The sequence below is a fragment of the Primulina eburnea genome, chromosome 12 (genome assembly GCF_022965805.1).
Source record: "Primulina eburnea isolate SZY01 chromosome 12, ASM2296580v1, whole genome shotgun sequence".
Classification (NCBI taxonomy): Eukaryota; Viridiplantae; Streptophyta; class Magnoliopsida; order Lamiales; family Gesneriaceae; genus Primulina; species Primulina eburnea.
Genome location: NC_133112.1, coordinates 9,058,679 through 9,130,160, shown reverse-complemented (window position 1 = coordinate 9,130,160; position 71,482 = coordinate 9,058,679). Strand labels below are relative to the sequence as shown.

Sequence of the window (71,482 nt, the reverse complement as noted above, 5' to 3'; positions counted from 1 at the left end):
AAATTAGTAGAGCCACACTTCTAATCCTTATTTATGCATAATTCAAATCATATTATACACGATTGATGTTTGCTTGCATGAAAAACAATTGAGTCCAAAATAGTCACCGCTTTGACAATTATTCTCAAATTTTATGATTTTATGCGTATATGAGCGGGTTATGAATTATAATGGGTATGCTGCCAATATAAGATGTTTAAGGGATGGATAAAGAGTCTTTTAAGGGAGAAACATGGGCTAGAGACATGAAAGGCTAAGGGAGAGTCGACCTAGGGTTATCCTTGGGGCTCAAGAGACAAAGTGGTTCGACCAAGAGGGAAACACAACAGGGGCCGTCCAGGGCTAGGTAAGGGTCCTGTGTTGGCTGCAACCAAGTGAGATACATGGGTCTTTGGTGGCTGGACTCGGCGACAGCGGGAAAAAAGAGACTCTGCAAGCTCTAGGACTCTTAACTCACGTATTTATGTGGCGGGTTGCAAGGGGCGGGGCTGGTGCGCGGGTCTGGTCGGGTTCAGGAAGGGTTTAGGAAGGGTCCAGGAGAGTGGTCTAGGGATGGCTAGGCGTTGGGAGATTGTGTCTTGAAGAGGGGCCAGAATCGAGGGCTAGGAAGAAGAAGAGAACTTTCACGGCTTAGGGTTAGGCTGGTCAGGGTGAGTCCAGGGTGGTCTAGGAGTGTCTGCACATGGTCAGGGTAAGGTCTGGTCCAGCATGGCTCGGTGGTGGCTCGTGGTTTGGGCGAGACGAGTGGTCCTAAGAATGTTAGGGTTCGAACAGGAGAAAATAAGGGGGCTCGAACCGTGGCTCATGGGGGATGGTTCATGGCTCACGGGAGTATTTTAGGTATGAAAAACTTTGTTCAAAATTTGGGAAGAAAATTTTAAGTTTGGAATTAATTTGGGAATAAAACGCTTGATGGTTTAATTATTAAGTCAATAAATCGAAAGGCTCGGGTTTACGTCTAAGAAAAATGTTAAAAGTCAAATATAAACTTACATGATGATTTGGGATATGCTCGAGTCAATAAATGTAAGAAAAAATCAAAATCGAGAATTTTAGAGTCCAAAGGTAAAATTGTCATTTTATGTCTCGGGTAGTACGAAAGGTCTCGCTATGTACCAAAGAATCAGAATACATATTAAATGATATTTTAAAAAGGTTATGATGAAAATATGGAATTTTATGATATATGCTAAAGATGTACGCTTTTTCCTATTAAAATTTTATTTTACGAATTTTGAAGGACACAATATTTTATGAATAAAAAGGAAAGAAAATATTTTTAATGATGTGAATTGACTATGACCGTGACAAACATGATATGATATGATTGGGAATAATGACAGGGAGAAGGCCCCAGAGAGAGCCCGTTCACGGGAGAAGGCCCAGATGGAGCCCGACGATCATATTTCCACTTTTGACGAGTCCTCGTGCCCGTCTCCATGTACAATGGTGAGTTTAGACTGATCAGTCGACCACATGATGATAGGATTACAGCTAGTCATTTTCAAATATCAAACTTCACCCAAAAATGATATACGATTATGGAAAGTTTTACGATTAAATGATTTATGATTCATTTACCCTTACAAATTTATGCTAAGCTTATTTAATTAAAAATATGGTTTTAGTGCATGTGTCTGTGTATGTACTATTTGCTACGTATGGTTAGAACGTGCTGAATCATTAGACTCGCTAGGTTTGGATGGCTGGAGGTGAGGATGAGATTGAGGGATGCGCTGACGCTTGAGTGGATCGAATCCGACAATACACTCCCGATAGACATGTATTTCCGCACTTTCTTAGTATTTAAAGTTTTTAAGAAAAGATTTTGAGGATTTTCTATTTAGAAATTCATACTTTATTTTGAAGTTTAATTTTGGATTATTGTTAAAATGTTGACATATGATTATGATGACAATTTATGGATTTTTATGCAATTAAGATTTTGAAACGTTGATTTATTTTGGTATGGATGATTCGAATTTTATTTAAAAATAAATAAGTTTAGTAGGATTTTTTTATAAAAAAAGTAATGAATGTTTTAGATTTGAACACAATTTCTCATAAACACTTGTTTGTCATGTTTACAGCACAAGGTGGCGTATGGGATTATAACTTGGGGTAATTTGGTACATGACTTTACATATAACTTAATTTTAAAATATAACATGTTTATTTATTTTTCTAAATGAGCTTCTTTTCAATTTACAAATATGGAGATTATAAACGGAAAAAAAGGTTAAAAAATGTTATAAATCAAGAAAAAGAATTGGAAAGGGTAATCTTTTAACATAAAAATAGACTCAAAATCCAAAAATCAGCCACACCGTAAAAAAGCTACTCAAATACAAGAAAATATAAAAATATATACATGACATGTGCCCCTAAAACACTAGAATACATACATGAAGACATATATGTATGTATAAGACTCTAACACGCTCTTGTAGCGTTGACCCAACCATTAAATTTTGGAAAAAAACATTTGATGTAACCAAAAAATATCTCAGGTCCGGTCTGATGAGCCAATTTTTTTTTGTATTTGAGGTGCGGGTCGGATAGAGCTTTGATGAGGATCGGCACGGACGAACAAGAGTTAAAGGGCAAGTAAAATGTTTCTGGTGTGATCTCACCGATACTTAAATCGGTATTGTGAAAAACTTAAGAGTGGAAGAGAAAACGGTACTTAGTGATAATAATGTGTGCATGTTCAAGATCAAAGGGAGTACCTGATATTTATAGAGCTGAGAAGGGTCATATGCCTTGTATGAGAATAAATCTATTAAGGAAAGTTACTTCAAATAAGTAATTTGTTGCCTGATTCATACTGATTTACATCATATTTGATAAATTTTAATAAATATTAATATCTTCCAGATTCTTCCCTTATCACTAAATATTTACATATGTATCCCATTTTTAGAGAACTCTTCGTAATATTAGTCATGGCCCAGCTTAAATAGTCATAGCGAATGCTCGGTTATCCTGGAACTTTATATTCATGAAATGCTTTCCTAGGCATAACCATTTCAGACTCTTTTTAGAGTTTCGGCCCTCGCCATATTTACTTGTAATAGATATGGGCATGACACACCTTTGTGAATGAGCTCACATTCGAAAGTGTGTCAGATCGTTCTCGTGTTGGATCAACTACCCGATGATATCAGTATTACTTCATTTTTTTTAATCTAAAAGAAGTATAAGTTTAGACCAAGTATTTGGATCGAGGCGGGGCCAACCGGAGTAGTTTGTGTTAGTCCATGATTTGTGTTATCCTAATGTTGTTCATTGATAAAAGAATAGATGGCCACAATTATATGCTAGTTCATTTGAGGCCACCATTCGAATTACATCCTCAATCTGGGTCGTAGGACCCATCTTGATCTAATAGTCACCATCATTCATCTTTTCCTATAAATATGTGGCCCCCTCCTTCATTTTCACTTTTTCTCTTTTCGTGTCATTATTCTGCACAATTACCAAGCGATTCTCAATTGGATTTTTGTGCTCGATCCTTTTTATTCTTATTAGTAAGTTTTTATTTTTTAGAATGTCTAGCCCTAACCCTTCGATAGTCCAGGAGGTCAACATGTATGCAGACGCAACCTCGTATTCTTACTCAACCCTTCTTTCCTTAGGACTTCTCTTTAGGTACTTTCAAATTCCTATTATTGTAGCCCCCCTCCTTAAGTTTGTTCATACCGAAAAGGTCACCTTGGGTTTGTTCCATATAAACCGAGCACCAATTATTGGGGAGAACCATACCTCTCACAAGAGCTAGCCGAACCGATTATTTTTGGTTCGCTCTCACTGCCTGAGACCCCCTTCTCTTGATCCAACCATAAATGTAACCAACTTCCTAACCACTATAGGCGTATGTTGCTTTAGGAGCCTGAGCCTAATGAAGGACAATATATTATGTCATTTTAGATTCTATGAGAAGGGGGTGGAAGTGGAAGGGTCTATAGGGGGGTCTGAGTTCTTTAGTTATTTCCTTTGTTTTATTTTATATGTTTGTCTTGCTTTATTTTATTAGGACCCTGAGCCTAATGAAGGACAATATATTATGTCATTTTAGATTCTATGAGAAGGGGTGGAAGTGGAAGGGTCTATAGGGGGGTCTGAGTTCTTTAGTTATTTCCTTTGTTTTATTTTATATGTTTGTCTTGCTTTACTTCCTCAGCCTTTCCGCCTTGTAGAAATATAACTATCTCGGAGATCTAGGTCCCAAGGGTTTCAATATGTCATGTCATCACATATTCTTGCTTCTCAATTCGGCAGATAAGATCAGCAGTGTGTTTGTTTTGAGTATCTTTAAGTTCTAAAATCTGAAGGGAATGCATATTCATAATGGTAAGTACTTCACTAATATGTTTTTGTTTTGAAAAGATCAAGATCCAGAGAAGATTACATCTGATCGGCCCTAAATCAAGTGATGTCATTATGCATATTCATCAGTGATTGATGAATGAAGTGGATTCCATCAAATTAAGGAAATTCTGGATTATGTCCTTGATCTTGATCTTGGAACTTTGGAGGAAAGATTGGTGGAGAAGTGTGTGTCAGCTCAAGTTCAGCCACTTCTTGTTCTGTTTGAAAGGATGTAGGTATTTCCAGTTCAAGATCCTCATCGATATGATCTGTTCGTATTTCTACTTATTTTTCTTCTTGAGTCAGTAGCTTTGTGGAGTAATGATGCATGTAATTTGAAAGATGTTGTGAATTATTTCATCAATAGATGAGAGCTGAGTCGAATATGCTACATCCGTCTGATCTGTTGTATGTATTTGTTGAGGACTTTTCTATTCTGTCATGGATGCATCATCCAAATTGGAATCAACTATTGCTATTGATTGTCGTGGTATAGCCATAGTGATCAATGCATCAGTTTCTGGAGCAGATATTGAAGTTATTTCAGGAGTAATCATTCTGTCTAGGGTATGCAGCATCTCTGCTAATGTAAGCAGTGAAATTTCAGGAAGAGCTTGTGAACAGTGTGTGGTCACTGAGTTTTTCTTAAGCTTTTCACATTGTTGAGGGTGCAAAGTTTCTTTGAGAATCTGATCAATGGAAGGATCAGATGTAGGATGTTGGTCAGCTTGAGTTATCGTTTCTTTTTCTCTATCAAACTGTTTGAATTGTTCATTCAGATCCATGTCATCTGAAGGACTGTCTTCTTGAAGTACTTCAATAGATAGAGTTAGTTGAAGCTCTGTTCTCATCAAATTGACTCTCGAGAACATCTCATATGTATCTATTTTTAACTGTCTTATGATTGCCCAATCATCATCTGTTTTTGGGTCATGAGGATTATTTTTTTGTCTTTTCTTGCTTATGAGGAGCCTTAAACGTCTCTACCTTATCATTATGGCCAGAAAATCTATTATCTTTAGAGCTTAAGGAATGACATGAGTCTCAGTCCATTTTAGAATTTGATTTTCTTGAGCTGTCATTTGTTCGAGTTTCTTCAGATTCTTGATCTCCCAATAATGTCTGAACGTTCTATTATTTGCCCATTTATCAAACTTCTTCAGCTAAATCTAGACTTTATTTTCCACATCCTATATGGCCAGATTGATACCCATTTGAATATCTAACAACAACTTGGGTGGTTCAATAAGAGTGCTCTTTCCTTTGGCTTTGAGTTCAATCTGAGGTAAGCATGATTCATGAAAGGCAATGTTTGTTTCAACTATCTTGATGCCTGGTAAAACCTTGCTGATCAAAACAGTTGGGATGGGAGTTGATATGATAGAATCGTTGAAGTGCTTCACAAGTTTGGTTTTCTTGGTCCTTTTCTTCTTCTGAGGAGCTGATGAGAAGACTCGAGTGAAGCTTCTCTTGATTACAATAATTGACTTCCAAATCAGACACCTCAGCTTTAATTTTTTTTTATTGTTGTATTTTTGGATGATTTCTTCTTCTTATTTTCTTCATCAACTCCTTTATTGGCATTCAACAGGTTATCTGTAATGATGGTGTTCTTTTATTTGTAAACATCAATGGACATTTTTTTTTGAGCACCTTATGAACGTGCAGATAGTGCTTGAGACTTTTCCATTTGTCGGCATATTTGAACAGAAAATCCTTGGTGTTGTTTGTCTGGATGAGAGACCATTGCCACTAATATGTTATACAAGACTACATACCAGTTGATTTTTATACCTGTAGTGATAGCAGACATCATTTCCAATCTTTCCATTGTGGAGGCATCAAAGGAACCTGCATTTGCTGTCAGAGGTTTGGCCACTATGTCATTCAACAGTCTGAATTCAATCTTCATATCATTATTTTTCCCGAATGATTTGAGAAGAGCACCTGATAGAGAAAAGTTGACTTTCATTGCTTCAATGGTTGCAGATGGCTGAACTCAATGATTCTTATTGTTGGCAGACCAAAGGTGTCAATGAACTGTTGTTGGTTAAAGGATAAGGTTTGATCGGTGATAGCATAAACAACAAATTCATCTTCAATTCTTGCAGATGCAAAGAATTGAGATAGCTCTTCTTCAAAGATATGGCTAAGCCAAGAATTCCCTTCAGTCCGATGGCTTCTAGAGTTTTGAACATGGCCACCATGTCATCATCCATCAATAGAGAAACTGCATCGAAGTCGATTTGAAGAGAGCTGCTGACGAATGAAGACATTCTGATTGTTAATGAGTTGTTTTGAGATAAATACAAATGTTTGTAAGCTTGATTAGCAAGGAAGACTATAATCAGTAGATGTAAAAGAAAATGAATTGAAAAATTATGGATATATACAGTCGCGTAAGACAATCGTGTCAGTCCATGTATCAACATATTTGTTGAGAATTTTTAAAATTTGAAAGGTAAAACTGAAACATCAGAGCCGTACCATATAAGGCGGTAAGTAAATTTGTCTTGTAAAATTTAATGAGATATGTTCGTAATAATGAGGATAGTTGACCGTTCTTGCTAGTTTTTTATTGGGAAACTTACTGACCAATAAGACAAAGTCGAGTTTATCATCATCTTGAGTTGTCGTACATCTCCAGTTGACTGATCATTTGAGCTCATGACCTCAACTGCTATTTTATCAGCTTAATATGAAAGTTCCTCCTAAGATCATGTTTAATCAATTTAAATCTACAAGAACTAAAATATTTCTAAAATGCGAAAACTTAAGCTCGGGTAATGTCTTGGTGACAGTGTTTGCAACTTGTTGTTCTATTGAGACAATGTCCAGTCTGATGTCCATCTTTATGACATGATCTCATATGAAGTGATGTTTTATTTCAATGTGCTTGGTTCTTGAATGTAGCACTAGATTGTATGTAATTGCAATAGCGCTTGTGTTGTCACAGAAGATATGAGACTCATTGCCTTGAACTGCGTAGTCTCTGAGTTATTGTTGTATCCACAACAGTTCCAGCAGCTCGGTATTTTGCTTCAGCTGTTGAAGTAACAATTGATGTTTACTTTTTGGTGAACCAAGAGATCAGTCTGTCGCATAAGATTTACAAATTTCACTTGTGTGTTTCATATTTATTTTACAACCTGTATACTCTACATCATAATAACCAATTAAATTGAAACTTGAATCTTTTGGGTACCAAATTTCAACATTTTGTGTACTCTTAAGATATTTCAATATATGTTTAGCACCAGTTTAATGTGATTTTTCATTCTTTTCCTGGAATCTAGCATATATGCATACAAACATGATGTCTAGTATGCTGGCAGTTAAGTAGAGTAAGGAACCAATCAATTCTCTGAATAGTGACACATCAAAATATGGTCCAATCTCATCTTTATCCAGCTTGATTGAAGGGCTCATAAGTGTTGAAGCGACTGAGCAATTGTGGGGACCCGGACGCTAATCATCTTCTTAATCATCTTTGGGATTTAATTATCAATTAAGATAATACAGGGTCTAAAAATTTTTCTTTTTAAAATAAAGTGCGGAAGGTAATGGCATCTATCTATTATACAAATCAGTATAATAATTATACATTTCAGTATAAAAGTACAATACTGTACAATCTAAGTCTAAGGTTCGATTACTAAGTTCAAGTAATAAACCAAATCTGCTACAAGTCCGGAATCACCACGCTAACTCGTCTTCTCTCATCGTTATCTCGACCCTGATCCAGCCCCACCTGTTGTCATGCACACATACAAAACAAGACAACAGCCGGATAATTCCAGTGAGAATAAATCCCAGTATAAAACATGGTAAGCATGTATATAAACAAACTAATTTATAAAACATGCTATCATGTATAGAAACAATCTATTTCATAATCTATGAAATTCATCAAATAAGCATGCAACTCAAATCAGATAAACATGCATATAAACAATCTTAATCATAAAACATGCTAACCCAACTGAAAGCAGTAATGATGGGTCCCATAATCTAGGAGCCACATCCATATAAGCATGCAGTTCTAATCAAATCATGTCTAGACTTGACTTGATCTATAACTCTAGGGATCCCGGTGTGAATAAGACGTCACTGGCTGTCACCTACCCTACCAATCGAGGTGCTGTACGTCTTATTCCTAGACTTCGGCCTGATCTGTATCCGCATCTACAAAGGGGCGGTGATCTTCCCCTAAGCTGAGATTTCGCCGAACGTCTAGCAGTCTGGCTGATCTCCAAACTGTCCTATCTTAAATGCATGAATACAATCAGTAAACCAAGCATGATCAGATAAAACATAAACAAGAATATAGTATGTGATTTATTGGGCAACTCAAGGATGATCTCGATTGAGTTGTTTCTTCCCGAATATCACATGAATTATACTTTTGTCGTCCCGATCTGACGAAGACGAAGTCTTGTATTCAAATCTGTCCATCTCGAATCTGAAATGACAATATCGAATACGTTGTATCAGTAATAACTTAATATTCCATCTGTTCTGATCAATACTCAATTCAGTATACAATCTGATCAATATCTGAACAAGATACAATCTGAGTCATATCAATAATATCACAATCAAATCGAAATCATATCTGAATCTGATCAATCTAATTCAACTGATGTTTCGACGGCATAACACTACAATCTGAATAACCCCGTCAATCTGAACATCACAATATAGTACTGGCACTCATAGTCTGAATATCGGAATATTCAAAATCAGTAATACACAATTTTGATATCAAAATCTCGGCCAACATCTTTCGAAAATCATAACAATTACAGAAATATTCTGTTCTTTAATCTGACTTCAATTCTACAATGTCTACGGTAGCAGAAACGCCATATCTGAATCACATGCAATTCTAGTAACATCATACTTTCAAAACATCTCAAAACGTAACAAAACTTACGTCCTTGTGTAGCTCGAGTCTAGAGGAGCACAGAACTGAAGTCGAATTTGAATTCTGATAGACGGATTTCTCACAATCGCAACTCGAAAAGGCGTAAGGATTTTTCTCTCAAAATCTAGGCCCTTTTCTGAATTTCTGAAGAAATAACGTGTCAAACATCTATATATATATATTGCATGCGAAGTCTGAAACGTGGCATCATTTTTCATAGTGCACGTCGCACCGCGGGTGCGGTCATGCCAGCACCGCGGGTGCGCTCAAACGGTGATTCCTATCCATTCTCTCAAAACTGAGACCGCGGGTGCGCTGCCTACACGACCGCGGGTGCGGTGTCATCAGCGCGGGTGCGCTCCATCTAATACCGCATGTGCGGTGTGACTACGGCTTTGCACTACATTTTCTGAACACGCACCGCGGGGGCGGTCGTGCTAGCACCGCGGGTGCGGTCGTGCAAACTTCTAAATTCTAGTTTTCTGATCATGCCACACCTGGTTTCTCAAGTCTTTCCTTCCCTCATTGCATGACATGCATTCTCATATCTTCCGTGTCTCACATTAATAACGATTAATAATCTTGATTATCGATTCTGTAATTCTTGGGCCTTACAGCAATTATCCATACCAAACTTCATGAGGAGTTCTTTTGTGTATTTAGCTTGATTTATGAAGATTCTAGCATCTAGTTGTTTGACTTGTAAGCTGAGAAAGAATGTCTGTTAATCCATCATACTCATTTCAAATTTTTCATGCATTATCATGGAGAACTTCTGACAGAGTTAAGGTTTTGTTGACCCAAAAATAACGTTATCTACATATATTTGAACTAACAAAGTATGTTATCTTTTTCTGAATTTGAACAATGTTTATTATCAACTATACCTTGTATAAGGTGTCATACTAGGCTCTGTGAGCTTGCTTCAAACCATATAATCTTAATCTAATTTAAACACATAATTAGGCAGTATATGATTCACAAATACAAGAGGTTGTTCGACAAACACATCTTCTTATAATAAACCATTTAATAATGCATTTTTAATATACAACTGATATACTTTGAAGTTCTTAAAAATAACAAGAAATAATCTGATGGCTTCCAATATAGCTACTGTTGCAAATGATTCAAAAAAATATATTCCTTCTTCTTGCTTACATGTTTGTGCTACTAGTCTTGCTTTATTTATAATCACAATGCCATTTTCATCATGTTCATTTTTAAAAACCCATCTTGTTCCTATAAAGATTGTTCTGATGGTCCGGAAACTAAATGTCAACACTTTATTTATATCAAATTTTCTTAATTATTCTTGCATGAAATTTATCCAATTTGAGTCAATTAGAGCCTCAACAATTTTCTTTGGTTCATTATGAGATATAAATGCAATAAGCAAAAATTAATCAATAATTTGTTTTTTAGTTCTTAAGGGAGCATAAAATTACATATTACCAGCTCAAGTAGATGATTCTTATTATACTGGTAACTTGGTCCAAGAGGATTTGAATTTACCGTAGTATAATTTAGTTCTTGAATACGATCAATTTGTCCCCCAACAGATTCGGTTTGATTCAGAACTTTATCTTCTATTGGTTCACTTGGCTTTGGATCAGCTCGATCTGTTGTATTAGGCTCATTGTACAAGTCATATGTTCGTCTAATTTGGATCTCATCATCATTGTCAGATTGAAGAGTGATATTTTTCATTCTACTTGACATACCATTTAAGTGCGTGTTGTGTACATTTGAGATAATTAACAATTAATCAAACACTATTTGAACTGATTCTTCAACAGATAATGTTCGAATATTAAAAACACGATATGATTTGCTAATAAATGAGCATTCTAAAAATATTTCAGCATCTGATTTTGCATTGAAGGTAGTTATTTGATTTTTATTATTGTTATGAATAAAGCACTTACACCAAAGTACCTTAAAGTATGAGATTTCTAGTTTACTTTTATTCTAGATCTGATAGGCGTCTTTCCATGCCTTTTGTTGATCATAGATCTATTCTGAGTATATCAGGTAGTGTTGACAGCTTCAGCCCAAATGCGTTGAGAAATTCCAGAGTCTGCTAGGATGGTCGTGCTGCTTCCTTGAGTGTTCTATTACGTCTCTCAGCAACACCGTTCTGCTCAGGTGATCTGGCATCAGATGAACTTATGTTTGATTCCTTTGTCTTCCAGGTAGTTGTAAGTAGCATGTGGGTAAATTTAGTTTTATTCGATCACTTCTTATCCTATCTACCTTTAGGGTTTTCTCATTTTGTAGTTGCTTTAATATCTTTATCAACTGTGAGCTAGTCTGATCTTTATATCCTAAAAAAATAACCCATTTTAATCTCGAAAAATCATCAATTATTACTATGATTATACCTCATTTCCCCTAAACATGTTACATGTATAAGGCCAAATAGGTCCATATGAAGAAGTTCCAAACATCAGGTTGATGAGGTACAATCTTTGTTTTTGAAGTTGATATGACTTGTTTTCTCATCTGACATGCTGAGCATACTTTATCCTTTGAAAAATCAATCTTGGACACACCAGTTATCAAGTTATTCTTAATCAAATTAGAGATAGTTTTAAAATTCAGATGATTTAATCATTTAGGAACAACCAGTTTTTATTAGTATTGACAACTATAAAGCATGTAGGATCAGATGTTTGTTCAACATACCAGTCTATTTTATAAATATTACTATTTTTGGTACCTATTAATGCAATTTTACCTTTTGAAGCCTTGATAGTACATGTGTGCTTGAGGATTTCTATTATGTATCCATTATCACATAATTGACTTATGTTGATTAAATTATAACATTAATTTCAATTAATAAAACATCATTTATGACAATATTATCATGGATAATCTTACCTTTACCCACATCTTTACCTTTGGAGTCATTTCTAAACGTGATTCATGGACCTTGATAATCAATTATTTCTTATAGAAACAACATTTTTTTTATCATATGTCTTTAGAATCCACTGTCCATGTACAAGATTGACTTCTTCAACAGCTCCATCTGTTGTTCCTCTATTCAAATATTAAAAATTAATTTGTTAACTAGATCTATTTGGGTCCAGAACAGATTAGTCCTTTCGAAACCCACACCTAAATTATCTTGACAGATTTTCCATTGCATGTGTCCACTAGGTTTTGTGCTTAAATCTTGTTAGTGTTGTATGATGTGTGCTTTACAAATATTTGTTTAGGTCTTATTCTGATTATTTAGCATATATCTCTTTTTAACTAGTTTGCAATTGTAGTAATGGTTATTTCTAAACTTCATAGAATTTTATCTAGTACGACACTTACCAAACCAGCTTGACTTGGAATGATGATCATATTAATTTTTGCTTAGTCGGTTTCTGAGCCACCTGACTTAGAACTCTCGGGTTATACATATCCAAGTCCATGAAGTATTCTGTTGTTCTTTTGATATACATGTTTACTGACTTGAATTTCATGTTCTAAATGTTTATATATTGTATCTAATGTGACAAAATCTATGTTTTTATATTTGTATTTCTCTAAACACAACTGATTACTTATTTCAGATAAGTTCATTCATTATGAACAAATCATAAGCCTGATTTGTCACCAGCTAGTTTTGACATTTCGTGCATCTTTTCAAGTGAAATAGAAAAATTTGCCCAAATGATGATTAAATGAGTAAAACTTTTATTTTCAATCATTATTACTTGGATCCAAGACCATGTTTTATCATTTTCGATCTTGAGCATACTATCTTTTGTTTTAAGACTGTCTAATTCATCGAGTTGCCCATAGCTCGAGTTGCTAGACTTATCTGCTAGACATTTGTTGTATGCTTTGACTTCCTCAAACATTTGCAAAAGTCTTTTGTAATCCATTACCATCACATTTGTGCATTGATCAGATCGTCCCGTGTTAATTAATCAGAAGTGAAATCAAATACCTAATCAAGGTCAGATTCTAGATCTTCATCAACCATTAGACACTTTAACTGACTCTTCATCACTATCAATGGAGTCACATATGAGCTGGTGGTTCCTGAGTATGTCTCAGCCTAGTTGCTCTTACTTTCTTCTATCATCAACAACTTTTGTTCTCTCTTTCTTCCAAAGAAATTTTTAACGTCTTTAGTTTTTCTTTTGTCTAGATGATTTCCTGTCATCCTTATTTGGTCTAGTGTCGCCGACAATGAAGTGGTAGACTGTTCTGCCACAATTAAAACACGCTTTACCAGAAGAATTTAATTCTTTATTATAATTGTTCTTTTTATAAGAGTTTTGAAGGCTAAAATGATTCTTCCACATGAATTTCCCAAATTTTTTGACAAATAGTGACATGACGTCATTGCTCAGTGGTTCTGCTAACTCGGATGTGGATTCTTCTGTTGTGATAAAGGCTTTTGTAACTGGTGGAACATATTGTTCTTCTTCATTTCTGGTTCCTAGCTCGAATTCATAAGCCTTCAAATCAGCAAACAGATCGTGTAACTCTAGTTTGTACAGATCCTTTGACTCTCTCAAGGCTATGGTCTTGACATCTCGTTATATAGGTAAGACACTCGTCAATTTAAGTGCAACCTCCATGGTGTTGTAGTCCTTGCCTAGAAAGCTTGATTACTATACTGTTGAACCTTTTGTCAAATTCATTCATTGTTTCTCCAACCTTCATCTTGACATTATCAAATTTATGAATGGCCACCATCATCTTGTTCTCCTTTGTCTGATTATTTCTTTTACAAAGTTGTGTTAGTTTTTCCTAGATTTCTTTAGCATTTGAACGTGTTTTAATTTACTGAACATTTTTTTATCTTATGTCTTACAAAAGATATCTTTTGCAACGTTGTTCAGATTTGATTTTTTTTGTCATCGTCTGTCCATTCCATCCTGGGTTTCTCTACCATTTGAGGAGAACCATCTGTTACCACAACGGATGTATTTGCTTTCATAATCTTCATTGGTCTATCCGTGATGACATATCACATGTCATCGTCTTGAGCTGATAGATGTGTCTGCATTCAGATTTTCTAATAATAATAGTATTCTTTTGAAAACATAGGGATTTTGTTAAAAAAGACCATTTGATATATAAGATATTTAGATATTGGAATAAACCTCTCTAATACTACTTGTTAGAATCTAAGATGACAGTTTAGAGGATGATGAATTAACTGTTATGCAAATTATATCAAATAATGCTAAGTTTAAGCTGTGTTAGTAGCTTAAGACAATATTTCAATTTGACTGAGTAATTTGAGCTACTAGAAACATGTTCTAAGTGTGGAACTGCTCAAATTACTCAGTGATTATGATACAAAACATAAAAGCTCGATTTACTTCAGTTCACTTATCAGCACATATGATAGACTTAGCATCTCAAGTAAATAGTAGTAAATAAAGAGGCAAGAAGTTGTTTATGGAAGTTCGAAGGCTAAGCTTCTGCTCTCGTTTTTTTGTTCCTAGAAAGATTATACTAGAAGATTTGATCAGTACGACGACTTGAACAAACCCACTTCAGATCGGTGCCACAACCCTGATGAGTTGAAACTCCAAGTACTCTTTTCTTCAATATGATCTGTTCAGAAACAGATTTCAGACAGTTACAATTGATTCTCATAATACAACACTCGTTTATAAAAGATAAATGAGAATACAAAGTGCACAATATTGATCCTTAATATATTTGATGAGAAAATGAGTGTGTGCAAGAACAACTTAAAGTTTTGTTGAAAGATGTTGTATGATTTGAATGTTTGATGAAGATTGACAAAATGAAAGTAGTTTATTCGAGAGCTCTTCAATCTTGATGCATTCCTGATTTATAGGTATTGGTCCCCAATGAAATAAATAAATTTGATACGCACATATGTACTGGGTGACCAACATTTACGCGGATATAGCCACGTGTCCTATTGATTTGTCAGATATAGTGTCATCCTTTTAAAATTCTTTGGATACTAGCTGAAGGAGTAACTGATCAGAATAAAGAATGTTTGATAGACTAGTCTTCAAGTTGATATGTTCTGTTTGAGCAGCTTGGTTCAAGTCGTGCTGATGAATAAACTCTATTATATCAAAATAGTTGAAGAACTTGATTTGTCAGTTCAGTTTAATAGTCTACATTAATATAAACTTGAGTTAGATCAATTTGTTTTGTGGTAACCAAAACTTAAATATAATTTTTTTTCTTGACAACTTATTTCGTTAAGCGATTGGTTCAGGGCGATGGCTGCAGAGGAGCTCTCTGTGCATTCCATATCTTCCCTTAGTCTTCTCATCTCTTTAATATGTGCTTCCTGATTCTCAAGATACGATTGTGGGAGGTTGTCCCCTTGCCTTCAGTCTAGCGCTTGTTCCACAGTGGCGCGATCAATTGGGTGAGTTCTGCAACATTGAGAGCCAAAGACAGGTGCTCGTTGTTGTGTTATTCCCACTATTCTTCTTGATGTTCATCTCCACAATTCTCATTTTCGCGATTTTCGTTCTCATGATTTTCATTCTCGCGATTCTCATTTTCTTGATTTCCTCCACAGGGTTCTCTTCTTCTTTTTCTTAGATTCTCCATCTTATCTCTAACTAGTATTATTAAAAATTAATTAGTATAAAAAATAAAAGATATTTAAACTGTAAAAAAAATTAATTATAAAAAATAAAAATAAGAAACTATTTTTTTCGTTAATTTTGAAAAAATTTCTTAAAGACAACGTATGTTGATTAATTGTGTTAGTATAAGACAATGACATGCTTCTTATCGTGTTTAATGTACTAATGTCGACCACCAACCTAAATACATATTTAGTTCTTTAATTTCCGAAAAGCTATATATATTATTATTTTTTAACATGTGATAAATAAATATTTTAAAATCAAATTCAATAAACTAATGATAAATAGTTTTTTCAAAATTCAGTAATTTCGTCTAAATCCTCATTCACAAACAATTTTGTGACATGGTACGTGTTCGACATATTTGAAGGATAACAATAAATTTTTTCATCAATATCTTTATCCAAATAGATTGTGATTTTATCCACAAAATACATCTATAAAGTACACAACAACTTAATATTCCTAAAGAAAAATGAAATATGTGATTATAAGTAAATTGTGTATAAACCAGAAAAGATATTTTATTAACATTTACTATATGTATTCCAAAACAATTTCAATAAGTTTTATAAGGTGTCCTCTAATAAGATGTATACTTCTTTTAGAATTAGCTCAATCCTTTCCATTACGGGACATTTTATAATATCTTGTATATGTGAATTTTGTAATATAGAAGAAAATTATAATATTACCAAATGCATAATAATTAAAATTTTGTACAAATAGGAAAATAATATTTTTGACTTCTCGATCATGAAAGGCAGATTCCAAACTTAATGTCTCATTGTTCTCGTTGTTCACATATGTAGGTAGTTAATATTAGCGAACAAATCTAAATTTAAACGTCCATTGAAACTTGGTAGGATTCAACTCAAAATTGGTGCCAAAAAGAGAAGTTATTTCAGAATTTAGTTTTGGAGTACATAAATTTAGTAAGATAAATAGAATAAAATTGGTTTCTAATATACTATGCAATAGTGCATTATTTATATTTAAAATTCAAATAAAGCAGCAGAAGAGAAAAAAATTATACAGCGGATGCTTTTGACAGAATTATATCATGCATTAACTCTTTCAAATAATGAAAATCTCGAATGAGTGGGTCTCATGTAAGACCGTCTCACGGATCATAATCTGTAAGACGGGTCAACCCTACCGATATTCACAATAAAAAGTAATACTCTCGTCTCATACAAGTTTTTGTCATCTCGAATTGCATACATTGGGTGTCAAACTTTTCTGATTATTGAGGATAATAGACATGTTTATTGAGTGTAATTTAATATATATATATTTGAAATTTTTTTGAACATCTCTCTTTTAATTTTCTAGGGCTATCTCATTTATAATATAGAAGAAAATTATCCCATTACCAAATACATAATAATTAAAATTTTGTACAAATAGGAAAATAATATTTTTTACTTCTCGATCATGAAAGACAGATTCCAACCTTAATGTCTCATCGTTCTCGTTGTTTACATATGTAGTTAGTTCATAATAGCGAACAAGTCTAAGTTTAAGCATCCATTGCAACTTGGATGGATTCAACTCATAAATGATGCCGAAAAGAGGAGTCATTTCAGAATTCAGTTTTGGAGTACATAAATTTAGTAAAAAAAATAGAATAAAATTGGTTTCCAATATACTAAGTAACAATGTATTATTTATAATTTTAAATTCAAATAAAAAAACACAAGAGAAAAAAATTATACAGCGGGTGCTTTTGAGAAAATTATACAATGTATTAACTATTTCAAATTATGGAAATCTCGAATTGCATACATTAGGTGTCAAACATTTCTGATTATTGAGGGTAATATACATGTTTATTGAGGGTAATTTAATGTATATTTGAAACCCTTTTGTATATCTCTTTTTTAATTTTCTAGGGCTATCTCATTTGGATTTTAAGAAAGCAGACCAAGAGATACAATATACATATGATTTTGGAAGAAAATTATTGTGCATTTGTTTCAAATAAAGGTAATCTCGAATTAACATGCATTTGAAGTTAAACATTTATGATTAGAAAAAGCTAATTTAATGTTCATTAGAAAACATTCTTTAATTATAACTTTTAATATTCAATCGATTTTTTTGAAAAAAATTAATGAACTAATTAAATATTATATTTTTTTAATAATTAATTTGAGTAAGAACTGTCTAATTTCTTGGAGATTAGAATTAATAAATAAAGAAAAATAATATTTTGTGAAAAAAAATAATAAACTAATTAAATATTATATATTTTTTAATAATTAATTTGAGTAAGAACTTTCTTATTTCTGAGAGATTAGAATTAATAAATAAAGAAAAAATAATATTTTGCAAAAAAAAAAAAAAATTCTAAATTGGATCAATTAAAAATCTGTCTAACCAAATTGCCATTGGGGCGAGTAAGATTCGGGTTGAATTAAAAACCCCTGTTAAACCCTAGTCACGACCTCTTTCTGTGATACGTTAGGATTCAGTTCCAGGACCACAATTCGTGAATACCGCAGCTTTCTGTTGGAAGTGAAGCCAGCGTCCGGAATTCAATCTATCTATCGGAGGTGGTGAATTTTTTTGTTTTTGGGGAAATAAATTCAATTGAACTTGTCTGTTGAATATTTTCATTTTTCCCTTCCCCAATCTCATTTTACTAGATTCTGATTGCTGTCAGTGAGTCCAAGGATAAAGAAAAATGGGGAAGCTTGGGAAAAAAGCGAGGAAATTTGCGAAGAAGAATCTTCAGTCCGTGCTGAAACAGAGACGAAAAACTAAGGCTTTATTCAAGAAGAAATCGTCCAGTACTCTCAATCTGTCCCTCTCTTTGTATATATTTATGTGATTTATATATCATCAATGGACCCTCATTAAAATGACATTTCCTTCAAGCTCTGTTTTTTTGTATGTTTCTTTTTTTTTTTTCCAAAAAAAAATATGCTTATTGGATCTTTATTTTTTACTGGCATGTGTATTTTCCACTCATTGTTTTTTACTGTTAACGTTGTTTGGTTCCTACTCCTGTATTATGAAGTCTGAAAGTGGTCCATTTTTATTCTTTTTGGTGCGCATAATTAATGTGATTACATATTCCTCTAATTTACGTGTTTGTGTTTTTTTAGCAAAAGCCTCTATTGGTTTTTGTTTCTTTTCTTTCTTTATTTCCTTCTTTTATTTTTTACGCTGATATTTCTGAACTCATGAAATGATGATTATTGGAAAACATGAAATTCTGGGATTTGCAAAGCTTTATTATGTGTGATAGCTCTCATGCTTCTGAAATTGACCAAGAAAAGATAACTATTTGTACAGTCAACATAATTTTGTGCTTTACTTGTTCTGCAGAAGGTGTTTCGAATGACAAGAAGGAAAAATTGGTTAGTCTGGTGGAGCCTTCAAATGAAAGGTAATAAAGATGAATTGGATGTTTTTGTCTCATGTTGTAGCTTTTGATGTTCTGTTCTGTTACCAAAGTATTCATATTATAATATAAGGTTATAGTGCAAAAGAGCGACCTCAATCAGATGATTTTTAAATCAAGAAGTAATTTTAAGTTCAGGCTTCAGAATTTCAGAGTTACCAGTCTTTAAACTGTTAGCATGAAATAACATTCATAGTATGAGATAGTTCATGCATTTTCAACTTCACAATCAATGCTCTGTCACAATACTTCTTCCTGGTGCACAAATATTTTATATGCACTAGACCTAGTGGGTGGAGTGATTGGTAGGCTGTGGATCCTGCCAATGCATATGTTCTACTTTCCTCTGATTGGCTCACCATCAATGATATGTGTGCTCTATATCTATATGGTCTTCCTTATGTTCTTGGAAATGCTATATGATCCTTTGGAGAATCACGCCACTATGATTTTATACTATTAATCTTTAAATTTGTTCTCAGGGGCACTGAATCCAGAGTTACCGAACATATTTCTCTTGATGCAATGTTCGCTGAAAATGACAACAGTGACATCGTAAATGAATCAGATAGTGATGGTTATCTTTTCGAGGTTTCAGACTTACTATCCTTCGATGTCATTCACTTTGCATGACTATGATCTATTTGCCTACCGTTGATTGTGTACTCTTGTATTTAGGACTCGGGCTGTTCGAATGTTGAAGAAAATGGGACTGAGGAAAACCTTGGTCAGTTCTCCCATAGATTTTCTTAGTTCTACTTAAATCTTTCTATTTCCCAATCAAAATATCTGCTTGTTACCATGAGTCGTGTGTGCAGATGAGACAACTACTAGTACCTCTTCGGCTCGGAACCAAAATTTGTTTGCCGATGTGGCCATTTTGAAGAAAAAGCTGGATAGATTGAAAAAGAAGGTGACTCTTTATGATTTGTTGATTCAAAATTATATGAGCAATTACAAGTCCTTCGTATGGTGAAACTTGATGATTGATGTTCTTTCCTAGTATGATCATGTACATGCTGGCATGCTAGAATCTAGATATTCAAAGTTTAGGAGGAAATTAGATAATTTAGTCAAAACTTAATGATACAAGTATCTACCTTCCTCTCTCTATTGGTTTTTGACAATCTAGCAAAGCCGCGATATGATTACACCGTGCATGGGGATTGGGGAAGACTAAACTGCTACTGGAAATTTCCTGACAAGGGAGAATGTATAAAGATAGGGCTACATCAAGAATCAACTTTAAGTTTATCTTTTTTCACTTGTCATAGATGAACTCGCAGACATATTCATGACATGGTGCCTTGGTGCATTTTGTTTGCAGATGTCATTGTCTTGGTAGATGAGGTTCGTGAAGAGTAAACTCCAAACTTGAAACTTGGCGAGAAACGTTGGAAGATAAAGGTTTTAGACTTAGCATAGCAAAGACAGATTACATTGAATTTAAGGTTAGCAATACTAGAAGCAGTGAGCCAATAGTTAAAATAAGAGATGTCGAATTGCTGGCGAGTGAAGTATCTAGGATCATTTTTACATAAAGATGGGGGTATTGATTGATATTTATCGCATAGAATACATGTAGGAGGGTCGAAAGTGGAGAAATGCATATGTTATTCTGTGATCGTAAAGTACGCCTAAAAAACAACTTGATATGGCATGTACACATAAAAAGAGGACTAATAGAGGCTCCAGTTAGGAGATGCGGGACCATGACTAGTACCCGTATTAATAGACGAAGAGGGAGACTAAAAAAGACTTGGACCACCAACTACCCTTTTCGATCTTAGCCCACCTCCACCTGCCCTTTCCGACTCTGCCCCTCTTCGTCGTTCGTTTATTTGTCTTCATCTTCTTTTCGAAAATGTGTCTCCTTTCTACCCCTGACTAGCGTCGAAAGAGTACAGATTTACAGAATGATCTAGAAATGCAGAGTTATTTGTTGGAAATAGATTTTGGTTGTACCCAATGATTGTGTTTGAAGCTTTGGGATTAAATCAATAATTCTAAATCATGTCTGGATTTTAACCGATTCAGGGGCAACAATGTTGTTTTCTATTCAAAGGTTTGTTAATAACAGAGGTAGCTTTTTGGAAGTGTTAAAATTCATTCAACAAGATAAGAGGCGGCGCATCATACTACAGAGTGGTATTGCTATGAGGGATTGGAAGTGCTTGGCTAATCATCTGTCCAAAGTCATGCGTAGGAAAAAAGGTACCGGTTCATCTGCGTGTAGGTCGAGAGCGATATAATGATGCATTCCAGAAAGATGACCATGCACGGAATAAGCCAACGTCTACCATTTGTTGAGAAGAGGTTAAACTTTTTAATTGCAAAGATAAGGTGAAGCACTTATTATCACTTGGGAGGAAGTCAACATTTCTTGGAACTTGATTCGGTTTGTTATTTGTAAGGCGGTCAAGCGGCGCATTGAAAAAAAATTCATTTCAAGCCAATAAAGCAGTGTGGTGGCCGAACAATGAAGATGATTCTACATTTTATTTGAGGATGAGGAGATGCTTTTTTGAAAAGAGAGTTACTTTGTCATTTGAACGGCGAGTCAGGAGATATACAAAAAGGAGGCAGTGTATGAGTGTCGTGATAGTTGTATTATGATTTTCGGACTTCCGTGGAACATGTGGTCAACAGATTTGCTTAAGATTATCGGGGATTCTTGAGGAGGTCTGTTGGAATTTAGCAAGACACAGCTATGCTTAAGGATTTATCTGCGGTGAAATCAAGGTGGTAGGACATGAAGGCGATTTTTTTACTAGTTTGTTTCAGGTCCAATCACAATTTGGTCTTTTGGAGGTTCGAGTAGTGGACTTTGTTAATATGGCAGCGTACGAAATCTTCTAACGACAATCATACGCTCAGGTGGTGATTGACAGAGCGAGAATGATGGTTGGGTGGGGGAAAATGGAAGGTGTTTTTGAGGAATACAGTGGATCAAGATCATCTACATGTTCAAATAAGGTAACTGTGCAAGAGCCAAAGATCGAGGAAGTAGTAGACAAGGAGCCAAAGATCGAGGAAGTAGTCGTGGAGACAACAATTGTACCTGGGGTTTGTGTGAGCGAAGAGAGGGCTATCTCTAAGAATCTTAATGATGCTTGGGATTTTAGCCATACTCACAATATCAGAGGAGTCGACTTGTTTGTTAGTGAAAATCAAGAGTGGGACAATCTTAAAGAAAATGTGGCAAGTTCGGCAAGCAAGTGTTTTGGGCCAGAACCGTTGCTAGGAGGCAGATGTATCAAGATTCTCGTGAGGATTATTCCTAAAAAAGTTGGTGATTTCAGAAGAATTTCTATTCAAAATATAAACAAGTCAAATGTTGGAGGTGCATAATTGCCTAGCTGCGGGGTGGTGAGATAGGTGTCACTTCAGTGCATAATTTTGAGAGTGTATACTATAGAAGAAAGTCTCGTACAACAAGTGGTAAGGACAACTCATTCGCGGATAACTTATCAAGGGGAGATCCATTGAGGTTGGAGGATCGGACGTTGGGCGTTGGAGGTCATAAGGACTTCGAGGATCCAATGCACAATGATTTGATCGAAGATAGTTTTGGAGAAGGTTCAAAATCATTCGTGTTTGGCAGCCTTGTTAGCTCAAATATCTCTATGCCTGCTTGTTCGGGTATGGAAGTCATATGAGGTCTTTTTGCATTTTCTCCGAGTTCTAAGCAATTTCGCATGCTGCGTACCAAGGATTTTTCAGATCCTAAAGTGGGAGAGGTCCTTCTTTCTATTCAGAATTGACCTCTAAAACAATCATTTTATCGTAACTCTTTATTTCATTCATCGTTTTCTGTTTTGGGTCTATCTAAGGGAGAGGTTGTGCAACCACTACTTGGTGAAAAGCCAGGTAAGTTATTGGATAGTCATTCTGAGGATGAGTAGGAGAGGATGTTTTAAGGGAATGTAGAGGGAACGACAATGTGTTTTACATGATTGGTGAAAGTAGTAGGGAGTACGTCGAGATTGAACAAATCCAGGGAGTTAAAGTGGTTGACCTTTGGGATCAATTATGAGAAAATATCGTTTCATAGGGGCTCTGCAGTTGTTAAATGAAGATTTGTTCTTGTAATATTAGGGGAAGAGGCTTAGGTAGTCGTAGGGATTAGTAGGGATTAGTTAGAGCAGTTTTGCGTAAGGAAAGGCCATATAATGTTGTTCTTCAAGAAATTAAGAGAGAGTCAGTGGATATGAGATTTATTGGAAGTCTGTGGAAGTCTTTGTTTGTCGAATGTATATTACTACCTGATAGAGCTAGATCAAGGGGTGTTTCGGTAAAATGAGACCTTAGATTGGTTTCGGTTACGGATAATCTAATTGGAGACTTCCCAGTTTCAATACAAATCTAATTCGGTTAAGGATCTTTATTTTATTTTATTTCAGTTATCATCGGATCATAATAAGCCCATTTATCATTTTATCTAGTGGCATGATTCTTCCTCTTCTTCTTTATCTTGGGTCTTGCATTTGCAGAGGGAGCTGGGGGATGAGGAAGTGAATGAGTTGAGCTTTTTGTTAGGATCTTTAGGGAGGGTCTGATTAATTGAGGATGTCGATGATATAAGGGTTTGGGACGGGGATCATTCAGGGGCATTCTTATTCAAATCTTTCTTTCTGATCAACGGTTTTTTCTCTCTTTCATGTCATCTGGAAAGTTTCGATCCCACCAACTTCAAGTCTTATCGTCGACCGCGGTGCTAGGTAAGCTGTCAACTTGATGCAAAAGAGATGACCTTCGTGTGCTCTGTCTGAATTGATGCGTGCTGCAGCGGAAAGAGGTGGAGAATCAAGATCATCTGCTTATTCATCGTTCTTTCACGAGGTGTCTTTGATTTAGAGCTTTGTAGGAGATGAGTTCGGTTTGGGTAGCTCCAAGATCTTCACACAAACTATTTGCTGCAGACCTTGGACGCGAACTACGACAGATATAAAAATTTTGACATTTAGAAGAATCAGTTGAAGAATGTTAAGACGAGATTAAGATTAGGGCATTTATTTGGATTGGGAAGTATGTATACTTTAAAAACTTCTCGATTTCAGATTAATTGACGGATTGGAGATATATATGTTGTTGATTTGAGCAGGGTTTTTGTACTCCATATTTTGTTTGATTGTTTTTTTCCTTTCCATTAATCGATTCTAAAACAAATTGAAGAAAAATCTATTCTATATATAAATATAAATATATATATATATGTATATATATATATATCTATTCTGTACTACTATAAATATATGACTTTGGATTGTGAATTTACATGTATCTCCTTATCTTAATTATCTATATATATCTATATCTATCTGTATATCTATGACTTTGAATTGTCACTTTACATATATATATGTTCTTATCTTCATTGAATAATAATAATTACACTTCTCTTTGTTTGTTTTTTCCGTCTATTAAATGGATTCTATATATATATATATATATCCGCTTACACTGCTCATTACAGCTATTCATTATTGCATTTCCTTTGATTTATTCATGCAGCATAGCATCCTTTGGATTTACTACTTGGTTGAAGATTTTCTATCGCCAACCTCTGTGTGAAAATTAATTTCCATGGTTCTAAACTAATCATCTACAGACATGCGCACACTTTGTATGCTTCTTATGTGCACTTCAATATTAGTTCATTCTATCTTAACTTTTATATTTCTTTAAGATTGCGATATCTCTTTTGGATTTCTCTCCTTTTGGGTGTCCACTCATTTATTCTGTTTTACTACTTAAATTCTTGATCTTTCATAAATTTATTACATGTATACAGTATTTTATTTGTTGAAGCTCCTTTGTTTGAGCATTTCAGGATCCTGAATTTAGTAAGTTCTTAAAAACCTACGACAGCCGGAATGAAGAATTCCCAAATGGAGATCTGGTGAGATGTTTTACTGTCTTTTAATTAACTCCCCCACTATTTTCTTTCCTGTTGAATGGCTTATTTAAATATCATGTTTGGAATAATATGCTGTTTTTTTATTTATTTTTACAATAATGCTGACGCCTTCTTTAATCAGACAATTATTTCTCTACAAGTTATGTTTATTTTGGGATTTTATATTGCATATTCGTTCTTGCCAATATCCAGACTGCAAAATGTAGTTTCACATTATTAGTTAGGTTATTAGATAATTACCTGGATATGTACGAGAAATTGTTTTTGAAGTTACTTGATAATGACTGGTTCCTTCTATTGACAATTTTTCGTACTTTATACTTATCTTTCTGTTCTTTTCTATAGTACTCAGATGAAGATAGAAGCGATGAAGGAGAATTGGATGAAGGTGGAGTGGTCGCGGAGAAGGGGAAACTCTTGACAAATAGTATTGTTAATACATGGTTTCAAATGATTAAAGAAAACCGTAACCAATCTGCATTCATTAGTCTGCTGAATGCTTATCGCACAGCGTGCCGCTATGGCGCTGGATCAATTGGCCATAGGATTGACAACAGCGAAACCTTCTGCAACATTCTGGTTTTCACACTTTCGAATGCAGATGACACATTTCGAGAGTTGTTGCAGTTATCATCTTCAAATCTCATGAAAGAGAAAATATTGGAACTGAAAAAAGTTTCAAAACGTGAAAGCTTGAAACCACTTATTAAGTCATATATGAGAAGTACATTGTTTCTGTTGGATCAGGTTACTGACAGAGACATTTTGGCTTTTGCTTTGACAAGGTTCAGATCTTCTCTAATATTTTTTGCTGCTTTCCCATCACTGGTACAAAGGCTCATGAAGGTATTTTATTTGAAACCTACGATGTAATTTTGATTATTTATTATTTGTCATGCTTGATTACTTTTTGCATGCTCATGGATTATGCTATCATTGTACTTTTGTAATTTCCCTTTTTGGGTGAGCCACAGATGAGCGGTATTGAGGTTTATATCTGTTCAAGGAGAATCCCACTTGGTATAGATGCCGTCTGTTAGCTTTTTTTAGAAAAAGGTGCAAGTTAATTTGGTGATGTAATCAATGTATCTGGCAGTTAGGATTTAGTTGTGATTCTGTTATGAAATTCGATGGGCATAGCCTAAATGTGAGTGTGAAGCTATAATTTTTTTGGTGTCGATTGTTATAAGTTCCCGAGTCCGTAGGCACATTCTAGTTATGGATGTTAACGTGCTTGTGCACGCACCTGGATGGAGTACCTGGATATATAGTTAGCATAAACTTGACATGGGTCTGGACGTTCCTTTTTGGAATTCAATCAAATAATATTAAAAATAATGCTTTTATATAGAATTTTATAGTTTTTTCATTATTTTTACTCATCTGATTCTGGCAATTCCAATTTAAAACAGGTAACCGTGCAATTGTGGGCAACAAGTGGAGGATTTCTGTCAACAGCTTCCTTGCTCATCATACGAGATGCTGCTGCCATGTTTAGTTCCATTTATTTTACCACCTGCTTGTCAAAAACTATGATAGCTTTTATTTCTCGGTCTAGAGTTACAGAAATTACCGATATCAAACATATGCAGTTTTTAAGAGATTCAATAGTTGATTTGTGTTCCCTGGATGTGCAAAAATCATCTGTTAAAGCTGCTGCTTCTATTAGTCAACTTGCAAAACTAATGCAACACGGGTTGCAAACAAAGACGAAGGTATAAGTCTGATATCGCTAAGTTTAGTATAATGATTATGAATCTTTTTTCTTGTTCTGCAAAAATTCGGCTTACACAGTGACAGTTACACTTATTGATGGAATTACCACTCTTGTTCCTTTCTGCTATTTGTTTGTTTTTATTAAGTTTTGTTACTTGTTTGTATTCATTTTCTTGCAAGACAGGAAGCTGTTAAAACGATTTGCAGTTGGGAATATATTAATTGCATTGATCTGTGGGTTAGGTTCATATCAACCAACATATGTGACCATGATCTCCAGTCTTCATTCTTTATGACCATTCAACTTATATATGCCTTGGCTCTCATGTTTCCTGGTCCGAGATATTTCCCTTTGAGGCTTAAGTGCCTTGAGTGGCTTAATTGTCTCTCCAGTTCCAATGGTAAATTTATTCCACTTGCTTCACTGGTGTTGGATATTTTGGAATACAAGGTTGTCAAGGAAAATAGAAAAGCTCAAAATAACTTCAATATTGCATCGGTCCTGAAGGTTAGGGGATATACCTACTATATCGCATGAAAATACTTTACTGATTCCTTTTCTAATTCAGAACCTTCATGATGTTAATTGAGAATTAATCTCTACAGTTGCCCAAGCACTCCCTAAAATCAAAGCATTTCCAAGAGGAAAGTGTACGCTCAGCCATTGAACAGCTCTCACTGCATTTTTCTCAATGGAGCTCCCATATTTCCTTCCCTGACCTAGCTTGTATTCCACTGATCTGTATGCGCAAGTTTATTGAGACCACGACTTCTGAGAGTTTACGTCGTTTGGTAAAGCATTTGATGGACAAGGTACTTAATTCTTAGTTGCGCCTGTATGTTAAATACAACTGTTCATGATCCTATATCATAAGTTAATACACAGAATGTCCATAAGCATGAATGCTTGTTTTGGATCTGCAGGTGGAGCAGAATGTGAACTTTGTGCAAAGAAAAAGAGACGAGGTGTCTTTCTCTCCGCACGATCAGCAATCCGTAGACTCTTTCCTTCAGGTTTGGGCATTATGAATTCGTCTGTCAGTACCTCTGCAAGTGAATGAGCATGATTCGAACTAACATCTTACTAAAAATGTCCAGCTTGAAAAGTCCAGCCTCAACAATTATTCTTTTACCAATTATCACAAAAGCCTCCAGGAGAAGGCCGCTGAAAGGGTGTAAAAGAGGACAGTGAGATGAAGCCACTTCTAACTGTAATCTGTGTTCTTTGAGGATCTCAAATTGTTTCAGTGGGGACATAATCCAGCAGCAGAGGCGGGTGCATACAAGTTTTGATATGGATTTAGAGATTCGTGGATTCAACATAATAATTATATATTTTTATTTTTTAGTTTGGGCAGGGAAGTGCAATGGATGTGAATTATAAAAACATACATACGAAAGTTTTGATTATAATTTTCATCGTTTGTATGGAGCTTAAGTAAGTCTAAGCATCACTGGCTAGCTAGTTAAAGATTCATCGTTATCTTGCAAACTTATCAGTTGAGACAATCGAGTCCTATTGGTGAATAGAACAATAACTCGTACCGAATTCATAATTATTTTGAGAGTCGTATTCGTCTCATCTAATAAATATATAATTTGTTACGTTTCATCATGTTCAATAAAAAAATAGTAGGGTTTCACGAATTTTTATCTGTGAGACGAGTCAACAATATCGATATTCATAATAAAAAATACATTTAGCATAAAAAATAATATTTTTTCATAGATGACTCAAATAAGAGATCCGTCTCATAAAATACGACTCGTAAAACCATCTGATACAAATTTTTATCATAAAAAAAATTGACATTTCACGCTATAAATATTATATATAAATATATAATACAATTTTGATATGATTCGTCATTTTGAACGTACTCATTAAATATGAACATAAAATAACATTGGGTGGGAGAAGGTAAATTAATTTGATATAGAAGAGGGAGAGATATTCGATGGCGGAGAGAGCGAACAATGAGGCCGCCACGATGACGAAGAATAGCAGTAGCCATTTAGATACTGGTAAGGCGGACAGACACGTGTGGCTGATGAAATGCCCTCCCGTTGTCGCACGTGCCATGCAACGCCACCACCACCCGCCTCAGCCCTTCACCTCCGCAGTGCCATGTCCCACCGTCGCCAAAGTCATCGTCGCCGTGGATCCTCTCCTCCCCAACGATGACTCCTCCACCCAGGCAATTTACCATTAATTTGTTTGCTATTCTATTTTTACTCTTCTCTTGTTAATTATTTCTTCTTTAAATTGCATGCAAAGGATATCGATCACTTTATCTCTTTGAATTGGATGCATTGAATGTAATTTTTGTTGGGATTCTTTTTGAAAGTTGTGACTTTATAACTTTATATTTTGAATGCGTCATTAATCTACTCCATCATTTAGCTTCAAGGCTTTTTTTTTTCTTTGGTTCTGGATGATTTCATGGAAGTCTCTTCTCCCAGGCATTACTCCTTGTAATTTTCGTTTGCTTTCCTATGGTCTTTAAAACGGTTTCTCATTTTTAGAAAAATCAGCTTGAACGTATTACTCTCATTTGGTTGTCAAATATTTGTCATTGTTGTGCAACTTTTAAGTTCAACTAGTTGCTTGTTTTGCAAGGCTTGAACTAAAGTAGATTTAGAGGCTGCTCTCTGTGTCTTATGATCTCCAAGTTCTAGTCTTAACTGGGGGTATAGTGTACAGTTCAAGCTAATTTACAATTTTGTAGTTTTTTCCCCTGATATTGTACTCTGCTTTGTTTACTCTTTATCCATTGCTCGCTTATGTGCCAATCTGGTTTCTTGTCTAGTATTGGGTATTGGGTAGTTCATTTTGTCCATCTCTGGTACAATTTTTTTATGCTAGTACGAAAGTAAATCATGGTTTAGAATTTATGCTCCATGTTGGGAGTTTTGTAAATACTGTAGTTTATTTCTCTCTCATATGGGAATATGAATTAAAATCGTCTGTTTAAAAGAAGAACAAAAATAGCCACACTGCCTTAAAAAACGTATATCCTTAATGTTGTTCCTTCCATCTGTCATTCACTCCTACTAAGGATATCATCCCATTGAAACAACACCCGCTGCACTTCCGTCCCCAAACCTCCTCTTTCAATGTAAAGAATTGATCTAGTGGGTTCAACTGCTTAATATATATATTTATAAAAGTGTGAAAGATCAGACACTAATTATAGTTTTGTGGATTTATAGATCTAACCAATGCTACGGGACTATGGGCCAAGTGGTGAACTGAATACGGATAAAGAATAACAAGTGGAGTTGTCTTTTGTGCAACACCTCCTTCATATTGAACTCGAACAGTTAACTATATATTGAATAAATGGCGACAGCAGTTACATTTAACTCATTGGTTCAATTTGCGACATGCACTTGTTTCTCAAATCTGATTACAGAGGGTCGTTTCTCTTAGCGTGTTCAATTCTTTACTTCAATTCTTCTGTTAGCTATTAAGTTTGTGAATGTTAATACATGGAAAAGCTTATTTTTCTTCACCATTCTTGGGACCTGCTCACTCTTTTTCTTTAGCGTTTAGTAATGGATATGAAACTTCGAGAACAAATGGTATTTTCCGGACTGTTTGAAAAACTTTTATCCTTGTTTCCCATATTAGGAAGTGAAATTTTTGCTCCTACGTTTCTGTTCCCATAGAGCTAACTTTCGTTTATTCTCTATTTTTTTTGTTTTATCACAAAAAAGTAACATTTGAACATGTCTTTTTTGGGTCATGCTTTTGGCCTTACCTAAATTTGCATGTAAATAACTACATCTTTAAGTTCTTATAATCAATTCTTAAACTATGTAATCTATTCCAGATTAATGTTAAAGGGCAGAGTTATTTTTCTGAGTATCAACTACTATTGTTTCCCCTGATTTTTGATGAAATATTTGATGTTATGATCAGTTTACAATGGAGTTGGCTGGTGCTACATATGAAAACGTGCCCAGGTGCTTCTCAATGGACATTTCCAAAGATGTTATTCCTATGGCAGTATTTTCTGAGTCACCAGAAGGTAAGTAACCATCTCACTGTTAATGTATGAAGAAATTTGGTTGTTTTCCCCTCTTCTAGTTGATCACTACGCAAAATATTTCAGTCCAAGTCACGTTATGGATAAAAAAAAAAATTGTATAGCCCACGGATAGAGGAATTCTTTGGTTGGAAAGAATCAATTGTGAAGATAAAATGGTTGCATGAGATATGATTCTCACAACATTGTCACATAAGAGCACCTTTTTAAGGTTTTCTTGAAGATTTTACCCTTGATCATTTTAGGAGACATGCCATTTGTTGCTCCAAAAAGAGTGCTGCCAATCTCTATCCTGTTCCTTGTTGCCCTACATGTGAATGTAGAAATAGAGTTTAATACTTAACTGGCAGTGGACAAATTCTCTAAATATATTATTGGCCATTCTTCATCCCAATAATTTATTCACCAATTGTAACTAAACTAACAAGTAAAGATCAATCACATTTTGAACTAGTATCCATGAAGATGTTGGATTATATGTGTTGATGATGAAACTATAATTATTTCTCCAAAATAAAATTCTTATTAGGAACTTACTTTCAGCTAATTGTAATTCCTAGGCAAAATATGTATTGTTTAGGGAACCTTTCCATGAAGGGGAAAATCTACCGGAAATTCGACATGAAGCCTCACAACAAAAACATCGAAGACTATGCAAAATTATGCCATGAACGAATGACCAAATATATGAATAGAAGTAGACAAGTGCAGGTAACTCCTTACCTTTTTTCCAAGAAGAGTTAATTATCACCTTACTTTCATTACTTATTTTATAAGAGGTGTTACTTGGCCCTTATATTCTCTTTCCGTGAATTTTATGCAGATTATTGATAATGACAGTGGAATGCATATGAGGTCGATGTTCAGAGTGGTTGATGTTAAGGCATCTGGAACAGCAGTGATTAATCATTACCTTCTAACTTTTACTTATCGAGTGATTTTCTTTAGTTGTTGGTTGTGCACAACGCATTGCCTGATAATTAATCATAGAAATGAATAAAACTTGAGGTAACGTTTGTTAGGATAAGAAGAAGATTCCAGCAAAGGGACCAGAAACGAAAAGAACAAGAAGAGATCCCCAAGAGATGGAAAAGATCATGTTCAAGCTTTTTGAGAAACAACCAAACTGGACACTGAAACAACTGATTCTTGAGACTGATCAGCCTGAGGTATGCTCTCTTTTATTTTCTTGACCTTAGCTAATCAACTCATGTCCTGATCTTGTCGACAGCAATTTCTGAAAGACATGCTTAAGATTCTGTGCGTCTACAATAACAAGGGAGTGAATCAAGGATCTTATGAGCTGAAGCCCGAGTACAAGAGATCAGAAGACATATCAGCTTCGGTGTAGGCGAAACATTTCGGGACATTAACATGCCATATTCGGTGATTATCTGTGTTTTTTCAAGAACAATCAAGCGATTGATGCATTTGACCTTTTCTGTTAGAAGCATTCTGCCTAGCTAACGGTTGATCAAAGTTTCTCTTTGATTGATCTTACAGAGATATTGGCTGTTTTGTTCTTTCTCCTTTCATAAAAATACACTAGCTACTTACCTGCGTTATGTACATATAAATCATTATATTTTCAAAATGGCTTTTTAGAATAAAATCGAACATTTAACAGTTCCATAATTAATTTTTTTCCTCAAGGAAATATAATTATCTTATATATTGTATGTATAATAAAAAAAATTAGAAGAAATTTGTAAAATAATTATGATCGACTATTTTTTTAAGAAAATAACTTTCTCAAGTGTATTTCATACCCCTAATTAAAATGTATTTGAGGAGATTATTTTCTTAAAAATTAGTCGATTAAGGTTAAAAAAATATCCATAGTTAATTATGGATAATATTAACACGTAACGAAATATATAATTTAGATTTTTTTTTTCAAAATGAAATTTTACTTTAAAATAAAAATTTAGTGTACATTTTTTAAAAAATATAAGAGTATTTTTATAAATACACTTAATAAAAAGTCAAACTTGTTTTACACCTTACACTTAATTTCTTCTATTTTATCAAGGAAAAGTCGTATATGATACTAATAACTATAATGATGTCATTGAATGTTAATTTCATTTTTCTAATATATCTTTGTAAAGTTTTTTTATTTTTATTTTTATTTTTCTCAACTCGATAAAACGCATCACCCCTCTAATTAATGATAATTTTTAATATTTAAAATTAATCAATTATAAAATGTAATGCACAGTGGAAGTGCTCATATGCTGATTTGTTAGCCCTTAAATCCTCTAGCCCAATCTTGGGTTTGGGAACTGTGTCATGTCATGATTTTTGTTCCCTATCTTTGACATTGTAAGCACGGAAAATAATGAAATAGATATTAAATAAAAAGAATTAGTTCTACACGCGTGCACATACATATATATTAGTTATTTTACGCACATGATGTTTGTGTATAGTTTTTTTTATCATTATCGATGGACTAAAGTGAAATTTGACAAATTATGAAAATACTAAATTGATATTTGAATTGTTGAAATAAAAAAATAAACATAAAAGTATGTGTTGAAATTTTAACACAAAAACAAAAAAAATGTAATATTAGTATCATATAAGGGTAAAGTTAGGAAGAAAAAGTTAGTGTTTTTCCTAGGTAGTTACTATCATGTACTCAACTTTAATAAAATAGAATAGATAGAATAGATATATATTTATTTATCGTGACAAAAATATATAAATGTACATATATTTATACAAATGAGTACACACATGTATGCACATATACGTATACATTCGTATTTGAATTGAAAAAAACTCAGCAAAATTATATATATATATATATATATATATATATATATATATATATATATATATATATATTTAGTGCAAATATTTCGGTTAGGATTGAAGATAACAATTTAGAAGAGCAAATTAAGTGTTATACAGGTTATGTCAAATAATACAAAGTTTAAGTTGTGTTAACAACTAAAGACAATATTCTAATTAAACTGAGTAATTTGAGCTGTATGATATAAGAGGCAACAACTTGATCTGCTTTAGTTCACTTATCAGCACGAATAATATACTTGGCAACTCAAGTGAAAAGTAGTAAATAAAAGACAATAAGTTGTTAATGGCAGTTCGAAAACTAAGTTTCTACGTCTCTGATTCTTCTGTTTCCGGGAAGATTCCACTAGAAGATTTGATCAGTACAATAACTTGTACAAACTCACTTCAGCTCTGTTCCACAATCCTAATGAACTGAAACACCTAACACTATTTTCTTTAACTTGATATGTTCAAAAACAGGCTTCTGACAGCTACAATTGATTCTCAGAATACAACAATACTCGTGTGTAAAAGATAAGTAAGAATACAAAGTGCACAATATTGATCATTAATCGATCTGATGAGAAACTGAGTATGTGCAAGAACTACTTAAGGATGAATCTTTTGAGGGATGCTGTGTGATTTGAATGCCTGATAAAGATTGACAAAACAATAATAGTTTTTTCGAGAGTCCTTCGGTCTTGATGCATTCTTTATTTATAGGTATTGGTCCCCAGCAATAATAAATATATCTGGTACTCACAGATGTACTAGGTAGCAACATTTATGCGGATATAGTCGCATGTCTTTTTTGATTTGTCAGATAGAATGTCGGCCTTTTAAAATTGTTTGAACACTAGCTGAAGGAGTAACCAACAGATGCTGACAGCTTTGTTATGAACTTGTGGATAATAGAGAATGTCATACTAGTCTTCAAGTTGATGTTATATTCGAACAATTTAGTTCAAGTCGTGCTGATGAATAAACTCAATTAAATTGAAATTGTTCAACGGCTTGATCTGTCGGTTTAGTTTAATAATCTACATTAATATGAGCTTGAGTTATATCAATTTAGTTTGTGATCATCAAAACTTAGATAAAAATATTTGCCTTAACAATTTTTTTCTCTTTTGATGCTTTCAAAACTAAGTTCCTTTTTTGATGATTTCAAAACTAAGTTGTCTATAATAAGTAAGATATAAGAACATATATTAATGCACAACAATAAATTATAAAAGTTTGTAAAAAAAATTAACTCATGATTTATCATTTCTTGAACTGTTGATGAGGGGTATGGCTTAGTTCGTATGTGCTACTTGAGTTGCTGTGATGATGACCATGACCACCGCCACCCGAACTTCCTTCATGAGGCTTCTTATGATGAGATGACGATGATGAAGTTTAAGATTTATCTTGTACTTTCGGCATTCGCCCTTTTTTGACATCAGTCTTCCAACATTATAAAAAATGTAACCGGCCATTTCGGAGATCTGATTCCCAAGGGTTTCAAAATGTCCTGTTAGAAACAGCTTCTCGCTTCTCAATTTTGCAAATAAGATCAGCAGTATGTATGTTTTGAGTATGTCTAAGTTCAGATAAATGACTAGAATACATTTTCATAATCTTAAGTACTTTAGTGATCTGTTCAGAGAGATTTGTCTTGAAAAGATCAAGATCCATAGAAGATGACATATGATCAGCTCTAAATCCAATGATGTCATTTTGCATATTCATCAATGATTGATGAATGAAGTGCATTCCATCAAATGATGAAAATTCTAGATTATATCCTTGATCTTGATCTTAGAACTTTGGAGGTGAGATTGGTGGAGAAGTGTGTGTCAGCTCAAGTTCAGGCGCTTCTTGTAAAGTATGAAACGATGTAGGTATTTTCGGTTCAAGGTCCTCATTGATATGCTATGTTGGTATCTCTACTTCTTCTTGAGCCAGTAGATGTTGCGGAGTAATGATGGACTAAATTTGAGACATATTGCAAATTATCTCATCATTAGATGAGAGCTGAGTCAAAGATGTTACATCCGTCTGATTTGTTGTATTGATATGTTGAAGAGATGAGAGACACCCGTCTGTTATGTCAGGGATGCAATGTTAGACTTGGAATCAACTATTGCTACTGATTGTCGTGGTATGACCATTATGATCAATATATTAGTCTCTGGAACCTATGTTGAAATTATTTTAGGAGTATTCATGATGTTCAAGGTTTGAAGCATCTCTGTTGTTGTAAGGAGTGAAATTTCAGTTAGAGCTTCTGAACACTGCGTGGTCACTGAGTTTTTCTTAAGCCGTTCACCTTATTCCTGGTGCAAAACCTCTTTGAGAATCTGATTGATGGATGGATCAAATGTTAGTCTTTGGTCAGCTTGACTCATCGTTTCTTCTTCTCCTTCAAACTGTTTGATTTGTTCCTCCATATCCATGTGATCTGAAAGACTTTCTTCGTGAAGTGCTTCAATAAATAGAGGTAGTTGAAGCTTCGTTATCATCAAATTAACTCTCATGGATAACACATGTGTGTCCATCTCTAACTGACTAATTACTGCAAAGTCATCATGTGTTGTTGGGTCTTGCTTATCAAGAGCCTTAAACCACTCTCCCTTATCATCATGACTAGAAAATATCTTCTCTGAAGAGCTTCAGGAATTATCTAAGTCTCAGTCCATTCCAGAATTTATTTTCTCGAGTTGTAATCTGTTCAAGTTTCTTCAGAGTTTTGATCTCTGAATAATGTCTGAACATTCTATTGTTTGCCCATTCATCAAACTTCTTCAGCTGAATCTGGACACTATTTTCCACTTCTTGCGTGGGCAAATTGACTGCTTGGGTGGTTCAATATGAGTGCCTATAATGCCCAAAAAAACCAGTACACGTAAACCACATGCATAATTTAATGAGTTAATTAATTTAAATGATTTAAATGGATTGAATGATGAATTCAACATGTTTAATTTAGTTTAAATATTTATATGTTTATTATTTTCTTAGGATTTAATTGTATATCTAGAGTTTAAGATTTTCCGACGAATATTCGATACTTGACCAGGGATAAGAGACTAGAGACGATTAAGGTGCAAAAATTAAATGTCATATTTTTTATTGTAAGCCAAGAATTATTTATTTCAAATGATTTATGAATTTTAGCATTTTAAATTAAAATTATTAGGTGAATTAAAATATTTTTAAGCATGATATTAGCAAACTTCCATAAATAAGAGATTTTATTCTTGAGCGTAATGTTTAATATTTTATTATTGTTTAGCTAGTATTTAATTAATTTGCAAAGTTTTTTTAAAAAAGAGAATAAAATCACACACAAACACACACATGCAAATACACACTAAAACACACACAAAAAAACGTGAAAGCTAGGATTTGACCTCCAAGTAGCCTCCTTCACTTCTCCAAATCTACCTACAATATTTTTGTGCATTTTCACAAGCTTTTGGCAAGGAAAATGTCTAGCAATCATCCTTCGTTCATCCTCTACGTTCCCTCGCGCTGGTATTTGTTTATTCGAGCGTTTAACACAAATACATATTCTAAACCTTTCTTTTATGCATCAATATTTTTAAATACTGTTATTTAAAGATAAATATGCATAAAAAATATTTCCCTACATGAAAGATTTGAACCAAAATCGTTTATACACATGTTGAAATTTTTTGCACAAGTTTTCATGAGTTTTTGATGCATATGCTTCGTGTGAATCGTCCGGGTTGTTGATGATGAGTATGAAGATGTATTGGGATGTGTTTAGATATTATTTATCAATCCTTGAAGGGTCAGAAGTGGTCTGGTCGTGCAAAAGAAAAGGCAGAGCTCAAGCTGCCGCCATGTGCGCTTGGGGCTATTTTCGTTGTTTGGGCTGGGCTAGGGCTCATGGATAGGGTCTGTATCGTGTATTAGGATATTAAGGTGGGTCTGGCCTTGGTCTTTTATGGCCAGATCTGGTAGGAAAGGTGCTGGAGACAAAAAGGGTTTCGCGCGCACAAGGGCATGTCACGGCCGGTTGTTCCCACGAAATCCACTGGCGACCTGAGTTGGTAAGGACTATATCAGTAGCTTGGTTTGGGTCTAAGTTGATGGTCTATTGCTTGTGAAGAGCTAGTTTGAGCCGTGATTTGTTTGGAGCCATAAAGAACCCGAACGTGTCAAAATTGAGTTGAATAGAGCATAGAATGAGTCTCGAGTTGCATGGCTTGCATGGGATGGTTTGATTTGTTCCCGAGGTGGTCCTAAGGGTCTGGACAGTAGGTTAGGATGTTGGTTAAGGGTGATTTGAGTCCCGAGTCGTTTGGTAAGTCGTAAGTCATTTTATTTAATTCGGGAGTCATACGAGTGAGATGCAAGTTTATGGGCATGTCATAGCCGGTTGTTCCCACGACGTCCACCGGCGACCTCAATTGATAAGGACTATATCAGTGGCTTGGTTTGGTCTAAGGTGATTGTCTATGGCTTGTGAAGGGCTGGTTTGAGCCGTGATTTGTTTGGAGCCATAAAGAACCCGAACGTGTCAAAATTGAGTCGAATAAAGCATAGAATGAGTCTCGAGTTGCATGGCTTGCGTGGGATGGTTTGGGTTGTTCCCGAGGTGGTCCTAAGGGTCTGGACAGTAGGTTAGGATGTTTGTTAAGGGTGATTTGAGTCCCGAGTCGTTTGGTAAGTCGTAAGTCGTTTTATTTAATTCGGGAGTCATACGGATAAGATGCAACTTTATGAGCTATTTTGAGTTGTAAGATTTAAGTTGGTGCGACATACCTGGGGGTCGATCCAACGAGGTTCACGAAGTTAATAAATAAATATAATGTGCAAAAATTTCATTTTTGAGGTATGTAAGTTGTCTTGTGGACAAATTATGCATGAACGAGTCTGGAAGGCGGAGAACGTGTCCTGGGACCTTTCCAACTTATCTTATGATTGGTAGTGAATATCCAGTCCAAGGACTGTAGTGACCCTTACCGGCCAAGCTCTGTGGTATTACTTTGATCAAATGAATTATGTTATGGTGCCAAATTTCAATGAGCAGAACTCTATGCAAAATGTTTAAATTTATGTCATGTCAAGCGAAGCATGTTTTATGAAAATGTTTGTGCAAGAAAGTAAAATCATATTTACTTATGCCTATGTAATTTACGTATCAAGTATGTTTAAATTGCATGAATTTTTATTATGTAATATTCGTTATTCACGGTTTATGCAATGTAGTGACCCGTTCCAGAATCACCTACTAATCAAAAACTAAGCATGCAATTAACCTAATTAATTATAATCAGAGATAACAGCGGAAATATGGCCAACAACAATAGTTATACAACCCAATCGAAATCGAAGTTTAGACTAACTCAAAATGAAATATCCAGTACAACCATATCGAATCAAATGGAAAACTAAACCAACCAGCTACTCAACGTCCTCCTCCTGCTCCTCCTGAGCCATCCAACCTGAGGCCTGCCCCGTGGGAATGGGGTGTCCAAGAATAAACAAAACCGAGGACGTGAGCGATAAGAACGCCCAGTACAAAAGTATGAGTATACAAACCTATATGAAATACACATGCTATGATATGATACCAGGGTAGTCAAGAAACAGGAATCACAAAGGATCTCAAAATGCTCAGTCTAGAGGCGCCAAGTGGATAGTGCCGCGCGGTCCAACCTCTGGGTCACTGCATCCACTACAAGACAGACGTGGACCTAAAATGTCCCGGACCACCGAAGCCCTCCCGACCCGTCGGCCACTGTGTACTCTCGGTGTCCATGCGTCCACAAGACAGGGCTGAGCGGCCCCAAGATATAGCTTATCTCGAAAGAGATACAGCTCAACAGTAAAGGCTATCTCGAAGGAGATACGGCTCAACATGATATGCAATATGCATCATAACTCGTGACATAATAGCATGCATCATATGACATATAACAATGCAGCAAATACTCATGCAACACATATATGAATGTATACTCAACCAGGATATCTCGGATAGTACTTTCGTACCTCTAACACAGCAAGCCTAGCCTTACGCAACACCGCTAATCAGGTCTAGCACAAGCCTACGCATCAAAAGCATACTCAATCAATACTACCATGCTCGACTAGCAAAACCAGTACTCCCTAGTACTACCAAAGGTTTAGGGTTTACCTTCGTCCGTCGACAGCCCTTTGATGTCGATTGCCTTGAAACTCAGGCGCCGCTACGCTACTACTCCTGGCAGCTCTTGGCTATCGCTCGACCAACAACTAACTCTAGAAACCTTCCAAATCCTCTCAACTATGAGGCAAAATCATGAATTGGCAAGTCACAAATGAGAAATCCGAGCACTATTTATAGGCCATGTTCGGATCCTCCGAACAACACGTCGGAACGTCCGAACGCTACGTGTCCATTGGCTCTTGACAGCTCATGATCGGATCCTCCGATCATACACTTCGGACCGTCCGAACATGCATGGAAAAATGACGTGTCGATCAACACTTGACACCTATGATCGGATTCACCGAACTACACTTCGGATCGTCCGAACTCTTCGGTGCTTCCGAACCCTCTTCGGTCCGTCCGATCATGACCATAGCCAAAATTACACCTTAAACCTTCTTAATCACCATTACTCCGTTAATTACCCAATTTGGAATTCGGGCTACTACATTCTCCCCCCCTTAAAAGATTTCGTCCTCGAAATCAGGCTTAGAGAATGAACAAAACGAAATAACAACATCATTAATACATCTCAATTGTTGTTGAATACAACTGATACTATGATTACAACTGAAAACACAAACTTATACAAAGCACAACTCAAAAGAGCTCTGGATGTTCCGAACGCATACGACTCTCTAACTCCCAAGTGGCTTCTTCAGTGCCTCGACGCTGCCACTGCACTAAGACAAGAGGAATGATCTTATTCCGCAACACCTTATCTTTGCGATCTAGAATCTGAACTGGTCGCTCCACGTAAGACAAATCCGTATCAAGTTGAACTTCAGATGGATGTAAGATGTGCGACTCATCTGCTACATAACGTCTCAACAAGGATACGTGGAACACATCATGAATACTTGATAGGTACGGCGGCAACGCAAGTCTGTAAGCTAAATCTCCCACACATTCCAGTATCTCGAATGGACCAATAAATCTCGGAGACAGCTTACCCTTGAGACCAAATCTCAAAATCCTGCGAAAAGGCGAAACTCGGAGAAACACCTTCTCACCTGGCTGAAAATGAAGAGGTCGACGCTTTGTGTTCGCATAACTAGCCTGTCGATCCTGAGCAGTCTTAATCCGCTTCTTGATTACTGCAACCTTATCTATAGCCTGCTGGACTAACTCCGGTCCCTCTACCTGTCGTTCCCCGACTTCATCCCAGAATAATGGAGTACGACAACGTCGCCCGTACAACGCCTCAAATGGTGCCATACCAATACTACGATGATAGCTGTTGTTGTACGCGAACTCAATCAAAGGCAAATGATCCTGCCAAGCGGGTCCGAAATCCATAACACAGGCTCGCAACATATCCTCAAGCGTACGGATAGTCCTCTCTGATTGACCGTCAGTCTCCGGATGATAAGCAGTACTCAGACTCAGTGTAGTACCCAAAGCTGACTGGAAACTACCCCAAAACCGTGAGGTAAAACGAGGATCTCTGTCACTAACAATACTGACAGGCACTCCATGCAAACGTACAATCTCCTGAATGTACAATCGAGCCATACGATCGAAAGTGAAATCACGATTATACGGCAGAAAATGAGCAGACTTGGTGAGTCGATCCACCACTACCCAGATAGCATCGCTGTTCCTCGAAGATAATGGCAAGTGAGTAATGAAATCCATCGTAATATACTCCCACTTCCATTCTGGAATAGGTAAGTTCAACAACAATCCTCCCGGTCGACGGTGCTCTGCCTTAACCTGTTGGCAAACTAGACACTTGGAGACAAACTGATACACGCTGCGCTTCATCCCTTTCCACCAAAACCGCATCCTCAAGTCTCTATACATCTTGTTGCTTCCTGGATGAACACTTAACTTGCTTCGATGCGCCTGAGACAATATCTCGTCCCTCAAAGTGTCATCCTCTGGTACTACAACCCGATTAGATAAGCACAGAAGACCATTGGACTGATAATGGAAATTGCTATCACCACCAACTAACCGAGCTAATCTCTGAGTCTTGAGATCAGACATCTGAGCTTCTCGAATCCGAGTGAACAAATTGGGCTTAGATAAAATGGTAGCAACACGAATGCTCTCCATACCTTTCCGATGCTTGAAGTTAAACCCCAACGAGCAACTATCCTGGATGGCACTAGTCATAGCACAAGTCTGAAGTGCAGAGGCTCTCACCTTGCGACTAAGCGCATCAGCTGTGAGATTCGCAGAACCTGGATGGTACTTGATCTCGCAATCATAATCCTTCAGCAAATCCATCCAACGACGTTGCCTCATGTTCAACTCAGCCTGAGTGAACAGATATTTCAGACTCTTATGATCAGTAAAGATTTCAAACTGAACACCGTACAAATAATGACGCCAAATCTTCAGCGCAAACACAATAGCTGCCAATTCCAGATCATGAGTGGGATACTTCTCCTCGTGAGATTTCAGCTGTCTGGAAGCATAAGCAATCACATGACCGTTTTACGTCAACACACACCCTAAGCCTTGAGTGGAGGCATCGGTGTAAACACTGAAACCATCAGATCCTGACGGTAATGCCAAAACAGGTGCAGAAGTCAGAAGTCGACGAAGCTCTCTGAAACTATCTTCGCACTCGGATGACCACTCAAATGGAACATCCCTCCGAGTAAGTTGCGTCAATGGTCTGGCTATCTGAGAAAAATTCACGATGAAGCGACGATAATACCCTGCCAGACCTAGAAAACTACGGATCTCAGCCACCGTCGTCGGACGTGACCAATTCAGCACTGCTTCAATCTTGCTGGGATCCACAGAAACTCCTTCCTTGGAAATCACATGACCAAGGAATACCACACGATCAATCCAGAACTCGCACTTACTCAGCTTAGCATACAATTGCTTCTCGCGAAGAATCTGCAACACAATCCTCAAGTGTTGGGCATGCTCTTCCACACTGTGGGAATAGATCAAGATATCGTCGATGAAAACCACAACGAACTGATCTAGAAAATCACGAAAGACTCGGTTCATCAGATCCATGAACACCGCTGGCGCATTCGTCAATCCGAATGGCATAACTAGAAACTCGTAATGCCCATAACGAGTACGAAATGCAGTCTTGGAAATATCATCATCTCTGACTCTCATCTGATGATAACCCGATCGCAAGTCGATCTTGGAGTAAACAGAAGTACCCTGAAGCTGATCGAACAAGTCATCAATACGGGGTAAAGGGTACTTGTTTTTGATCGTCACCCGATTCAGCTGGCGATAATCAATGCACAACCGCATCGATCCATCCTTCTTCTTGACAAACAAGACTGGAGCTCCCCAAGGCGAAACACTCGGGCGAATATAACCCTTATCAAGAAGATCCTGCAATTGCTGCTTCAGCTCTCTCATCTCTGACGGAGCAAGACGATAGGGGGCACGAGAAATCGGTGCAGTCCCTGGCATTAAATCTATGCCAAATTCCACCTCTCTAACCGGAGGAAAACCAGGAATCTCATCTGGGAAAACATCAGGAAATTCACAAACCACTGGAATATCCTCTAGACCAACACTACCTGTGGATGAATCAAACGCATAGATGAGGTAGCCTTCCCCGCCCGACTCTAAAGCACGACAGGCTTTCAGAGCAGATACCACTGGCATCGGAGGTCGCGCTCCCTCACCATAGAAAAACCAACTAGAGCTTTCAGTCGTACGAAACTGAACAAGCTTCTGGTAACAATCCACGGTAGCTCGGTAGGTAGTCAATAAGTCTATACCCAAGATACAATCAAAATCTTCCATCTCTAGGATCATAAGATTCGCAGTCAACTCGTTACCCTCAAAATCTAAGGGACAACCCATCACTAGACGCTTCGCTAACACCGAATGACCCATCGGAGTAGAAACAGAAAGAATGACGTCTAGAGAAACATAGGGTAACCTATGACGCTTAACAAATCGTGCAGAAATGAAGGAATGAGAGGCTCCTGTATCAATAAGAACAAAAGCAGGAATACCGCATAAATGAAAAGTACCTGCTATGACTCTCTCCGTCTCATCTGCAGCCTGATCCTGGTTCAGCGCAAAAACCTGACCTTGGGCACGAGGTCGAAGATTCGAACTACCCACTGCCTGACCCTGCCTCCTCTGCTGAACAGTCGTCTGAGATCCAGAACCGGATCCTGCTCTACCTCGCAACTGAGGACAATTCTTCTTAATATGCCCCATCTCTCCGCACTGATAACAAGCTCCTGCGGCTACTCGGCATTGCTCCGATGGATGGTTCTTCCCACAATGCGCACAAGACTCCTTCTTCTTACCAAAGCGGAAAACACCACTAGATCGAGATCCAGATCCAGAAGAAGATGAACCAGATTTCTTGAATGACTGAGATCGAGGCCTCAAAGTACTCGGAGGTCTAGAAGAAGAAAGAATAGCCCTACCACGCTGGAGACTGATCTCTGCCTGGCGACACCGGTTCACTAACCCATCATAAGAAGTAGGATTATCACAGACAGTGACTCGATCAAAGATCTCCTGATTAAGGCCCTGGAGGAAATGATCATACTTGGCCTCAGAACTGCCACTGATATGAGGAGCGAAGGGTAACAACTCAAAGAAATTCTGCTGATACTCATCAACAGACATACTCCCCTGCTTAAGGTTCAGGAGCTCAATCGTCTTGGCCTGGCGAAGGGCTGGAGGAAAGTACAGCTGCATGAACGCTGCACGGAAATCGACCCAAGTCGCTCTACCCTGCGACTGAACTATCGGCGCAGAAGTTGATCGCCACCACCTGCGAGCACGGCCCTCGAGAAGAAAACTAAGGGTCTCCATCTTCTGCTCATCGGTGCATTGGAATGCGCGGAAACAACTCTCCATGCGCTCTAACCAATCCTCCGCATCATCGGGAGTCTCACCGCCAACTAAAGGCTTAGGCCCCATCTGCATGAAACGATGCATATCGAAACGCCTAGGACCATCCCGACGATGACGATGCTCACGATGACGTCTAAGATCGTCCTGGTCACCCCATCGACCTACACTCCCCTGACTACTCCCGTCATCAAAATGGTCAGCCATCGCTACAAGATAGAATAGGGAAAATGGTAAAATGGTCAACGGAAATCCCAAAACAGAATCTATATCCCAAAATCATACGCATGCTCTGATACCATAAATGTAGTGACCCGTTCCAGAATCACCTACTAATCAAAAACTAAGCATGCAATTAACCTAATTAATTATAATCAGAGATAACAGCGGAAATATGGCCAACAACAATAGTTATACAACCCAATCGAAATCGAAGTCTAGACTAACTCAAAATGAAATATCCAGTACAACCATATCGAATCAAATGGAAAACTAAACCAACCAGCTACTCAACGTCCTCCTCCTGCTCCTCCTGAGCCATCCAACCTGAGGCCTGCCCCGTGGGAATGGGGTGTCCAAGAATAAACAAAACCGAGGACGTGAGCGATAAGAACGCCCAGTACAAAAGTATGAGTATACAAACCTATATGAAATGCACATGCTATGATATGATACCAGGGTAGTCAAGAAACAGGAATCACAAAGGATCTCAAAATGCTCAGTCTAGAGGCGCCAAGTGGATAGTGCCGCGCGGTCCAACCTCTGGGTCACTGCATCCACTACAAGACAGACGTGGACCTAAAATGTCCCGGACCACCGAAGCCCTCCCGACCCGTCGGCCACTGTGTACTCTCGGTGTCCATGCGTCCACAAGACAGGGCTGAGCGGCCCCAAGATATAGCTTATCTCGAAAGAGATACAGCTCAACAGTAAAGGCTATCTCGAAGGAGATACGGCTCAACATGATATGCAATATGCATCATAACTCGTGACATAATAGCATGCATCATATGACATATAACAATGCAGCAAATACTCATGCAACACATATATGAATGTATACTCAACCAGGATATCTCGGATAGTACTTTCGTACCTCTAACACAGCAAGTCTAGCCTTACGCAACACCGCTAATCAGGTCTAGCACAAGCCTACGCATCAAAAGCATACTCAATCAATACTACCATGCTCGACTAGCAAAACCAGTACTCCCTAGTACTACCAAAGGTTTAGGGTTTACCTTCGTCCGTCGACAGCCCTTTGATGTCGATTGCCTTGAAACTCAGGCGCCGCTACGCTACTACTCCTGGCAGCTCTTGGCTATCGCTCGACCAACAACTAACTCTAGAAACCTTCCAAATCCTCTCAACTATGAGGCAAAATCATGAATTGGCAAGTCACAAATGAGAAATCCGAGCACTATTTATAGGCCATGTTCGGATCCTCCGAACAACACGTCGGAACGTCCGAACGCTACGTGTCCATTGGCTCTTGACAGCTCATGATCGGATCCTCCGATCATACACTTCGGACCGTCCGAACATGCATGGAAAAATGACGTGTCGATCAACACTTGACACCTATGATCGGATTCACCGAACTACACTTCGGATCGTCCGAACTCTTCGGTGCTTCCGAACCCTCTTCGGTCCGTCCGATCATGACCATAGCCAAAATTACACCTTAAACCTTCTTAATCACCATTACTCCGTTAATTACCCAATTTGGAATTCGGGCTACTACATGCAAGCTGAGTCTTTAGACTCGCTAGATTTGATTGATGCAAATGTCATTGTCGAGGAGGCTGGAGGTGATGACTAGACTGTAGGAAGTGTACGCCTAATGACCTTGCAATTTATGAGTTTTAGGCGTGTTAAAAATAATTTAATACTGCGATTTATTTTATTGCATTTTTTGTTGGGAAACAAATTATATATTTGGGTGTCATAAAATATTTTGTGGATGTCGACATAGATCATTTTTACGCATCGAAATAATAAATATTTGAATTATTTTTTTTTATTTCGAACTTTTATGTTTTAATATTGAGAATTTTCGAAAACTATGTATAGGTGATGCTGCAAAACTTTTCGTGTGACCTACCATGGTACCCATCAGCAGCCACAGTAGTCCCCCAAAATAAAATATTTAAATTAGGATTCTAGTATGAAAATAGTTCAACAATAACAACAATAAACATAATCATGCATAAACATATATAACATGAATTGTGTTATGCATGAAACATGGCTCAATAATAACAGGAGAAATACGAGCCAATAAACGGTACGATAATAATAGAAGTAATACCCGAGCAACAACACACAAGGAGCTACATCTTTATGCAGCTAAACCGCTCTACCAAGCATGTGAGGTATTTTGTGCTCTGCCTAATAATGACTTATTATTCGGCCTCCATACAGCTGATAACAATACAACAGGAAGGCACAATCAAACAACTATGATGTCAACATTTCAAATGTATATCACAGAGAAAATGCATCAAGAAATAGACAATCATAATTTCGATATCAAAGATAACTCGACTCAAAAGCCGCCAACTGATTCCGAAATAACCACGTGTGTCAGGAATACAATATAACAAGAGGGACGGATCACACTATTCAGAAAACCACTGCATGCATACAAGAAATGTTCAGAAAACTAATTGTTACTGATGTGTGCTACAAAACCAGACTATGGCCACTCCACCACACCCACGAAACAAAGGCCAACGAATGGCCGAATAATACCAAATCCACAATTTCCCACAACAACCAAGCGTCAAAATAATGGGCCCAACTACTCTGATGAACCAATTGTCCAGACCTTAGTTTCTCGAACATGGAGAGAAGTAGAGAATACACACTCGTCCTTCATACACACACAAAGTCATCATACAAAGCAGGAAAGAAAATTCCAAGTCAATCAAGACGACCAACAACATTCAACATTCAAGGAGCCGAGAAACACTAAATAAAGCTCAAGAAAAGGAAAGAGAAAATACCCATGGTAGTGGAGGGCAAAATCAGTTGCACCAAGAACTCCACGGAAGCCGTTGCGACCACAGTTGGGATCGAAGATTGCATGGAAGGAACAGAGGCAGCCGGGGGAGCGTTGAAAATCGCCATGGCCATCGTTGGGTGGTGACTCGAGCCGAGAAGGGCAGTCGCCCTTACAAAGGGGGGACTGACTAAAACCCGAAGGCACGCCTGTTGAAGACCCAGAGGCGACGGAAAAGGAGTTGGGACCGATAATAGAGCCGGCGACGCGACGGGAAACGAGGCAACAACGGTGGCTTGGACGGGGGCGGCGCCCACGACGCTGGATTCAGGAAGGTGCGCTGAGGTAGAGTCTTGGGTCATACCATGTCTTCAGGCGACAAAGGCGATGGAAGCAGAGAACGAGCGGGAAGAGCAAGGGACGACGGTCCTCCACACTAGCAGCGAAGAGCAATCAGACGAAGGGGCGGGGAGGAAATGAAGAAAGCGGGCTACAGAGTTTGAATTGAAGAATGAATAAAGTAAACACAATTGTGTAAAAGTTCAATACGAATCGGGCTTGGGTGCTTGGCCCACTGCTACAAGTCCAATTCACAAAAAATGATTGTGGGCTTCTATAAATGGATGAGTTGGAATTGGGCTAAATAACAAGCATTTTTTGCCCAATGGGTCAATGCTTGCAAGGGCATTTGTTTGGGCTAAAATAATTAATGATGAGAGCCCAATTTAATTAGCAGATCAAATTAAATTAGAGAGATTCAATCAAATTACTCAAGCCCATCAAAAGTAGCAGATCAAGCCCTAACAATTTGAAATGATCACGAAGCGCAGAAGAAGGAGAAGATCGTGGCATGGAAGGGAGAAATCTTGGAATGAAAAGCGGAAGAACATGGATTATGGGAGAGTGGAGAAGAACCGCACAGGCGATAGTAAGAAAAGGGACTTCGGCAAACACGTAAAGGACACACAACTTGCGCAAAAATCTACAAATACTCTCTGCTAAATTTCAATCTTCAATCACTAGTTTTAAGCGTTCGACACACCCGCAAATCAAATATTGTACAAATAATTATGTAAAGCTATACTTTCTGCGTCCCCGGGTCGTGGCCATACCCTAGGGGAATGCTATGAGTAAGATGACTAAAAACAAGAATGAATAGTTTTCTGAATGCAATTTCTGTAATGCCCGAAATTTTAGTTTAATACTTTTGAGTTATCTCATATTATGAATAAGGGAATGAAAGAACAGACACGGAGAAGCGATGTTGCAATTTGAGTTTAGTTGCAAAGTATAATGTTGGAGGAGAAAGACCAGCGCACCCGCGGTGGTTCTTCTGAAATTTTGGAGGTGGTACAGTAGAGTCAGTGTACCCGCGCCATAAAAGTGAACTTACCCACGGTGTTGGTACAGTAGAGTCACCGCAACCGCGGTCAAAAATGCAACGCACCCGCAGTCGTGCCTTCTGAAATTATGGAAGTGATCCAATACGCTCAGCGCACCCGCACCCGCGGTGCAGAGTGACCGCACCCGCGGTATGACGTGCAGAATAAATAATGAAACATGTGTCTTCACCATGCAAGATATATATATGAATTGTCATAATCTCCTTCATTTCAGCAGCCAAGGACCGAGAGCAAATTCAGAAATTCCTCCAAACTTCATTCCAACTTAGATATTTAATTGTGAAGAATCTAACCATCCGAATTTTTATCCGAGTTCATATTTGTACTCCTCTCATCACCGGCTACAAAAGGATGTAAGTTTTATTCCGTTTCAGCATGTTTCGAACTTGATGTATGGGAGAAAGTATGATTTGAACTCTAAAATATGTTCTTGAGATTACGAGATACGTATATTCGAAACCGGATCGAAGAAATGTTATCGTATATGATTATTACGATGTTCCAGCATATATGTGTATGAGATTATGTAGATTTCAGCATAGTAGATGTATTATGATGAGAATTAGGAGCTATTGTTATTGATTATTAATGTTTGAGTTGACCGGTATCGTGAGATTACGCCGTTATGCCATCGAAATGTACCGAGATTGAATTTTGATCTGTAGGTGTATTCCTTTGAGTTGGAGATTGATATGGTACATGTCATAAATATCATTTCAGATTGTATTGACAGAGTTGATATCGAGATTGCAAGACTTCGACTTGTTCAAACCGAGACTTCGACGAGAAAGGTATAATTCAATGTTGATTGGGGAGATATAACTCGAATCAGATCGGGTTTGAGTTTCCCATAAATCACATACTAGATTTCTATACCTTGTTATGGTGTGCTTTATATTGATTTATATACAAGCATTGAGATAGGAGAGTCACTGGTAGATATGCCAAGTTTCTAGACGTTCGGTGGTATCGAGGCATAGGAGAAGATCGACTCCGATTGTAGATATTCGATACTGACAGGGCTGAAGTCTAGGAATAAGACGTACCGCCACCCCGATTGGGAGAGTAGGTGGGAGACTTGTTACGTCTTATTCACACCGGGATCCCTAGACTTAGATATAAGTCGAGTCAAAGAATAAGAGTCAAAGATTGTTTTATCTGTCTTCACTAATGTGTCATGATTACTGATTCATGTATTATGATTTTGTATTTAATTGCATGATATGCATGTGTACATGTTTTATACTGGGATCTGTTTTCACCGGAGTTTCCGGCTGTTGTTGTGTCTGTATGTGTACATGACAACAGGTGGGACAGGATCAGGGTCGAGACAAAAATGAGAGATCGAGATAGCGTAGTGATCACGGGCGTAGAAGATGGACTAGTAATTTTTACATTTGATATGTAATGTGTTTCAAATACTAGTTTGTTTAAGTATGTAATGAAACAAGACATGTACCTGCTTTGTTGAAAATAAAATAAAGGTATCATTTGTGTATGATTTATATACACTTGTTTATGTTATTAAAAGAAATTTTTTTTATGACCCACATTTTCTAGCAAATATCCAATTAATCTCAAAGATAGTCGAGTTAGAGCCCGGGTCCCCACAATTTCATGGATTATAAGGTTGATCATGCCGGAGTTTAAACAAATCTGTTTTCATTTTGAAGGTTATCAAAATCATCGCACCTCTCCCATCTATTCTACAGACGCAAAAAGAATCCAAAGAAGCAGATGGTATGTGAAAGATACTCTATTTTACATGAGTAATTCATTTGAAGCAAATTTGTGAAAGATTTTGCCATAAATTTTCTTTTCGGTTTTCATTGTCAAATGTGTAGATCGAGCTAAATTCATTGTTTTTGCACTAAATATCCATTGAATTTTCTAGCTATTATGTTTGATGGATAAATAGAGTAGCCGTGTAGGTAATAATCAATATTTTTTCCCAATTATTAAAAAAGCATAATCGAAGTGATAATAATGCCATTTCCATTTTAATTATTATATTTTTTTATATAAAAAACCCTCAATTCAATATCGGTTAATATTCCAACAATATAGCAAATTAAGAGATATGAGACTGTTATTATTTTTATTTGGATGAATTTTTTTTTTTAAAAAAGGTATGATTATTTAATTAGATAGAAAATTCAATTAGAAGTGATGAAACATTTAATTAAGTTTATAATATTCTCATAACAAAAAATATATAAAAGAGAAAAAAAACTTACAATCTTCACTCTATCTATTTCTATGCACAACATTTGGTATTGTATATTGTATATTGTATAGTCGTTGGATTGTGTGGAAGAAACATAAAATCATATTCAAATTCCTGTATTTTATGATATACAGAAATCCATGTATAGAGAATAGAAGACAAATATAAGAGATAAACAAGTTTCTTGTGAGACATGACGATATAATTTAAAAATAATATATTTATATGAAAAATAATATTTTTTATAAATTGAATTAATAAAACCTTCTCAAGTTTTTACTTTACAAGTGATTAGGGGTGAGAAAAAATATCGAAATATCGAAAATAATTTTTTATTATTTTTTTTTAAATTTAAGTTCGGTATACCGACAAAATTTTCGGTTTCGGTACGATATCGTTATAAACTTTTTTCATACCGAAAATTCGATATACTGAATATGCGGTATACCGAATTTTCGATATCGATATCCATATATTTTCGATACGATATACCGTACCATACTCACCCTAGAAGAGATACTGATTTGTCAATGATAAACAACATAAGCGTTGACAATGGACATTTGCAAAATTAATTTTATTTATTTATTTTTGGAAGAAATATTTCACCGGCAGCTGTGTTCCTGTTACGCGTAGTCGAAAAATGAAACTCAGAAAATTTGCATTCCTCCCAATTTTATCGGTATTTTCTTTGACGGGATTTGTTTATTACGTGATAATATTTAAAATTATTCAAGAATGGTTGGGGTTATGGAGCTCATCTGGTTTGCTAAACGCTCTGATCTTCACTTTCTTGGCCGCTCTTTGCCTTTTTTCTTTCGTTTCCTGCGTTCTCACGGACCCGGGTGGAGTCCCAGCTGGTTACGTCCCTGATGTTGAGGAAGATCAAGTCCCGGATCAAGAATTCAAGAAAAGCGTGAGTTTTGTTAAAACTTTCTTCGTTTTGGGAAGAGCTTTTTTTGGTGAAAAGATGAAATCTTGATGAGACCCGTATAGTTTTGATGCTTTAGAATTTCTGACCAGCTTATTTTGCAATTAATTGAAAATTTTGATGTATTTGTTTGGTCATTTATGAATCATTTTTAATTGGGTGTGGTGAATGAAGGATGAACTGGGGATGGAACTGTGAGTTGAATTGATGTGTGTTGGGATTGTGGGTGCATAAACTATTACATTAGGGTGCAATTGTTGGATTGGATTTGGAACCTAAGGCCACTTTGACTCTTTGGACAAAAAAGGGAAATGAGTAGTTGAAATCCAATTTTTTAGGATAATGGATTCGAACTAAACTAATTTTGTTGGATTTGGAATTAACTCCTAACCTTTGTCTTTTGAAATTTCTTGCATCTTCGTTTCCTTTTTAGTCCCAAATCCAGATGTGAAAAATGATGAGGTGGGTAATTTCTCATTGCCTCCACTTTCCCGATTCGTCCTCACGAGCATAATTTTAATTTTATAAATAAGCGTATCACCAATGAAATTTAATGCTATAATCGTGCACAAAATATTCGCCCTTCGGAAAAAAAAAGGTGCTTTGTGGCCATTTATTTGATATAAATGTTCTAGGTTTGTATCATGGCATATTATTTGTTATTTTAGATCAGCGTAATGTTTGTTTAGCTATATGTGAACTGACTTGTTCGGAAATTTTTAGTATGTATGCATATTTTTTCCATCATTGAATGATATATGTTTCAACTTATCTAAATATTTTTTGCACATTCTCCATCACAATAATATTTTGTATCTTCCTTTCAAGATTGTAAATGTATTCTGCCCAAATTAAAGAAATCTATGCTATCTTGAGTCAAACATGATTAGTACTAGGTTTAATTTAAAAATATATGAATTACAATGTACAAGTCTTCTATAAACTTTAGGTTATAGATTTTTGGAGCAAATAATTATCTTTTATGTGGGCAAACAGATCTTTAAGTTCAATTCCCTCAAATTTAAACACACATGTATTTCTTTTCTTGGATGTGGGCTGAAACTAGATTACTTCATGGATTCATGGCTTTAGGGCGTGCATCCTAGACGCTGTGACAAGTGTTCTGCCTTCAAACCTACCCGGGCTCATCATTGCCGTGTCTGCCGAAGATGTATTCTGAGAATGGTGGGTGCTCTTCCACAGATTTTTGTATGGATAACATGGATATGTGATTTCATACGTCTCAGAGTTTATTAAATCTTCCAACATTTCTGTGGATCAGGATCACCACTGTGTCTGGATAAATAATTGTGTGGGCCACAGAAACTACAAGTCTTTCTTCACTTTAGTTTTCTACTCAACATTGGCCAGCACTTATTCAGCAGTAAGCAAAATCTGTTACCTTCCGTGTGTACTTTCCTGTCCTTTTTATTTGCTGTTTATTGATGTTTTGTGTATTCTTAGATCACTGTCATAAGTTGTGCGCTTCATAAAGATATGGACTCCTCAGGAGGCTATTCTCTCAAGAACTTTTGTGTGAGTGTTCAGTAAACCCATCGGTAAACTATTCATTATCTCTATTATTTCTATTAAGTTTGCATAGAGAACACAAGCAGTTCGTTGATTTCACTTCCAAAGTGATGTTTTTTTCTGGACTGCATTGTAAATAATTCTTTAGGCAGCATCTGATTAAATTTTATGTTTCAGGTTGCTTGCGGAGTTATCACTGTGGGTTTAAGTGTGATTCTAGGAAGCCTCTTGGTCTGGCATATATACCTCATTACTCATAATCTGACAACTATAGAGGTATGAAGCATGTCTTGTATATTTGAGTCGGCTCCTTCACAAATATTTCTGCCTCTGTCTTCGCTTTTGGATTAACTTCATTACCATATTCTGATTATTTAGTCTGAAACTGCAATCTGATGGTGAACTTCTGTTTAGTACCATGAAGGAAAACGATCTGCATGGCTGGCAAGGAAATCAGGGCTAACATATCGCCATCCTTTTGATGTTGGTGCTTATAAAAACATCACTTTGGTATCCCTCTGTCTCTTGTTGTATGTATGTTGTAAGAAATTTAATAATTGTTTTGATCCACATTTCGATGAGATAGTCAAACAGAGAGTAATAATTGTTTCCTTGGTAACCATCGATGATTTTTTTGTGTTCTTTACATCTTTGTTCAACAAAATCTATTTTCCAGACATGGACAAGATGTGATTATGCCTCTTTTTTATGCTTAGATCCTGGGACCAAGCACGTTGAAATGGATGTGGCCGACGGCGAATAGTCATATTAGAGATGGACTCAGCTTTCGGGTTGCACGTGATAATGATAGCTCGTAACTACTGTCACTCTCTCCTACAAAAATTTCTGGTATTCCTCCGAGTATTCCTTACAAAATGTGTGTTGTAATTGATCTTCTTATGCTTAAAGGGTAAGCCACTGAGAATTGTGGTGATTTTAGCTATTGTGATTTTCAAATCCATGGCGCGAATCCACGGTGTGTTTTTTGTCAAAAGATGAACTCGTGTATTCCCAATTCATATTCTTTGCCTAATACATTTTTAGTACATTTGGACGGTATTCTCAATCGACTCTAATCCGTTACTCGCTCTCCAAGATTGTCAAGAACTTGAGCTTTCATTTGACGGTAGACCTTTATTCATCAAATATGATTTTTGAGATGTGTAAAAAGCTTGGATACCTGAGTTTACTAAAAAATTGATTATCGAGACGGTCAAAAACCACGGATACCTTAGTTTTGCTTGGATACCTAATATACCCAAAGACTGATTTTCGAGAATTTGAGCTTTTGTTTGAATGATGTGTTGGAGTATCGTTTTTTCATACCCAGAAGTAGCCGAGGTTAAAAATTTTGTGTTTTAACAACCAAAATTCTTTTGGGCTATTATTGATTCAATTAATCATTCATAGGATATTTAATTTAATTTACCTTTACGTTTGAAACATTAATTTCAACTATCTTGTTGTTTAGAAAATAATAGTTCTTCTTGTATATCATTACGAATGATCAAATGAATTTTTTCATTCTTCAATCGTCTAATTAGGTTAACGATCGAAGATTGCATCATTTGTATAGATCACACTAAAAATTTATACGAAATTATGTGTCGCAATTAGAACCTTGGAATTTCGCAACTCCGACAGTGGTGTACGGCGGTGGGCAATGGCGGCATACGGGGGGGCTGTGGGAAGAACTTGGTCGTGAGCCCTTGATGCACAAGGTAGTGATCGACTTTTTGATGTGTGAGGAGAGAGTTTTTAACATTTGATGTGTATATTGCGTTGTCTTGTATGTCTTGATTACGTATATCAATAATATCAAAATTTTATCATAGTCTAACCAAGAATCTTCTTTCATAAAACTCTCAAGTTTTTATCCCTTGGGCTCCAATGTGTTATTAACTATGTAGTATTTGTCAACTTTTGACAATACAATTAATAGTTAAATAATTATCATTTTTTTTATGAAATGTTATAATTTAATTAAACAACTAAGATTATTCTATAATAATTTCATATGATAGTCAAAATTACTCGATTATCAGCACGTTCCAAATACACTAATTAAATAATTGCGAAATCATTATTTGCCAGCGGCTTATTTTGAGAATCCGTCACTAACTTTTGCAGTAGCAGTCAAGATAATGATGTGAATCTGGTTATGCATGAACGGCGAACATGAACTAAACCCATTTGCACCTTCAATTCAATGAACATCAAGAATTCTCGTGACCATCGATCTTTAACTTTGAAAAAATAAACGTGATATTCATACTTAAACGACGTTGTTTAGTAACAAAATAACACAAATAATAACAATAGATCTCAACTGAACTTTAAAAGAATTCATCTTTTATGATCCTCGTAAAGAACAATCGACAAATACCACAACATATGAACTTTGATAAATTTGATTTTGAAAAACACACAAACCCCACTTAGTGGTCGGTCCGCTAGTTCACGCAAATCCGAAGAAGTTATCCCAGACGAGCCACATGCAGGGAAACTTGCACATGTGGTTCTGACCGGGCTTTCCTGAGGTATCTAATAACCTTACTTCTGCTCGCCACTGGTGCACCTCTCCTAACTATTGCCTATTTATTCTGGAATAATCTTTTTAGGAGGAACAATTTTACCCCGGGTAGATTTCTATTCCGCATGGATCAGCAAGTTCATCTTCCCTTTGTGCCCCCTACTACCGAATAGGGAGAAATCGACCTAAAAATCACCATGGTCGACCCAGAAATCACCAGGGTCGACTCAAAAACTGACCAAAAACAAAATTCCATCATAAATACTTAAATCGAAATTAAAAAGATCAATACAATATCCAATAATTAAAAGATAATACAATGTCCAATGATTATCATACATATTACATGCAAAAAATATTTGAACTCAGATACAAGTCTATCATCTAAATTTAATACTATATGATCACTGTCCTTAGATAAGGCATATCCAGCAGCAGCTAAGACAAATGCTCCTGAATCCTCACGGTACAATTAAAAAAAGTACTAAGTTATTATTATTTTTTGTATAAAAAGTAATAAAATTATTAGTCATATGTCAATGCTAGACATATTACACATTAGAGATAAGACAATGTATTGTTTAATCTTAGCTCTGAATTCATCATATCGCTTTATATTCCATGGCCTCTCAGGTTGTGGATTGTTCCTAACAAGGAATAGCAGACGAGCAGTGTTGATAAGTATAGACTCTATGTCCTCATTCAGAGCTTTGTAGTTAGGGTCGTGCTTTCGCTGCAAGTCAAATATAATGCACTTATTAACCCCTGCCACAATTTTGAGCAAAAACTAGAACCCACAAATTTTATCAAAAACAAGCACTGACTTTGGTCGACCCAAGCAAAATGTTGGGTAATTGGTCGAGAAAAATGTTATTAAAATAACATTTTGGTCGACCCAGTCGATCGCTTGGTCGGGTCGACCCTTTCTTCTTCAAGCGAGTCTAATAAACAGAAGCAATAAATCAAAATAAACATTAATATTACCAGATTTTTGTCAGTCATTTGTCCGATTGAGTTTGCTTATATTGGAAGGGATCTGCCAGACGATTTGTATTGAGAATCGTCGTCTGAAAAGAAATAGAAGAGGGTCGATGTAAGATAAACCTAGTTTGGAGTCGATTGAATGAGATGTATAGATTTAATGTTAATGGTTTAAGTTAAGGCAAAAAATTTTGTGAGACGGTCTTACGGGTCATATTTTGTAAGATGGATATCTTATTTGGGTCATCTATGAAAAATATTACTTTTTATGTTAATGCATTATTTTTTTATTGTGAATATAGTTAGAAATATTACTTTTTATGTTAAGAGCATTATTTTTTATTTTGAATATTGATAGGATTGACCGATCTTACAAATAAAGATTCGTGAGGCCGTTTAATAAGAAACATATTTGTAGGTTAATGGTATATTTACATTTAAACACATGAACATTTATTTGTAGATTTTTTTAAAATAAGTCACAGTACTCCCTTTTCCCTACATTTCATTTTGTGTCAGTAGCTTAGGGTTAATTAGTGGGTTGTGTTGATGGCGATGAGATCTGTGATTACACGCAGTGGAGTTCGTGGTTTAATGGAAGGCAGCCGGGGAACATGGGCTCTCGGGCCGCGCTATTTCAGTGATGGCAAAGGCCGTGTACTCAGTGAGGAAGAACGCGCCCAGGAGACCGTCTACATTCAGGTTATTTTTCTTTTCTTTTCACAGTTCATGTAGCAGACTTTTGAAACGACATTTATGTTGTTGGGTTTTATGTGAAAGAGAATGGAGAGGGAGAGAGCGGAAAAGTTGAAGAGGAAGGCTGAGCTTGAGAAAGCTGAGAAGGAGAAAGCTGGCAAGGTAATTAATCTGTAAAGATCTGTGGAGGATGCTATCTTCTGATTCTTTTCACAGTTTATGTCCCATTTTTTTGTGGATAAGGATGATTGTACAGGCGATCGAGATTTTGTGTATGTTATTAAAAATTGTTTGTCTGAAAATATTGTTACTGATTGAGTCTTTGAGACTAGGTATGATGTGCTCGTTTTCAGGAGTCTTTGAGTCATGGTTTGGATATAAAAATCGTAAATTTGTAAATTCTGGGTTGTGATTATGAATCATAAAATTTTGAATCTTTAGTTTTAAACCCATGATCACCTCTTGATGTTGAGGTTTGGTGACTTTAAAACATCATTACCTCATATAATCACAAATCATAAATCGAATGGTAAAACCACTCATAAATATTTAACAATCATACCATGAATCAATAATAAAATGAGGCTGTTAGTTATTTGGCGAAAATTCGACAAAATTGGCAATTTTAAAGCTTAGTTCCCCTATAGTAGTAGGAGCTGAGGGTTGTTCTCCGAGTAACATAAGATTGTATAAATGATAAAGAACTTTTTACCCAGTTGCCAGATAGGGATTTAGATTTATTGACCATATAGCATTAAAAGATACTTTGAAAGGAGAAATGATGCGATGACTTGAGCAAATGCTGTGTAGTAGATCAACGTGTTTCAAGCAGTGATGTTTGTTTTATCTGCATCATGAACATCAGTCAGCCAGAATTACCGATTTGCTTCTTCCGACATGAACCCGATGAGTGTTGGTTGCTTAAGTTGCTGCCTTGTTGACGTATTTCTAACTTCCATGTTATCATGTTGTTCATCTTTACGAAGTCAATTTAGTTGGTTTACTCGTCTTTTACCAGATTGCTGAAGAACAGACTCAAAAAAGCTGAAGTGTGGGTACCCTGCTCTGTAAAGACTTGTGATCTTCTGGTTTCTAGCCTATGGAGAAAATAAATGTTACCCGTCTAGCAGTTGGTTCTTGTACAGAGTACTTGTCAATGATTTATGATCTGTTTGCTTTTTATTGGGCTTGTTCAACAGGCTCCAACCAAGTTGAAGAAAAAATGGGAACTTAAAAGGCCCTCTTTAAATCTGTTTTTCGTTGTCTCTCATTGCCAGCCTCACCAACATTCTGTCGTCAATTTACTCCCACTTTCTTAATGTGATGACACTCTTGAATGTGTCTTCGTGGTCAGAGATGTAATCGAGCTAAGACGATTCATAATTCAGCCGAACTTGAGTTTTATTCAACGAATATATTTATCACTTTGTTCTTAAACGAGCTTAATAAATATATGGTATAAATTTAAACATTCATTAAATTTATTAAAAACTAAATTATCCATATAAAAAATATAATAATCTTATTAAGATTTGTAATTTTATTCAAATAATAAATTAATAAATTTTTTTTATATATTTTTTAAAATCAATAAATCAATATCAAAACATTATTATTTTTATTTAAGAGCTGATTCATTACCCTATCGACAACTATGTTCGTTAGTTAACGACCCAATGTTATAAAATTTGAGTTTGATCCGTTTATTTTAACGGGCTTTTATTTAATCGATTTTTTTATCAAAATGTTTTCATATAGTTTGTGGGGCCCTTAGCTCATAATCGTTATTACAATGCAATTTGATTAGGGTTAATTAATTACAGCGGAAAACGAGTTTAAATTTTCTTTACAATGAGCCCAAGTCATTTTATTTTAATACTAAAAATAGTATCTCATCTCACGTCATAATCATGCCCACACGTAATCACAACCAATCACATACAAACGTCTCATATCCTCGAGACATGCCCCGGTATATAGATATATATATATATACTGGGAACAAGACATAAACATAAACCTCAACCCAAGCTGTGGCTCCCACCAGAAGTACCCTCTCCGATCTCCTGATATCCTGGAATACCTGCCATTGTCCACACACAAAGACAACAACAGCCCCCCTTGGGGGTGAGCAAAGCTCCGTATGGAACAACCAATCATATATACCACAGATATCTAAACAATGATATATGGTATGCAATGCATGTATGTCGTGGAGGTATCAGGTCAAATGCCCATCCACTGAGGACATGTCAGAATCAATCGAATCGCTATCAAATCAAATCAATGCTCGAGCTGGCACACCGGCCGATATGGGAATACACGTATGATAGCGTCGGCAAAGCGCCATCAAATCCAACATCTCATATCCAATCATATGGGGCCACAATTATCTATGCTTTACGGGTCATATAATACCAGCATAGCGATTGTGTTCACAAACCCCGGAATCCAATCTCATCATATCAGGGTATCCAAAGCTCATAGCTCAACGTGCATGTCATGTATCGATGTATGTATAAAATGACGTGTGTTAACAAAACATTTATTTTATACATCGATATTCAAATCATAATGTCATGTATGCCACATCAAATCAACAAATAGGCATATAGACACGTATTCCAATCCAATCAATCCAATCATATATCATATAATACAGATACATGTCGTATGTTACCCGGTCGCAACTTACCTCAATTCTTCGTTTCCAGTTGATGTAGCCTGAAGATATTGATATTATACTTTATCTACATCAATAACATAGTCATTCCAGTCAATAACATACTGCAAAATCATTAATATGAGTTTCAAATATCATTTGAAACTTCAAAAATTCATATCAAATCAAATTCATATCATAATTCAATTCCGACTTCGAATATAAATTTCTTGTCGGTTATTCTACTACATATCAGAAATTCAACTTCAAATACATGTTATTCCAGCACTTGGATATTTCAAGCTGCTAGAACTAGAAGAAAATTACCTCAGTTAGAAGCCCTCGACGCGACGATCACAAATATATAATTTGTTTCGCGTTTAGACAGCGTTTCAAAGTCGATTTGTAAGAAAGAAAATCGAAATCTCGTACTCTCTCTCGAATCCTCGAAAGTAGAAGTGAAGAAAGAAGAAGAAAAGAAACATTCTTATCCTCATCTCTCTCGCGCTCGGGCGGTAGAATTCTCGCGCCCGAGCGCGAGACATTCTGCCCCGAGTTTCGAATATACCGCGCTCGGGCGGTCAAACATTACCGCTCGGGCGCGGCATGTTCTGTCCGCGAACATCATTCTACACATCCTGGCGCTCAGGCGGTCATTTTATACCGCACGGGCGCCACACATTCTGTACAAATATTTATGTTTGTACTATATTGGCGTCCGGCCTCTCCACTCGAGCTCTTACAACGTCAATTCATATTCAATATTCAATTCTCAATTCATTGTCACGATTTACATCAAATACATAATAACATGACAATTTCATTAATTATCGATAATCAAACAGGATTTACGATAATACGATACACGGTCCTTACATTTCTCCCCCACTTAAAAGATTTCGTCCTCGAAATCTCAAACATCTTTATATACATAACATTGGCAAACAAACATATGTCACCAGTTATAATACATATCAAAACTAAAATCAGAATAAGGATCAGAATACATCGAATACAATGGAACAGATGGACTAGCATCAAATAAATGCGGATACGAGTCTCGCATTTTGCTTTCCAATTCCCACGTCGATTCTTCAACACCATGTCGTGTCCATTGCACTCGAACTAGAGGAATCGATTTGTTTCTCAATATCTTCTCCTTTCGATCCATAATGCGAACAGGTTCTTCAACATAGGAAAGAGAAGGATCCAGTTCAACCTCATCAGGTGCAAGTACATGTGATGGATCAGGTTCATATTTCCTCAGCATAGAAACATGAAATACATCGTGAATGGCAGATAGAGCTGGTGGTAATGCCAATCGATACGCAAGATCACCGACTCGATCCAGAATCTCATATGGTCCAACATATCGAGGTGATAACTTACCTCGCATGCCGAATCGAACAGTGCCTCTAAAGGGAGATATTTTCAAAAACACTCTGTCACCTTTCTGGAATTCCAAGGGTCATCTTCGTTTATTTGCATAACTTGTTTGACGATCCTGGGCAGCTTTCATCCGCTACCGAATTAACTGAACCTTATCATTTGTGGGGACCCGGGCTCTAACTCAATTCTTTTTGGGATTTATTGGATCTTTGCTCGAAAATGTGGGTCAAAATTTTGCTTTTAACATTAACTCAAATGTGTAATCAAAACATGGCATATTTTTATAATAATAAAACAACATCAGGTACATACAAGTCTGTTTCGTACAAGCATACACTAGTGTTCAAATACCAACTACAAACATAAGTGATACAAGTCTAGTAGGAAACACTAGAAATCTTCAACGCCCGAGATCTCCACGCTATCAACAATCTCTCATCTTCCTCGTGACCCAGATCCTGCCCCACCTGTTGCCTTGTACACATACAGACACGACAACAGCCGGATAACTCCGGTGAGAACATATCCCAGTATAAAACATGGATGCATGCAATGTAATAATCATGTACAAAAGCATAGCATATATCAAGTAACATGAATGCAAATCTAAACATGTAGAAGAATACAAATCTGTATTCAACATTTAAATCTTGACTCGACTCATTTCTAATCTAGGGATCCCAGTGTGAATAAGACGGTCTGTCACCTACCCAACCACTCGGGGTGACGGTACGTCTTATTCCTAGACTTCGGTCAACTCTGTATCGAGGGTCTACATATAGAGCAAATCTACTCCTATGCGTCGATACATCGAAACGTCTAGTTTTGGCCAATCTGCCAATATCTCCTATCTCAGGACTCGAATATAAATCAATAAACAAGACATTACATAATCAATGTAACAACAATCTAGTATGTGATTTAGGGAAACTCGTATCAAATCTGAATCGAGTTGTGCAATCCCGTGACCACATGAATTATACCTTTCTTGTCGAACAATCGGTGTCGTAGTCGAAGTCTCGAGTTCAATGTTGCCAATATAAATCTGAAATGGCAATGTGTAGACACATTCTATCAAAATACATCTCAATCAACTCAATGTACCAATCTGTAATTGATTTTAATACAATTCAACGGCGTAACGGCGTAGTCTCGCGATACCGATAACTCAATCTCAACATAACAATATCGTAATAAATCCCAATAACTCATAATCTCATCTAACATCAATATATATTCTGAAATCTGCATATTTTGAGTCCAACACATGCTGGAAAATCGAACCCATATCATACGGTCTCCGAAAATCAATCCGGTAACGAATATATCATGCTCAATACCCCAAGAATACAATATAACTAACATATTACAATTTCTCCAACATCTATAATTCGAAACATGTTGGAATTACATAAAACTTACATCACCTTGTAGTCGTCGATGCAAGGAACACAAATCTTAACTCGGAATTAAAATCGGATCTCTAGTTGTTGCATAATCTTTGTTACTAGTCTAAAAGCTTGAAAGGATTTCCATGAAGCATCTCTCGGTTCCCTTGTTCTGAAAATTAGCTGAAATGAAGACAACACATCTATATTGCATGGTTTAGAACACATGGTTCATTCTTCAAAGGCCACGCATGACCGCAGGTGCGGTAACTCAGGAGCGCGGGTGCGCTGTGCCCACGGCATGCCTAACATTTTCCGGAATTCTCAGACCGCGGGTGCGGTCATTGCAGGACCGCGGGTGCGGTCGCACCACCGCGGGTGCGGTCTTGCTCGCACCGCGGGTGCGGTCTTGCTTCGCACAAATCCACCAATTTTCTATCTAGACACCGCGGGTGTTGTGCCTCCTAGCACCGCGGGTGCGGTGTAGCTTTGGCCATGCTCGCTCAAAATTCCATAATTCATGCAGTAGTTTCTAATTTCATCCTATAACATGCATTTTCCTATCTTCCAAGTCTCTCATGAATGAAAACTAATGAATCTCGAGCTTTACATTTCTCCCCCTCTAAGAAATGATTTCGTCCTCGAAATCACACATCATTCAATTACTGTAAGCATCAAAAGTAATAACATCAAAGTTAGATTAATACTTACATCATTGAAATAACTCGGGGTGCTTCTGTCGCATATCTGCTTCTGTCTCCCAAGTTGCTTCTTCGATGCCATGACGACTCCAGTGAACCTTCACAAGCGGAATGGCCTTGGTTCTAAGATGTTTCTCCTTCCGATCAAGAATTTGTATCGGTCTTTCAACATAGCTCAGAGTCTGATCTAGCTCGGCTTCGTCAAGCTGATGACATGAGAATCATCCGGCATGTATCTGCGCAACATCGATACATGAAAAACGTCATGTATACCGGACAGTGAAGAAGGAAGAGCAAGTCTGTAAGCTCGATCGCCAATCTTCTCAAGAATTTCATACGGACCGACGTATCTAGGAGACAACTTCCCTCGCTTGCCAAATCTGACAACGCCTCTGAAAGGTGAAATCTTCAAAAATACTCTGTCTCCCTGCTCAAACACTAACGGTCTACGTCTGACATTGGCGTACTTCGCTTGCCTATCTTGTGCCGTCTTCATTCGCTTCTGAATGATCTTCACTTTCTCGGTCATCTCACGAATCATATCAGGCCCCAACTCTGGTACCTCAGAGATATCATCCCAGTACAACGGAGATCTGCACTTCTTTCCGTATAAAGCTTCGAACGGTGCCATCTCTATGCTCGTCTGATAGCTGTTGTTGTATGAAAACTCACACAACGGCAATGAATCTTGCCAACTAGTACTAAAGTCTAGTACTACAGCTCTCAGCATGTCCTCTACAGTCTGGATAGTCCGCTCTGACTGTCCGTCCGTCTGAGGATGATAAGCAGTGCTCAGGTGTAAAGTCGTACCCAAAGCCTGCTGCAAGTTGTGCCAAAAGTGAGAAGTAAATCGTGGATCACGATCTGATACGATCGACTTCGGCACACCGTGCAATCTGACGACCTCTCTGACATACAACTCTGCCATCTGATCGTGTCGATAGGTCATTCTGTACGGAATGAAACACGCTGATTTGGTCAGTCTGTCTATCACAACCCAAATCGCGTCACAGCCCCGCGAAGATCGAGGTAACTTCGTCACGAAATCCATGGAAATGTGGTTCCATTTCCATTCAGGAATAGACAAACTCTGAAGTAAACCTCCGGGCTTCTTTCTTTCTGCCTTCACCTGCTGGCAATTCAAACATTTAGACACAAATTCTGCAATATCGGTCTTCATTTGCTTCCACCAGAATTGTGTCTTCAAATCATTGTACATCTTCCTGCCACCAGGATGAATGCTGAACCGACTACAGTGTGCCTCTGACATGATCTGTCGTCTCAAATCTGAAACCTCTGGCACTACTAGACAGTTATTCACATACAGAACAGAATCTCTAACCTGATACTCTGATATATGACCAGCTCTGACCATATCAATCGATTTCTGAATACTCGGATCAGTTTTTGCGCTTCTTTGATCCTCAAAATCAAATCTGGCTCAATCTGAATTGCAGCAAGTCGCAACGGTCTACTCTCTATATCAAATGTCAATCTCGACAAGCAACAATCCTTTACTAAATTCGATACACCTACTGTCGATAAGGAAAACGCACATACCTTTCGACTTAAGGCGTCTGCAGCTGCATTCGACTTCCCTGGATAGTACTTGATCTCGCAATCAAAATCTTTCAGCAGATCAAGCCATCGTCGCTGCCTCATGTTCAACTCTGACTGAGAAAAGAGATACTTCAGGCTCTTATGATCGGAATAGATCTCAAATTTCTCGCCATACAGATAATGGCGCCAGATCTTGAGTGCAAAGACAATCGCCGCCAATTCAAGATCATGAATTGGATAATGGGTCTCGTGCGGCTTCAGCTGTCTAGAGGCGTACGCTATCACGTGCCCTCGCTGCATTAGAACACATCCTAGCCCTCTGTGAGATGCGTCACAGTATACAACAAACTCACCTGTACCTGAAGGAATCGTCAAGACAGGCGCACTAGTCAGCCTCTTTTTCAGCTCCACAAAACTGGCTTCACAATCTTCAGACCATACAAATGGCATGTTCTTCTGTGTCAACTGGGTGATAGGCTTCGCTATACTGGAGAAATCTCGGATAAAACGACGATAATACCCGGCTAGACCCATGAAACTGCGTAACTCAGGCACAGAAGTCGGTCTCGGCCAACTGATCACAGCCTCAACTTTACTCGGATCTACCGCAATACCCTCTCCAGATATAATATGCCCCAAAAATACAACCTGTTTCAGCCAGAATTCGCACTTGGACTACAACTGCTCATTTCTCAAAGTTTTCAATACAATTCTCAGATGATCTGCATGTTCAGTCAGACTTTTCGAATACACCAAAATATCATCAATGAACACAATTACAAAATCATCTAAATATCTCTGAAAGATGCGGTTCATCACACTCATAAATACCGCAGGTGCATTCGTTAAACCAAAAGGCATAACGATAAACTCGTAATGCCCATACCTGGTCCGGAATGCAGTCTTCGGAATATCAACGTCTCTAACTCTGAGCTGATGATACCCTGATCTCAAATCAATCTTCGAGCATACAGAAGATCCCTGTAACTGATCAAACAAATCGTCGATGCGAGGCAAAGGATACTTGTTCTTCACTGTTGCCTTGTCCTACTGTCTGTAATCAATACACAATCGCATCGAACCATCCTTCTTTCTAACAAAAAAGCACCGGAGCACCCCAAGGAGATACACTGGGTCTGATATATCCCTTGGACAGAAGGTCTTCCAACTGTGCTTTTAACTCTTTCAGCTCTATCGGTGCCATTCTATACGGAGCTCTCGAAATAGGAACACTGCCTGGCACAAGATCTATGCTGAAATCAACCTCTCGAACCGGAGGCAACCCTGGAATCTCATCTGGGAACACATCTTCAAACTCGCAAACCACTGGCAGATCTGCCAATGCTGGGCTCGACTTCAGTAGATCTACTGAATATACGAGAAAGCCCTCTGCTCCTCTCTGAAGCAATCTACTCATAGTCAGAGCAGATACTAAGGGAATCCGAGATCTGGAACCCTTGCCGTAAAATTTCCACTCATCTGTCATTTCGGTTCTGAATCTGACAATCTTGTGGAAACAATCTGCAGTGGACCTGTACTTGGTCAACATGTCTATACCAACTATACAATCAAAATCAGCTAAATCAAGTACTACACAATCAAGATCGATCTCATGCCCCTCAAACTGAAGCATACAGTGTCTAACAGTAGTCACAGATATCAACCCACTTCCCAACGGAGAAGCTATAGACACTACCGTCGACATCGACTCAACAGGCAATGAATGTCTCAATGCAAAATGTTCAGAGATGAATGTATGTGATGCACCGGTGTCTATCAACACATATGCAGGATAACCACAAAGGAAACAGTTACCTGCAATGACGTCATCTGGTGCCTCCTGCGCCTGCTCCTCTGTCAGCGCAAACACCCTTGCCTGCTGTCTCGGAGGTTGACTCACTGTCTGACTACCTCCTGGTCTCTGCTGGGTCTGTGTGGATGGTGGCTGAAAGGAGTGTACAGAGGATGCCTGTCTCTCCATCTGTGGCACTGGTGCTGATGACCCTGTGCTCTGGAATCGTTGTGCACCTCTCTGGGGACAAACTCTGGCGAAGTGTCCCTGTTGCCTACAGATGTTGCAGCGTCCCATAACTCCTTGACACTGCTCCGTGGCATGTCGCCCTCCGCACGAACTACAGTACGCGCCACTGTAATCTGACCCCTGACCTCTCTGTCGAGATCCACTCGAACTCGATGAACTACTCCCAGATTTCTTAAATTGCTTGCCCTTAGCCTTCAGAAATTCCTTCTTGCTACTACCACTAGATCCACTATCGAAACGAGGAGGAGGTGGTGGAAACTGAGTGGTAGGCTGTGGCGGTCTCTGCCCCTGAACACCGTAAGAAGCGCCTCGCTACCTGATCAAGCCAGCCTCTGCTCCCTTAGCTCTGTTCAGTGCCTCTGAAAAAGTATTAGGCCGTCCCGTGTTCACCAAAGTAAAAACATCTGGGTTCAACCCATTGATGAACTGATCGGCCACTGCCTCGTCGTTCCCTGCTACATGAGGTGCAAATCGTAGCAATGCAGAAAATTTAGCCACATACTCCTCGATGTTCCATTGTCCCTGTCTCAGATTCGCAAATTCAGCTCCTTTATCTTTTCGGTAGGAGACGGGGAAGAAGCGCTGATAGAACTCATCCTTGAAGACTTTCCACGTGATGTCAATGCCTCGGTGCTCCAAGGCTCTCTTTGTAGTCAACCACCAACTCTTGGCAACCTCTTGCATCTGATGCTCTATCAATTTCACACGTCGCTCATCAGTATACGCCAAAGACTCAAACAACATCTCGATATCATCAAGCCAGCTCTCGCACTCTACTGCACTCTCTGTGCCCTTCAGGGTAGGCGGATGGAAAGACTGAAATATTTTCAATAAGGTCTCCATCGGCGTAGCGGTAACATCCATCTGTGCACCGGATCTACTACCCTGCTCTAGCACCTGTCCTGCTACTGGTTGTGGCACTCGTCTAGGCGGCATAAATCTGATTATAAAACTGATTAGTACACAATCAATATCATCTGTCTCAGCCCTCCTCTGATCATATACCTCTGATCAAGAATCGGTTCTGATTCAGGCTTGACAAGTATATGCTGTAAATCAATTCAGATACAAGACAACATATAATAGGGAAAGCAATAAATCATGATAGCATCTCAAAATCAAGGAAGATGACTCGATCTACCCCGCTCATTCTATTCTATCTCAGTCTACAGAACCTACGGCTCTGATACCACCTGTTGTGGGGACCCGGGCTCTAACTCAATTCTTTTTGGGATTTATTGGATCTTTGCTCGAAAATGTGGGTCAAAATTTTGCTTTTAACATTAACTCAAATGTGTAATCAAAACATGGCATATTTTTATAATAATAAAACAACATCAGGTACATACAAGTCTGTTTCGTACAAGCATACACTAGTGTTCAAATACCAACTACAAACATAAGTGATACAAGTCTAGTAGGAAACACTAGAAATCTTCAACGCCCGAGATCTCCACGCTATCAACAATCTCTCATCTTCCTCGTGACCCAGATCCTGCCCCACCTGTTGCCATGCACACATACAGACACGACAACAGCCGGATAACTCCGGTGAAAACATATCCCAGTATAAAACATGGATGCATGCAATGTAATAATCATGTACAAAAGCATAGCATATATCAAGTAACATGAATGCAAATCTAAACATGTAGAAGAATACAAATCTGTATTCAACATTTAAATCTTGACTCGACTCATTTCTAATCTAGGGATCCCAGTGTGAATAAGACGGTCTGTCACCTACCCAACCACTCGGGGTGACGGTACGTCTTATTCCTAGACTTCGGTCAACTCTGTATCGAGGGTCTACATATAGAGCAAATCTACTCCTATGCGTCGATACACCGAAACGTCTAGTTTTGGCCAATCTACCAATATCTCCTATCTCAGGACTCGAATATAAATCAATAAACAAGACATTACATAATCAATGTAACAACAATCTAGTATGTGATTTAGGGAAACTCGTATCAAATCTGAATCGAGTTGTGCAATCCCGTGACCACATGAATTATACCTTTCTTGTCGAACAATCGGTGTCGTAGTCGAAGTCTCGAGTTCAATGTTGCCAATATAAATCTGAAATGGCAATGTGTAGACACATTCTATCAAAATACATCTCAATCAACTCAATGTACCAATCTGTAATTGATTTTAATACAATTCAACGGCGTAACGGCGTAGTCTCGCGATACCGATAACTCAATCTCAACATAACAATATCGTAATCAATTCCAGTAACTCATAATCTCATCTAACATCAATATATATTCTGAAATCTGCATATTTTGAGTCCAACACATGCTGGAAAATCGAACCCATATCATACGGTCTCCGAAAATCAATCCGGTAACGAATATATCATGCTCAATACCCCAAGAATACAATATAACTAACATATTACAATTTCTCCAACATCTATAATTCGAAACATGTTGGAATTACATAAAACTTACATCACCTTGTAGCCGTCGATGCAAGGAACACAAATCTTAACTCGGAATTAAAATCGGATCTCTAGTTGTTGCATAATCTTTGTTACTAGTCTAAAAGCTTGAAAGGATTTCCATGAAGCATCTCTCGGTTCCCTTGTTCTGAAAATTAGCTGAAATGAAGACAACACATCTATATTGCATGGTTTAGAACACATGGTTCATTCTTCAAAGGCCACGCATGACCGCAGGTGCGGTAACTCAGGAGCGCGGGTGCGCTGTGCCCACGGCATGCCTAACATTTTCCGGAATTCTCAGACCGCGGGTGCGGTCATTGCAGGACCGTGGGTGCGGTCGCACCACCGCGGGTGCGGTCTTGCTCGCACCGCGGGTGCGGTCTTGCTTCACACAAATCCACCAATTTTCTATCTAGACACCGCGGGTGTTGTGCCTCCTAGCACCGCGGGTGCGGTGTAGCTTCGGCCATGCTCGCTCAAAATTCCATAATTCATGCAGTAGTTTCTAATTTCATCCTATAACATGCATTTTCCTATCTTCCAAGTCTCTCATGAATGAAAACTAATGAATCTCGAGCCTTACATCATTCATTTCCTGTATCATTTCAGGTCCATGCAATTGTCTCTCACCAATCTCATCCCAGAATAATGGTGATCTTCATCGTCTCCCATATAGAGCTTCAAACGGTGTCATACCGATACTCGTCTGAAAGCTATTATTATAAGAAAATTCAACCAATGGTAAGGCATCTTGCCATCCCATTCTGAAGTCCATCACAATTGCACGCAACATATCCTCTAATGTTTGAATCGTATGCTCGGTCTGGCCATCAGTTTGAGGATGATAAGCAGTACTCATAGCCAAACGCGTACCCATCGCCTCTTGGAAACTACCCCAGAATTTGGAAGCAAACCTGGGATCACGATCAGATACAATCGAGACTGGCACACCATGCAGTCTCACAACATTCTCAATGTATAAACGGGCCATTCTCTTAAAAGGATAAGTCCGCTCATATGGAATGAGATGCGCATATTTCGAAAGCCGATCAATAATGACCCAAATAGCATCACAGCCCTTGGGCGAACGAGGTAAATGAGTCACAAAATCCATAGTAATATGCTCCCAATTCCATTTCGGGATTTC

General features: G+C 37.2%; 4 protein-coding genes across 7 annotated transcripts; all 4 read left to right on the top strand.

The window, feature by feature from the left end:
* The first annotated feature begins 18,311 nt into the window (after positions 1–18,311).
* On the top strand, positions 18,312–28,447 carry LOC140807910 (protein REBELOTE-like). Of its 4 annotated transcripts, none has more exons than XM_073164867.1 (13): positions 18,312–18,467; positions 18,561–18,704; positions 19,246–19,306; positions 19,804–19,912; positions 20,000–20,048; positions 20,140–20,234; positions 25,155–25,223; positions 25,587–26,087; positions 26,654–26,956; positions 27,142–27,465; positions 27,564–27,770; positions 27,882–27,971; positions 28,056–28,444. In XM_073164867.1, the coding sequence occupies exons 2-13, from the start codon at positions 18,599–18,601 to the stop codon at positions 28,134–28,136; spliced, it is 1,995 nt and encodes a 664-aa protein (XP_073020968.1). In that variant the 5' UTR covers positions 18,312–18,467; positions 18,561–18,598; the 3' UTR covers positions 28,137–28,444. The 4 variants fall into 4 exon arrangements, with proteins under 4 accessions (XP_073020968.1, XP_073020969.1, XP_073020967.1 ...); XM_073164868.1 differs by having other exon boundaries at positions 18,578–18,704; positions 28,070–28,443; XM_073164866.1 differs by having other exon boundaries at positions 18,578–18,704; positions 28,056–28,443.
* Positions 28,448–28,852: 405 nt separating this feature from the next.
* On the top strand, positions 28,853–32,621 carry LOC140807669 (uncharacterized). Its single transcript, XM_073164620.1, has 6 exons — positions 28,853–29,155; positions 30,883–30,991; positions 31,590–31,720; positions 31,833–31,907; positions 32,032–32,178; positions 32,241–32,621. Exons 1-6 carry the CDS (start codon positions 28,916–28,918, stop codon positions 32,358–32,360), a joined length of 822 nt encoding a protein of 273 aa, XP_073020721.1. The 5' UTR covers positions 28,853–28,915; the 3' UTR covers positions 32,361–32,621.
* Positions 32,622–52,049: 19,428 nt separating this feature from the next.
* Positions 52,050–55,000, top strand: LOC140808183 (probable protein S-acyltransferase 15). The gene is made up of 7 exons (XM_073165241.1): positions 52,050–52,387; positions 53,495–53,587; positions 53,685–53,786; positions 53,867–53,938; positions 54,110–54,208; positions 54,347–54,442; positions 54,649–55,000. Exons 1-7 carry the CDS (start codon positions 52,115–52,117, stop codon positions 54,748–54,750), a joined length of 837 nt encoding a protein of 278 aa, XP_073021342.1. The 5' UTR covers positions 52,050–52,114; the 3' UTR covers positions 54,751–55,000.
* Positions 55,001–57,935: 2,935 nt separating this feature from the next.
* Positions 57,936–59,522, top strand: LOC140807397 (uncharacterized). The gene is made up of 3 exons (XM_073164229.1): positions 57,936–58,148; positions 58,227–58,304; positions 59,161–59,522. The coding sequence occupies exons 1-3, from the start codon at positions 57,996–57,998 to the stop codon at positions 59,188–59,190; spliced, it is 261 nt and encodes an 86-aa protein (XP_073020330.1). The 5' UTR covers positions 57,936–57,995; the 3' UTR covers positions 59,191–59,522.
* The last annotated feature ends 11,960 nt before the right edge of the window (positions 59,523–71,482 follow it).

Coding starts and splice junctions, on each gene's coding strand:
- LOC140807669 (XM_073164620.1), top strand. CDS start 28,916: ATGGCGGAGAGAGCGAACAATGAGGCCGCCACGATGACGAAGAATAGC. Junction 29,156..30,882: donor ACGATGACTCCTCCACCCAG/GCAATTTACCAT, acceptor TGTTATGATCAG/TTTACAATGGAGTTGGCTGG. Junction 31,721..31,832: donor ATAGAAGTAGACAAGTGCAG/GTAACTCCTTAC, acceptor AATTTTATGCAG/ATTATTGATAATGACAGTGG.
- LOC140808183 (XM_073165241.1), top strand. CDS start 52,115: ATGAAACTCAGAAAATTTGCATTCCTCCCAATTTTATCGGTATTTTCT. Junction 53,939..54,109: donor ATTCTCTCAAGAACTTTTGT/GTGAGTGTTCAG, acceptor TTTATGTTTCAG/GTTGCTTGCGGAGTTATCAC. Junction 54,443..54,648: donor CTTATAAAAACATCACTTTG/GTATCCCTCTGT, acceptor TTTTATGCTTAG/ATCCTGGGACCAAGCACGTT.
- LOC140807910 (XM_073164867.1), top strand. CDS start 18,599: ATGGGGAAGCTTGGGAAAAAAGCGAGGAAATTTGCGAAGAAGAATCTT. Junction 20,235..25,154: donor TGGATAGATTGAAAAAGAAG/GTGACTCTTTAT, acceptor TGAGCATTTCAG/GATCCTGAATTTAGTAAGTT. Junction 25,224..25,586: donor AATTCCCAAATGGAGATCTG/GTGAGATGTTTT, acceptor TCTTTTCTATAG/TACTCAGATGAAGATAGAAG.
- LOC140807397 (XM_073164229.1), top strand. CDS start 57,996: ATGGCGATGAGATCTGTGATTACACGCAGTGGAGTTCGTGGTTTAATG. Junction 58,149..58,226: donor AGGAGACCGTCTACATTCAG/GTTATTTTTCTT, acceptor TTTATGTGAAAG/AGAATGGAGAGGGAGAGAGC. Junction 58,305..59,160: donor AGAAGGAGAAAGCTGGCAAG/GTAATTAATCTG, acceptor GTCTTTTACCAG/ATTGCTGAAGAACAGACTCA.